Consider the following 72,089-nt stretch of genomic DNA (forward strand, 5'->3'; position numbering starts at 1 on the left):
TGCTAATGCATTAATTTGGAATTACAGCCACTGGTCCTGTAGGTATAGGCCATAAGATTTGGCCGGCTGCCTACATTGTAGAGCATCCATAGCTCAACTGGCCATGCAGGCCAGTTGTGCCTCTTTTTCTTGCAACTGCTATTTGAGAGCTTGTATCTCTATGTTTGCTTGCGATTCCCTTTCGTGTAGATGCTGGTTTAGTTCTTCAAGACCAGCTTGCATTCCTTCTTTGCCTTGAGGTTCTGCTGTAGTGTCCTCTGATGTTGTGCCCCTTTCTTTCCTCTGTTCCTGTAGCTGCTGTTTGAGCTTCTCATTCTCTTCCTGTAGAAATACTCACTGGCAGTTTCCCACGTGTTTTGCCATAGCTAACTCCCTTCTTGCCTCCTTGAGTTGTTCCTCCAAGGGGCCTATATCTGCTACTCCTTTAGATTTAGCTATTCTCATCCATGTGTGGGTCTGCACTATTTCTTCTTCCAATGCAAAGAAAAGTGGCACCGTGAATTTTTCTGGAATAATTTTCCCAGCCTCCAAAAATTTATAATAAGAGCTCAAGCTAGGCTGGGGGCTAGGCTCCATAATGTGTTCTAGCTCTTCTTCCCTTTGCGGTGAGGTGGCTGTCTCCCCCTTCATTCTTTCGGTCTCCTTGAGCCTGGCTAATGTTTCCTATAGAACTGCTTCAGCATCCTGTAGAGGGGTTTTTGAAGCTGACCTCTCCATTCTCTCCCTCCAGGTAGTTGTCTTGGGGCTCCCCTGCTCATAAGTGACTGATACTTTGGAGGGGGACTTCTCCTTTGGCGAGGTAGGGGTGTCTTCGATGGTAATTGGGTCTTTATATGGAGGTTGGGGCCTGCTGGTTTTAATTCCTACACTTCTCCTTGCTTTGAAATACAGAGGAGTCTCCCTTTTGCGTTTCTCCTCTGGCTTGCGAGAGGTACATAGGGTGGCCAACACAGTTGCTGCCTCCTGAGCAAGAATTTCGGCCGTCTTCTCCTTCTGTTTTCTTTTCTCAGGACTTCCTATAGAAATCCCTGTAGTGGCTAATTTCTGGCTTCCTGTAGAAGCCATTTTTAACTTTCCTGTAGAAACAGATGGCACTGTTTTAGCCTGCTTGGCTGAGGGTGCTTTTTCTTCTTTGTTGAGGCTGCCTTAGAGGTGCCCTCACTGACATGGACTTTTTCAATCCTTTCCACCCTGCTCTGTAGTCGTTTCTCCCTGGGTGTTAGTGTGGTTTTGTCACCCTCTGTTTTGGCAGCTTGGTTTTTCTCTTACTTGCCCTTGTGCTCTTTCTTTGGTGCTTTGGCCATGGTTTCTTGGCCTTTTTCTTTCTTCTCTATTTGTATTGGTTCCTTCTCCTCGCTGCTAGAGGAGGTGAGCTCCTCAGCCAACACTCAGATGTCATCATCCTTAGTCAAATTTCGAAAGGTTTCCCAGGAGAGAGGGACGGTGTACGTGTGGAGTGCATCTTCCACGAGGAGCTTAATGAGCCCATGATGGGCTATCTGGTCTGGCGTTCCCTATCTAAATTTAGTGGCACACTCTGTCATGGACTGCAGGAGGAAGTAAGGAATGCTCAACTATTTCTCTGAGGGTAGGTCCATCTGGTGCCTAAGTTTTGTGAGCAGCCAGAAATGATATCCATACACGATGTTGAATCACCCCTCGCACGTGATATACTTCATAATTTGGAGGCTGACCTCACTCTAGAACGGCTGTAGACTGGTTCTTCAAACTCCATTCTTGTCTTCTGAGAATTGCTCCTCTGGAAAAAAGAACTCCTTCTTAGCCTTCTGGCCCAGTTTTCTCTCCTCCTTATCCCAAGGTACCCCCATCGATAGATCAGTGACTCTGCTAATGAACTGTGGGGTGAGTCTGAGGGTCAAACCTATGAAGTTGACAACAACCAACGTTTTTGTCTTTGGCTACAAGGATCGCAGGAATTCTTCTGGAACCTCGTCATCGTGACCTTGAAACTTGTCACAGAATGACATCCACCATGCACGAGAAAACAGGTCCACCACCTCAGGGGTTTCCCATAGCTTCTTTGAGTCTGTAGGCTCTTTCCTAATGAACCCACCCGGCATGGTAAAAGCTTGTTGTGTTGGCCTGAGCTGGCTTGCGCGTATAAAATTATGGATCTTTGGGATTTCCTTAGACAGAGCGCAGAGTTACGCCTCTATCATGCACACAGTTTATAAATTCACGACTATCTACAGGTGAGCCGTGACAGTGGCTCAATTATGAACCAAACCCTGTAGAAAATCCTGCATACACACTACGGCGAAAATTCTCATGCAGAAATAAGAAGACGCTTGCAAATTCATGCATAGACTATAATTTACGGTTTTCTACCACTTTAATACGTCGACTTCACCACCTGTTGAACCAATTGCATGGGGGGACTATGTTCAGGCTTACCTCGTTCCAGAATTGCCACCTTTGACATGAACAATTTAATTTCCTCCATAACGTTGAGCTTCCTGTAGCGCAGCTTCCTGTGGAAGTCGTGCACGGGTTCTGGGGAGTGCTTCAGCGGTTCTGGGCCTTCTGTGCAACAACAGGACGTTTGAACAGGCCGAGAACTTGGAGTAACAGCCTTCAGGAAATTGCGGATGCGTACTCGGCTGCAAAGTGGTTGAGAATGAATGAGTGTAGTGCACCATACGTGATCTAGCCGGTGGATTTGAATCTCTACAGAACTCGTGGCGCGGGGGTGAGTTGTCCCCGTCGGCGTGTTGGCCGACGTCACCTGCTATCATTCCACTGCATGTCTGCCTGACCGTCGAATCATTCCCTGCATATCTACTACCGCCACTCCTGTTAGATCGCCGCTTCTCTCCGACTGGACGCTTCCCACGTGTCCATTTCCTGTCTCGTCGACACACCCAAGGCTTTTCATATCGGACGAGGCCGTCGGGCTGGTTGTGGTGGCCAGTTGAATGGCTACCTGACTTGCTCAGCCCATTCATTTTCATATTTACACACATTTTAGAGCATTGTTCATGTAATTTGATGAAACAGGGTGAGGCACTTACCTGTGCGGCCGTGGACGTTATTTTTCTCATGCTTCAGGACAAGGGTGATGGATCTGCTTGCTGCTGCTTCGTGCACAGGCACAGGAGCTCCTTTTCGCTGACTACTACTGGTTACGAGACCGGTTGCCTGGCTGTGGATGATGCATGTGCCAGCTCATGAGTTTCAGGTATCTTCATGGTATGTTCTCTAGCCGGATCAGCTGCTACAGGATTCCTGTAGGACATCCTGTAGTCATTTCTCCTCCTAGGGTGCATGCCGAAATGGCGGATTCACGTTGATGGTTGCAGGGTCCTTGGATTGCCTTGACAGGTAGCACATTGGGCCTCTGCATGCTTTATTTTCCATTAGAAAATTATTTCTTCTGAGAGTCCAACGTTCTGGTTTGACTGTGCAGGTATTTCAATCGTATGGCAGCAATGGTGGTGGAAGGAGGCAACAGCAGTGGGTGATGGAGAAAAACATTGGTTGCATGTCTCCTTATTGGACTTCGGGCTTCAAATTCTTCTACATAGTCGGTCCTGGCCTGTCCCAAGATTCTAAAGGAAGTTTCCTGTAGAAAGTCTTGTAGCTTCCTGTAGGAGGCTAAACTATGACCAGATTGTGCCCAAACCTTGGAAGAGATGAATGCCTCTAGAGGGAGTGTTGGTGAGGTCACCTGGTAGCATGGTAGGGACCCTTGTCCTTGAGATGAGAGGCCTCCTTTTCTGCATGGAATACCTGCAACCTGCATTAATTTCCAAAGCTTGAGCCTGTTTTCTGTTTCTGCCTCCTTTTTTCTTTTTTTCTTTTCCTTGGTTTTTTTTTTTTTTTTGAGGAGACAGCAGGGGCACCTCAATGAGGTTTTCACCCCTACTATCTACCTTGGGTGCCTCACAGAGGTTTTCACCCAAGGGTCTTTTTGTTTTTATTCCAATTTTTTCAGAAAGACAGTAGTGGCGCCTCAATGAGGTTTTCACCCCTACCATCTGCCTTGGGAGCCTCAAAAAGGTTTTCACCGAAGGATCTTTTTATTATGATTTTTTTTTTTTGATGCTCAGGGTATGCCCAAAACAGAGGCAGAACCCTTCTCTATGACCAGCACTGATTTTTCAACAGTTTTGATGAACTCTTGCCTCGAAAGAGGTTTCTTGCAGATATTTAGTCGTTGCCCATTGACGAGCATGGGGATGGCTTCCTCATCAATGGTCCGAATAAGAACAGACCCATTATCATTACACTTCTCCACTGCATATGGTCCTAGCCATCTTGTCCTCAGCTTCCCCTTGAAATCCTTATGTCTGGAATCATACAACAGCGCCCAATCTCCCGATTGGAATTGCTTGTCATTAAGGTGCCGGTCATGACATATCTTCCTCTAAAGTTGAACCACATTTGAGTGGAGAAGGGCCTGCATTCTGTGTTCATCTAGCCCATTCAGCTGCAATAACCTTTCTTGTTGGGCATGGCTGAGATCTAGGTCCAGCTGGGTTGCCATCCTCAATGTGTTGTACTCGAACTCAATTGACAGCAAAGCTCTCTTCCCATAGACCAGTTAATAAGGTGTGAAGCTGGTTGTGGTCTTCCAAGTGGTGTTGTAAGCAAAAGTGGCCTCAACCAGGCGATCTGCCCAATCCTTTCTGCTGCTGCTCACCACCTTAGTCAAAATCCTTCTAATGCTCTATTGGTGACTTCCACCTGCCCATTTGCTTGAGGATGATAGGGGCTGGAAGTCCCATGCTTGATCTTGTGATGAGCAAGCAAGTCTTCAATTAAGTTGGAGGTGAACTGCCTTCCTTGATCGGTAACTAGCTCTCTTGGGTAGCCAAATTTGTAGAAGATGTTTTCTCTTAAAAACTCAGCCACCTTCTCTTCTGTCGCTGCTCTGATTGCCTTGGTTTCCGCCCACTTTGTCAGATAGCCTGTGCACACAATGGTGTAAGACCTTTTCCTTGAAGGAGGATTGATAGGACCCACAAAATCCATGCCCCACTTCTCAAATGGTTTAAGAGTCACTTGAGGTTGGAGAGGAATTTCGTCCCTTGGGGTTGGCTTCCCCATCCTTTGGCATCGGTCACATTGGCTGATATATCTCTTGACATCTTGATGAAGCGTGGGCCAATAGTAGCCTGCCTGTAGAATTTTGAAGGCAGTCCTCTTGGCTGCAAAATGTCCTCCACAAGGCCCGTCATGGCAGGTTAGGAGGATGTCAAAAACCTCCTCCTCCGTTACACAACACCTTAAGATATGATCGTGGCCATGTTTGAACAGGTTGCCCCCGATCCAAGTGAATGAGACACTCTTCCTTACAATTCTGCTTTTCTCTTTGGAAGATAGATGCAGAGGGAACTGTGCTGAGACTAGATAGTTTGCTATATCAGCAAACCATGGAGAGAGTACTGAGATAGAAAACAGATGTTCATCTGGCATCTGGTTGTCCACTGTTCCTGTTAGCCTCCCATTGCAACAGGGTTTCATCTTTCATGATTGACATTTTTACATGCCAAATATGTCATACTTTACAGGCTACAGTGTTCCATATTTCCACAAAATGCCATGAACTGTGCTAGTCCAAATGGCACTGCTGTATTTCAATTTTGATGAGTTGTTCCAGTTTTGAAGAGTATTTAAAGGGAGATTCAAACAGTCTAATCTTGGTCTACCTAGGTTTCAATTTCCTATTTAGAATATAGAGAATGTATCTGTCCAAATAGTTTATTCTTGGCAGATTTGTAGATAGGTAGAGAATCACAGGGACCCAACTGCTTAATCTGGGCCCTTGGCAGAAATAAGTGTAGATTTAGATAGGAAAGCATTCAAAAGAAAAATTGTAAATCAGGGTCTACAAGTCTAAGTGCACCCACCCAAAAAGAAGAAAAAATGTTAGGAAGGTAGGCCAGGTAGGTAGCTGTGAGGTTGCAGAATGATGATTCATGATCAATCTTGTGTTTTAAAGTCTTATATCTTTTCAGATCACAGTTATCAGGTAGTTTTTCATCTGGAGGAGCTCGAGCTAGCCATAACTAACTTCCCCTTCTTCTCATTTCCCAAGTCATTTACTAACTTCCCCAAAGAGGTCAAGATCTGCTTGATTCCTCTTAGTTTCATCATTCTCCATGTCATTTGTCTTGGTGAAGATCTGCTTCACTCAAGCATTCTTTATTTCTCATTTACAAGTTCTTTTCCCCAAAATTAGCCTAAGGACCCTTACCTTAGCACTTTCTTATCATCTCCATATTAACTACTAACTCTGGTACATAACTCCCTATCAGTTTTCCCCTTCCCCTAATAAAATTATGTATATAATACTCCCCTATGTGAATATCCCCTCCCCGGCATTATAGCCATATTTCTTCTAAGTCAGGGAAAAGGCAGTCCATCTGGGGCTGTTTTTAGCCCATCCGAGTCTTAAAGGAATTAGTCTGACACCTGGTCAGGCTAATAACCGTTGTTTCCTAATCCTAACCCTTAAAACCCTCTTTCCAACCCCTAACCTAAAGTTTTGTGCACAAATCCTTAAACCCTCGCTCACAAACCCTCAAAAAACCCATATTGTGCCCCTATCCCTAAGTCCCAAGTGTAAATACATTAACCCGTACTCATTTTAACCCCAAAAACCCACATAAACCATAGTTTTTACCCCCCCCCCGTCGCGCCGTATTAAAATCCGGATATTCTGCGCGCCATGTACGTTAACTCCCCGCTGCCTCGTCCCTCCCGCCAACCGTCCGATCACCCACCCTGCAGATCAACGGTGGGTGAGTGTTCCCATCTCCCAAGCCGCCCGAAGGTTAGCATCTGGGAGATGGGCGGTATTGCCGCCGTACTCCCGCCACGCGTCACCTTCCTGGGCGTGGCGGAGCCCCCTCTGACAAAACCACCTATGCCTAAAGGCGGTGCACCCGAAACCATTTACCGCCCCCCCAATGACGTAAGCCACACATCACCTGCCACGTCATCCACCTGCGTGGCCTCCTGCCACCGTACCGCTGAGTCACCCTGCCACATGTTTGCCACATCATCAGACCTGCCGTACTGCCACGTCACCTCCGTACATGCTGACGTCATCTTGCCACGTCATCTGCCATACAAAGTTTGTCATGCTGAAGTCATCAAAAATTTTGGCGCGAAGGGTGAAAATCGCACTCTGGAGCCCCCGAATTAGTTTCTAAGGTAGTTTTTGATGCATCGCTAGATAAATTAGGCCAAAATGGGGAATCTTTTTATCGCGCAGCCCCCAGCAAGCCCGAAAGGTGCCGAATGACCCGTTTTTCTTCGCGAAGCATGCAGAAAGGAGCAAAAGATAGTTCTAGAGGAAACAGAGGCCGAATAGCGACCATTAACTTGTGATTAGACCCACAGCAAAGGAGAAAAGCAACCCAATTCATTTGTCAGAGAGTATCAGATGAAAGAGAAGCATCAAAGTGTACCAGTTAAATTGTTTAATGGAAACCTTTAGTTCCCAAAGCAAGTTAACATTGAATGGCCGCCAATAACGTCAAAACAGGCGGCGAAAGCCCATCCCGGCTCTCAAATCACAGTTGAAGCATTTAAGGCCACCAAACTACAATGGAGCTGAGACCCATGTATAGTTATTGTAGAGGCAACTACACCAAGCCACCGAGGACAAGCACATTCACTTCATTTTGATACGGCAGCCCTCAGCGTAGCCAAAGATATTTTCATGCATTTATTTCAGATAGGATTAGGTCAGACTAATTATTCTTTAGGACCTGTTTAGGTCAAGATGTAAGAAACAAATTGTAGAGAGTTTTCCCTATATATACCGCCCTCAACATTGTTTCAAGGGTGGGTAAATTGGTATTTTTCACTAGAGACTCGCACTGTATACCTGAAATTGGTTCTGTAATCAAAGATTGCCGAAAGTTCTGAGAAGAGAATGTTTGATGTGTTATGAATGTTTTTCTGGAGACTGAAGATGGAATTCTTGTGCTGCAACCTGATTCAATAAGCGCTTCTTACCTCTGTTTACTGTTTACCATTATCTAAATAGCAGAAAGAAAGATTAGCTTAGAATTTGTTTAAATACACTCTATGTTTTCCTCTGAATGAATTGGTAATGAATATGAATTCCTTCTGACTCATATTTACCCCGATTCACCTGTGTGTGCCGATTATCTAGGGATTCTTTACTGCCCCTAGGTAGAGCTCTGTTATCTACCCCTGTTAAGCTGACTGAGGGATTCTTAACTGCCCCTCATTACTTAGCATTCATCCCATCCTTTAAACCTGAAACATTGTTTCATTTGCAGCTACCTTGCTCCATTTTCTCTCTTGGGACCAAGAAAACACACCAGCAATCCTCCTTTTCGACTCCACGCCCAATGGTTTGAAACTTTCAGACTATGCTCTACCTCTCTACCTGAGAACATCAATTATCCCACCAAAATCGGAACAAAAACCCCTGAACTCAATAACTAGCCTAAGATCCTTTTCAACAAAGCTAAAATCTGAAAGAGAGAGCCCTCTCTGATTGCAGGTGGGCTAGAACTTCCAGTCCAAAGTTGGTCTGTGGTTACCTCGACCGTATCCTTTTCTGGAGCTTAAGGACAACCTGAGTGATAACATAATGGCAACTCCACTGGGGATTTTCCTCAGATAGTTTCACGAAGAAGGTAAGAAAGCTCCGCTGAGACCATAAATCAATTTTTCCAATTGCTGTTTATCTCTTAAAACTACAGATGAAGCCTGAATGTCAGCCAGGAAGCCTTTGAAACTGTTCTTTGCTTTGCATTAAGAGGAGTAAATAAATGCTGCTTCAGTCAATCTTCATGCTAGTTTTAAGTTACAAATAGTTGTCCCAAATTTTGATTAGTTCTTTGCTATTTCTAAAAACATTCCCAGAAAAATACCAAAAACAAATTCGGAAGCTGGCTCCCAAGAAAAATCCACGATATACAAGGTCAAATCCAGACCCTAATCCCCCAGCTGTTTTTGAAAATCCGAACCTAATCCCGAAGATCCTTAGGAAGCAAGAAAGACAAGAAGATTTCGCTGATAAAACTCCTGAAACAGCTTACCCAAGCTGTGTCCCAACTCCTGTCAAAGTTTTATTCTGATCAACTCCTGCTTCCCCTGGTTCATCATCCACATCGCATAGCACTCCTTCCACACCTCCATTCACTGCAAATACTACAACTACCACTACTGTTGTTCCTGTTACCCCAGTTATCCCTGCCATCCCAGTTGTTCCATTTGTCCCCGTTGTTCCACTTATCCCTGCCAATATGGCTAATAGATATGCACCCCTGCAATTACCTGCTAATGCTGGGGCTTTACCTCAAGATTACCAATCGAAAATCACGTATTTTGATTCCACTGGTCCTTTCACAGCCATTCAGCATACCAAAAAGATGCAAGACTATTTTGAAAACTATGAAATAGATGATGATAGCGTGAGAATGAGAATTTTTGTTCAAAGTCTAACAGGTGATGTAAGAACTTGGTTCAGATCACTTGCTGCAAATTCCATAACTACCCCAGATGAGCTGTACCAATCTTTTACCAACAGATGGGAGAAAAAGAAAGACCCTTTGCACATACTAGCTGAATACGATACAATTAAAAGAGGTCCTCAAGAAACTGTTTTGGAGTACTGTGCAAGATTCAATAATGTTTACAATACAATACCACAGAATCTGAGGCCTCCCCCTGACCTTGCTTTGTACAAATTTCCGGATGGTTTTGACCCGGATATGGCATACCAGCTAAAAGAGAGAGCTCCTCAGACCCTTACAGACATGCAAAATGTCACTGTCAGCGTTGAGGCCAACTTAATTGCCAAAAGGAACAGAGCTAGGATGGAGAGAAGAACCACCTTTAAGGAAGAACCCTCAGCCTTTGACCAGAAGCTTGATGCTATTATCAATGGCCTGCAAAGATTGGGAGAAAGAGTAGAAAACGTTGAGAGAAAAGCATCATGGGAAGGACAACAGTCCAATACCATAAGGAATCCAAATTTTAGGAAAACGCAGAACACAAATGCTGGTAGGTCTAACCAAGACCATGACATAAGACCTCCTTTTCAAGATAACTATGTTGAAGGATCCACTTCTAGTCAACCCACAGAAGACACTCACATGAATTTGATGGATCTAAAGGGTGAGCACCAAACTTTCCTGAGCCAAGAAGACCAAAATGAACTTGATTACAATCAGTTTTAGACTAAGTCTGGTGAGTCTTTTGAATTTAAACAAGGATATGATGTTGCTGTGTATGAAGTACACAAACAATATAAGCTGAGAACTAGGACCATTGACATCTCCGAGCCTGGTAAAACAAAGGAAGGCAAAAAGCCCAACAAGATTAAAAACAAAGCTTTCATGACAGAACCAGCTGATACAACTATCCCAAACCCGCAACAAGTGACTGTAGAAGACATAACAGACACACAACCTTCTGTTGAGCAGCCTCTATCACCTCCTTCCTCAAAAGAAAATTCGAACAACGTTCCAAAAAGCCCTCCTGAAACTGTAAAACCGCAAGTAGTCAATCCCCACAACGCTGATAAACAAGAGCGAATCACTGATAATTCAAATGAAAAAGAAAAAACTGCCCTCATCAACACCAAGACTCCACTGGAAAAACCATTTAACTTAGAGGTGGAAATAGGTAAATTGAAAATACATGTTCCTCTTTCAGAACTTGCCAAACACGATGTATATAGGCAACAAATTCAAAGGTCGCTTCAGATTCCAGAAAACAAAGACGATGTAAATGTTTTGGATGATAATCCTGAACTGCTATTCAGTCGAGAAGTCAATGGAAAATCAATACATGGACCTATTCCACCCTTTTATGTCAGTTTACATATACATGATAAAGTTTTGCACAACGCTATGTTTGACTCAGGAGCCTCACACAACCTTATGCCCAAGGCAGTCATGGATAAACTGAACCTCGATATCACAAGACCTTACAAAGATTTATACTCATTTGACTCAAGTCAAGTGAAATGTTTAGGCAGGGAAAATTTTAAGAACCCCCCCTAAATTTACATGCATAATAAATGGGCGAATCTCCATGGTATATAGGAAAAATGGAAGGCGATTTTATCAATAATATGATATGTATATATAATATTTTGGCGAATCTCTCACCAGTCATGGAGAATATTTTACTCAATTATAAAATCTTGTGTTTATTGAATACACAAATGAAATCATTGCATTTCTTTAAAATATCTTTCGAAATCAAAATTACCAAAATTACATATCGATAACCTAGTGGGTGTAGGATAAAATTCACCATGCCATTCACAGAAAGCATGAGAAAAAACCTAATACTATATATAAAACCAAGAAAAATTCAAATTCATCACTTCTAGGGACCTCGTAACCACCCTGCCAATACACAAGTATGTTCTTGTTTGCAATTAGAAAAATTACCCAAATTACAATCTGTTTACTCCAGCATATGTTGGAAAGTTATAGAAGGATGACTAGTGCAATCAATCCATTCCTTTTAGCCTCGGATTTGTTTCAGTTTAAAACAAAAGTATACAAATATACGTGTCCAATGTCTATGCTTTAACCATTCACATGTTTTTACAATATAATTTCCTAAGTCTATTTAATATCTTCATTATCGTAAAAACCAACCTATATCCATCTTAACTCCACATCTACCACTCTTAGGGGGATGAAATCTATTTATCCCTCTGAGCACTTGGTAGACCCAGAATTAACATGGATCTAAGACGATAGAATTTCCCCTTTAAATAGTCTATGCTCACATGAATACCATGGTATTACTATGGGTCAATACCATGGTTATCATAAACCTGGAGCTTAAAAATTACTATTAGTAATTTATAAAAATTAATAAAATTAATAGTTGATTTTTATTTTATTTTTTATTTTAACCAAGCTAAAATGTTTAACATACATTAAATTACAACATCCATTTTTACTCTTGATCGGATCAAATATTTTTTCACTCTATGCTAGTTTGCATATCATGATATTTGATACCTCTCGGGGGTTAGTAGATCCAGAGTAAAGATGGATCTATGCTAGTTTAATTCCCCCATTTAAATAGGCTACATTCCAGGTGAATACCATGGGTCAATACCATGTGCCATTTTTATTTCTATTAATACTAATATTAGGGTTAATAATGTTTTTTTGCATGGTATTAATAACAATCTAGTCCATGGTATTTGTCCCATAGTATTTTGCCCATAGGTTTCACCTAAATATAACACATTTTTTTAGTGTTCGTAAATATAAGGTGACTTATGGAGTAAATATAAAAAAATGTTTTATCTGTTTACCATACCTCTCATTTATTTATATTTTTATTAATTTACCATACCTATTTTACAAATATGGTATTTGGCCCATAGGATTCACTTAAATAAAACCTCTTTCTTGAGCCTTCATAAATAGAACGAGGGTTATGGACTAAATATAAAAAGAAGTTCTATTTATTTACTATGCGTCTAGTTTATTTATATTTTTATTTATTTACCATATCTTTTGTGTAAGTATAAAAAGACGTTTTATTTATTTACCATACCTCCACTTTACTTATATTTTTATTTGTTTACACCCTTGCATGTATATAAGGTGACTTATGGAGTAAATATAAAAAATGTTTTATTTATTTACCATACCTCTCATTTATTTATATTTTTATTAATTTACCATACCTCTTTCATAAATATGGTATTTGGGCCTTTGGCCCATAGGATTCACTTAAATAAAACCTATTCTTGAAAATGGGCGAATGGAAGGTTGTAAGTCTTAATTTCAAAGGCTAAATTTACCTTTTTTACCCTCTCCCTTAAAATAAGGTGGGCTATTTGAGGTGATTTGTAAAAATGTACTATGATACAAAATATTCGCCCACTAAAAATTTAAAACCCCTTAATTTCGCCAAAGGGCGAACATTCGCCCCTAAAATTTTCTATGTGTTTAGGCCTCATCAAGGACTTGTGTGTCTCCTTAGTCCAATATCCCAACAAGACCATCCTCATGGATGTGGTGGTGGTTGACATCCCACCAATGTACGGTATGCTCCTATCAAGATCATGGGGAGCAAAACTTCAAGGATCCCTTCAACTCGACCTCTCCTATGCCACCATTTCTATCTTTGGGCAACCAAAGAGACTGTACAGAGAAACGCTGATGAAATATGTGGTGAGTAGTGAGAGAAAGTCTGAAAATTTTCCCATTTACTCAATACATTCTGACATGGATTCCTTTATTTTGTTTAATGATGACACAAATTCTCCAACTGAGGATGAGCCTTTGGCTGTAGAACAACAAACACACATTAATGAAGAATCGATTACATGCACCCATGAGACTGTCACAACAGATAATGCAACTAGCATACAAGAAGAACCTCCTCAAACAGAAACCTCAAATCTACCCGCTGCAAGAATGGCTGAAACTCTTAGCACTAACCATAAGCAAGAAACCACATGGTACTTAGAGTTTGACGGCTCTGTCAACAAGTTGGGGGCAGGGGCAGGTGTTTGGATTCACAACACATATAACAACCATGCACAAGGACATGCCTACAGACTGAATTTCAGATGCACCAACAACATGGCAGAGTATGAGGCTCTGCTGTTAGGCCTTAAACTCCTCAAAGCTCTAGGAGCTAAAAAAGTGTCTATCCTAGGTGACTCCGATTTAATCATACAACAGATGAAAGGTAATTTTGTTACAAATGACAATAGAATGAGAGCCTATAGGACTGCTGCCACTAATATACTCAGTGCATTCACTGAATTCAAGCTTGACAAGATCTCAAGAAATCACAACATTCATGCTCACAGCCTAGCCACTTTTGTAAGTACATGTAAGCTTCCCTTTGACCCAAACCACCACTTCACAGCGGAAATAAAACATGGGCACGCTGTCCCAAATAACATTAAAGATTGGCAAGTGTTCGAAAATGATGCCCAAATTAATAATTTTCTCACCCTCGAGCATGAATTTTCAAATATTAACATAGATATGGATGCTATGACAAATTCAGAACAGCAAGCAACTGAAAATCAGCAGGCTGTAACTGCTGCAACAGCCAAACAAATCCTAAACCCGACGGTTTTTGACAAAGAAAACATTGAACAGCTGAAACAGATGCACTTGGAAGAAATAGACAAAACAGAGGCAGAAATCATTGAGCTAAAAGATAATTTTCTGCCTGCTGGCCTGACCCCACTAGAAGACATGTTTGACGCCAATGATGTGCCCAGAAAGCCAAAATTGCAGCCAATAAACACTGATATAGAAGAACACAACATTGGGACAGCAGAAAATCCAAAAATGATCAAACTGTCCAAAAATTTGCCTCTTGATCAAAAGCCCAAGTACATTGATTTATTCAAAGAGTTCCAAGATGTATTCGCTTGGAGTTATGAGGATTTGAAATCCTATGACACCTCGGTGATCCAACACACAATTCCCTTAAAACCAAACCAGAAACCCTTCAAGCAGAAACTTAGAAGAATTAACCCTATGCTTCTTCCCCCAATTGAGAAGGAAGTAAAGAGGATGTTTGAAGCAGGCATAATAGCACCCATCAGATTTTCCGAGTGGGTGTCCAATCTTGTTCCTACAAGAAAAAAGACAGGTGAAATCAGACTTTGTGTAGATCTCAGCAATTTAAACAAAGTCTCCTTAAAAGACCACTATCATTTACCCAAAATGGATCACATCCTACAAAGAGTAGTGGGATCATCTAGAATCTCTTTGCTAGATGGCTTTTCAGGTTTCAACCAAATACTTGTTCTCTCGGACGACCAAGACAAAATTGCCTTTACCACACCGTGGGGAACATTTAAGTATGTGAAGATGCCATTCGGACTTAAAAACGCTGGTGCCACATTTCAAAGAGCAATGGATATTGCTTTTGCCAAGGAAATACATGATTTCCTAGTGGTCTACCTGGATGACTTAACCCCATTTTCCAAATCTAATGAAGAACACCTCAAGCATCTTAGGCAAATTTTCATGACATGTAGGAAATATGGCATTTCCTTGAATCCCAAGAAGTCCCTATTTGGCCTAGAAGAAGGAAAGTTACTTGGCCACATTATATCAAAAGATGGGATTAGAATTGATCCTGAAAGAATCCAAGCCATCCTCCAAATTCCATTTCCAAGAAAAATTAAAGAGCTACAAGCATTCCTTGGCAAAATCAACTTCCTAAGAAGATTTATTCCAAATCTAGCTAAACTAATACGACTGTTAAGAAACATGTTAAAGAAGGATGCCAAGGTAAGATGGTCCCTAGAAACCAAGAAAGCATTTGAAAGTATCAAAAATGCATTAACCCAAACCCCTGTCCTCACTAGCCCACAGTTTGACAGAGATTTTATCATATTTTCTTTTGCATCTGATCACACAATGGCCGCTATCCTTTTGCAAAAGAATGAACAGGGAGCTGAAAAGCCAATTGCCTTTTTCAGCCGAGCCTTAAGAGACGCCCCTTTGAAGTATCCAATAATGGAAAAGCAGGCCTACGCACTTGTTAAGGCCATCAAGGATTTTAGAGTGTACATACTGTATTCACACATGATTGCATATGTTCCACACGCTGCTGTAAAAGACATATTGACACAAGAAGGATTAGAAGGCAAAAGAGGCAAGTGGATTGCAAGCATCCTTGAGTATGACATAGAAATAAAACCAACCAAGCTGATAAAGGGACAAGGTTTAGCTAAACTGATGTCCGAAACAAACTTTCAAGCCTTAGACATTAACCAACTAGACAATGAACAGGAGCTGGCGACTCCACAGATCAGTGAAATATTTCTGCAATGCCCCTGGTACGCTGATATATGCTTTGTATTGTTAAACCTGTGTGCTCCCCCAGGATTGTCCAGGACCAAGAAAAGATTCTTGAAAATGAAGGCTCTAAAGTTTTGTGTTATAGATGGTGCATTATTTTGGAGAAATCATGAAGGTATATTGCTTAATTGTTTAACCATGAATGAAACTAACAATGTCATGAAAGAATTCCATGCAGGTGACTGTGGAGGACATCTATATTGGAAGTCCACTACTGATAAAATTGTAAGGGCTGGTTTCTATTGGCCCACTCTTTTTGCAGATGTAAAGAAGTTTGCCATGTCATGTCACAAATGCCAAATTTTTGAGGGCAAGAGAAAGATGTTACCCCTGCCCCTTAAACCTATCTCAACCGAAAAACCTTTTCAACAATGGGGCCTTGACTTCATTGGAGAAATCCATCCCTCTTCCTCAGGCCAACACAAATGGATCCTAACAGCCACCGACTATTTCACTAAGTGGGTTGAAGCCATTCGCTGTAGACAAGCCAATGCCACTATCATTATCCAATTCCTTGAGTGCAATATCCTTTCTAGATTTGGCTGCCCTGAGAAAATCATCACTGATAATGTCGCTGTCTTTAAGTCCAAAAAGATGATCAGTATCTGCCATAAGTTTCATATCACCCTGGGCCACTCTATGGCCTATTACCCTCAAGGTAATGGCCTGGCAGAATCTTCAAACAAAAGTCTCATCAACATCATAAAGAAGATGCTAGACGAAAACAAGAAGAACTGGCACAAAAAACTGATAAATGCCCTATGGGCAGACAGACTTTCAAGCAAAAGATCAATTGGGATGAGCGCTTATGAGCTGGTATATGGCATGGAGGCCAGATTTCCTTCATCCTTGGGCATTCCTACTATCAAGCTGTTACAGGAGATTCAAGCTGAACCAAATGACATTCAAAGAAGAATCAATTAGACAATTCATCTTCAGCAAACCAGAGAACAAGTTTACGACATAGCTCAAATTTTGCAAGAAAAACTTAAAAAGATGTTTGATAAGAGAGCTAAAGCTAAGGATTTCAGTATTGGTGACAAGGTTCTAAGGTGGGATTCAAGAAGAGAAGACAAGGGCAAACATGCTAAGTTTGATTTTTTATGGAAAGGGCCATTTGTTGTCTCTGTTGTTCAGGGAAATAACACATACTTTCTCAGGTCTATAGAGGACAGCACTGTTGAAGAAGGCCCTGTTAATGGCCGTATGCTGAAACATTACCATGACCCCTTTTAAGGGACATAATGCAGCCTTGTATATATCTTTGTACAGTAATATTTGTATATATTAGCATTCTGTTTTTATTTTGTATAAGCAGGCCGATTATTTAAGGAGCAGTTGTAAATTTTATGAAGACACAGCCAATGCGAGTATTCCAGTTTTAAAGGCTCTGTCTCTACACCAATTTCAAACAAAACAACAAGAGGAAAACTGTCACATTACAAGCAATTCATGGTAGAAAAGAAATATTTGCAATCAAAGGCATGTTCCAGCAGCATTGTACATAGTTATCAAGCACGTAGAAGAAAGCAGGCGATGCTATACAGTTCACAGTAACTCAGTTGAGGAGAGAATGTTTCAGATTTCAAAGTTTCACATTTTTAGCAGCCAGAACAAAGAAGTGTTTTCCAGTCTACAGCAACAAATAGAAAAATCAAGGCAGTCTGACCTGCTGTTCTTGGCTTTTCACAAGAAAAAGCCATCCCCAAGCAGAGCCACTGTTAGCCTCCTGTTGCAACAGGGTTTCATCTTTCATGATTGACATTTTTACATGCCAAATATGTCATACTTTCCAGGCTGCAGTGTTCCATATTTCCACAAAATGCCATGAACTGTGCTAGTCCAAATGACACTGTTGTATTTCAATTTTGATGAGTTGTTCCAGTTTTGAAGAGTATTTAAAGGGAGATTCAAACAGTCTAATCTTGGTCTCCCTAGGTTTCAATTTCTTGTTTAGAATATAGAGAATGTATCTGTCCAAACAGTTTATTCTTGGCAGATTTGTAGATAGGTAGAGAATCACAGGGACCCAACTGCTTAATCTAGGCCCTTGGCAGAAATAAGTGTAGATTTAGATAGGAAAGCATTCAAAAGAAAAATTTTAAATCAGGGCATGCAAGTCTAAGGGCACCCACCCAAAAAGAAGAAAAAATGTTAGGAAGGTAGGCCGGGTAGGTAGCTGTGAGGTTGCAGAGTGATGATTCATGATCAATCTTGTGTTTTAAAGTCTTATATCTTTTCAAATCACAGTTATCAAGCAGTTTTTCATCTGGAGGAGCTTGAGCTAGCCATAACTAACTTCCCCTTCTTCTCATTTCCCAAGTCATTTACTAACTTCCCCAAAGAGGTCAAGATCTGCTTGAATCCTCTTAGTTTCATCATTCTCCATGTCATTTGTCTTAGTGAAGATCTACTTCACTCAAGCATTCTTTATTTCTCATTTACAAGTTCTTTTCCCCAAAATTAGCCTAAGGACCCTTACCTTAGCGCTTTCTTATCATCTCCATATTAACTACTAACTCTAGTACATAACTCCCTATCAGTTTTCCCCTTCCCCTACTAAAACTATGTATATAATACTCCCCTATGTGAATATCCCCTCCCTGGAATTATAGCCATATTTCTTCTAAGTCAGGGAAAAGGTAGTCCATCTGGGGTTGTTTTTAGCCCATCCAAGTCTTAAAGGAATTAGTCTGACACCTGGTTAGGCTAATAACCGTTGTTTCCTAATCCTAACCCTCAAAACCCTCTTTCCAACCCCTAACCTAAAGTTTTGTGCACAAATCCTTAAACCCCCACTCACAAACCCTCAAAAAACACATATTGCACCCCTATCCCTAAGTCCCGAGTGTAAATACATTAACCCGCACTCATTTTAACCCCAAAAACTTACATAAACCATAGTTTTTACCCCCCCCCCTGCCGCGCCGTATTAAAATCCGGATATTCCGCGTGGCATGTACGTTAACTCCCCGCCGCCTCGTCCCTCCCGCCAACCGTCCGATCACCCGCCCTGCAGATCAACGGTGGGTGGGTGTTCCCATCTCCCAAGCCACCTGAAGATTAGCATCCGAGAGATGGGCGGTATTGCCGCCGTACTCCCGCCACGCGTCACCTTCCTGAGCGTGGCGGAGCCCCCTCTGACAAAACCACCTATGCCTAAAGGCGGTGTGCCCGAAACCATTTACCGCCCACCCCACTGTGACGTAAGCCACACATCACCTGCCGCGTCATCCGCCTGCGTGGCCTCCTGCCACCATACCGCCGAGTCACCCTGCCACGTGTCCTGCCACATCATCAGACCTACTGTACTGCCACATCACTTTCGTACATGATGATGTCATCATGCTGATGTCATCTTTCCACGTCATCCACTGTACGAATTCCGTCATGCTGATGTCATCAACAATTTTGGCGCGAAGGGTGAAAATCATACTCTAGAGCCCCGGAATCAGTTTCTGAGGCAGTTTTTGATGCGCATCACTGGATAAATTAGGCCAAAATGGGGAATCTTTTTATCGCGCATCCCCCAGCAAGCCCGAAAGGCACCGAATGACCCGTTTTTCTTCGCGAAGAATGCAGAAAGGAGCAGAAGACAGTTCTACAGGAAACAGAGGCCGAACAGCGACCATTAACTTGTGATTAGACCCATAGCAAAGGAGAAAAGCAACCCAATTCATTTGTCAGAGAGTATCAGAGGAAAGAGAAGCATCAAAGTGTACCAGTTAAATTGTTTAATGGAAACCTTCAGTTCCCAAAGTAGGTTAACATTGAATGGCCGTGAACAAAGTCAAATCAGGCGGTGAAAGCCCATCCCAGCTCTCAAATCACAGTTGAAGCATTTAAGGCCACCAAACTACAATGTAGCGGAGACCCATGCACAGTTATTGCAGAGGCAACTACACCAAGCCACCGAGGACAAGCACATTCACTTCATTTACGGCAGCCCTCAGCACAGCCAAAGATATTTTCATGCATTTATTTCAGATAGGATTAGGTCAGACTAATTATTCTTTAGAACCTGTTTAGGTCAAGATGTAAGAAACAAATTGTAGAGAGTTTTCCCTATATATACCGCCCTCAACATTGTTTCAAGGGTGGGTAAATTGGTATTTTTCACTAGAGACTCGCACTGTATACCTGAAATTGGTTCTGTAATCAAAGATTGCCGAAAGTTCTGAGAAGAGACTGTTTGATGTGTTATGAATGTTTTTCTGGAGACTGAAGATGGAATTCTTGTGCTGCAACCTGATTCAATAAGTGCTTCTTACCTCTGTTTACTGTTTACCATTATCTAAATAGCAGAAAGAAAGATTAGCTTAGAATTTGTTTAAATACACTCTATGCTCAATTTCTACTGTTTCTTTATGTTTTCCTCTGAATGAATTGGTAATGAATATGAATTCCTTCTGGCTCATATTTACCCCAATTCACCTGTGTGTGCCGATTATCTAGGGATTCTTTACTGCCCCTAGGTAGAGCTCTGTTATCTACCCCTGTTAAGCTGACTGAGGGATTCTTAACTGCCCCTCATTACTTAGCATTTATCCCATCCTTTAAACCTGAAACATTATTTCATTTGCAGCTACCTTGCTCCATTTTCTCTCTTGGGACCAAGAAAATGCACCAGCAGTCCTCCTTTTCGACACCACGCCCAATGGTTTGAAACTTTCAGACTATGCTCTACCTCTCTACCTGAGAACATAAATTATCCCACCAAAATCGAAACAAAAACCCCTGAACTCAATAACTAGCCTAAGATCTTTCAACAAAGCTAAAATCTGAAAGAGAGAGCCCTCTTTGATTGCAGGTGGGCTAGAACCTGCAGTCCAAAGTTGTTCTGTGGTTACCTCGGCCCTATCCTTTTTTGAAGCTTAAGGACAACCTGAGTGATAACAGTTCCATCTTCACCTGCAGGTAAATCCAGTCTAGACAAGAAGTCAACAACAACATTTTCTTTACCTGGTTTGTCAACGATAGTCAAATCAAACTGCTGCAACAGAAGTAACCATCTAATAATACGAGCATTCACATCTGGTTTATTCATTAAATATCTAATTGCAACATGATTAGCATGTACAAATGTTTGATAGCTAGTGATGTAGTGTCGGAACTTGTTCAGGGCATGGACCACAGCCAAGAACTCTTTCTCAGTTACAGTATAATTCAGTTCTGCCTTGGATAAGTTTTTGCTGACAAAGTATATGGCATATTGGAGTTTTTGTTCAACCTGTCCTAAGGCTGCCCCTATGGCTTTGTTCGAGGCATCAATGTGGATGTGGAAAGGTAGGGCCCAGTTTGGACCTCTTAATATCGGGGCGGACACCAACTTATCCTTTAATTCATTCAAAGCCCTTTGACAGTCATCCGTCCATTTCAACTCAACATCTTTTGCTAAGAGGCCAAATAGTGGCGAGGCTAGCTTACTGAAGTCTTTAATAAATATTCTATAATATCCTACTAAGCCTAGGAAACTCTGAACATCTCTTACTTTCTAAGGAGGTGGAACCTTTTTGATGAGAGCAATTTTATTAGGATCCACCTACAATCCTTGGCGAGAAATGGTATGTCCTAGCACTGTTCCTTCAGTCATCAAGAATTCACATTTTTAAGGACTAAGGGACAGGTTCATCTCAATGCACTTAGTTAGGACTTTTCCCAGATTGGACAATGCTTCTTGGAAGTTGGACCCATGGGGAGTGAAGTCATCCATATAGATTTCCACAGAATCATGGACCAGCTCAGAAAAGATGCTCAATACTTCTCTTTGGAAAGTAGCAGGAGCGTTGCATAGCCCAAAGGGAAGGACTCGGTAAGCAAAGGTACCTGAAGGACAAGTGAAGGTGGTCTTATCTTGGTCTTTTGGGCTGATTTGGATCTGGTTATACCCGCTGGACCAATCTAGGAAAGAGAAAAACTTCTTCCCCGCTAGTCCATCCAACACTTGATCTATGAAAGGTGGAGGAAAGTGGTCTTTCTTGGTGGCTTTGCTCAGTTCTCGGTAGTCCACATAGATTCTCCACTTTCCATTTTTCTTGGGTACCAACACCAGAGGGGACACCCACTCGCTATCCGAGATGGGGTAGATGAATCCTGCATCCATAGTTTTTGCAGTTCTTCTTTGACAATGTCCTTAGGGGTTGGATTCATTCTCCTCTGAGGTTGCCTGACCGGTTTACAATCTTCTTTGATGTAGATGTGATGGGTACAGACCGAAGGATGGACTCCTTTCATCTCCTTATAGCTCCAAGTGAAAGCATCTAGATGACTGGCCAACAGACTATACAGCTCCTTTTCTTGGGAAGGAGATAGGGAGGAGCTGATATTTAACGTTCTCTCGGGGCCAAACTCCACGTTTTTGACTCTGGGAGAGAGTGGATTGGTCACACAAAGGTCCACTAAGATGCTGGCTTGAGTATCTTCCACCAATTTCTCTAAGGACAATGCACTGGAAGGCGGATTCTGAATCAAGGTCTCAATCAAATCATCCTCAGTTTGAGGACCTCCCCTGGTGGTTTCTAAGGTGCACAAGGGTGCAGAGTACACCTCATCCTCTTATACTTCTTCCAACCAAAGTGGTAAGTCATGCTCTAATAGAGGTTGGGCAGGAGGGTATAGGACTAGCTGCTTGGACATCGGACCATTTTTGATGGTCATGTTTCCTGCTCGGCAGCTTATGTAAGCATTCGCAGTGGCTAACCAAGGTCTTCCCAAAATAAGGGTGTATCTGGTAAGCTTTGCCTTTGGCTGAAGAACCAAGAAGTCTGCAGGATACTCCCAAGAGTCAACAGAGACCAAGACATCCTCCACAATCCCTTCGAGAGTCACAGTGGAGTGATCTGCCAACTGCAGGACTGTCGAGGTCTTCCTTAAGGAACCCTGAAGGTTGAGTTTGAGCATGGTATCCCTGGTCATCACAGTAATGGCAACCCCTAAATCAATCAAAGTGTGGGGTATGATGGTGCCATTGATGTGGACATCAACTACAGGACTCCCAGGATCCAAATACTTTGGACAGATTACTTGCCCCAACATAAGATCAGACAGTTGTCCTATGACATTGATGGTTGAGGCATCTCTTTTTCGCCTACCTGGGTGCCTGAAACACTTTTCCTTAACCAATTTGTTGTATATCGGTACATCTTTGATGGCTTGGAGAAGTGGTATTCTCACACACAACTACTTCAGTTCTCCCAGAAGCTCATTTCCTCTGGGTCAGGTTATGTGGTTACTGTTAGTCTCTCAGGAAAGGATGGAGTGGTCTTGGGTTCACTTTCTTGTTTATCTTCCTCGTCCTCTAGGGGAGGAGGTTGGCGATCTGGAAGAGTCTTCCTGGATCGCAGGTTGATCTCCTGGATCTCCACAGCATAGGTACGGCAGGTTGTTTCCCCGGTATATACCTGCTGGGCCTGTCGGTTGTTAGGGTTCGGGTTCGGTTGAGAAGGCATTTCGGGTTGTCTCGGAGGAGCAGGAGGTAATGGTTGTGGTTGTACTGGGGGTGGAGGCAAAATGGCGGGAGGAGTGTTGTACTGGGGCCTCCACCCCAGTTGACGTGCATTCCACTGAGGCTGTGGCTGGACATGTGAGTGAAACGAATGAGTAGTTGGCTGAGTATGGTATTGAGGTGGGTAAGACCATGGAGGAGGCACAGACCAGGGAGGATGAGCAGGGGGACCCCAAGAAGGCATAGGAGCAGATTGGTTGTGGCTATAATAGGATTGGGATGTCCCTTGCATCCCCTACTGGTAAGGTCTATGTCCATGCGGCCTACTTTGGTTGAGGAAGTAGAGAGGTTCAGTGGGTGCCTCAGTTCCTTGGTACATGGCCTTAAACCCAGGTAAGGTTGGGCATTGGTTTTTGGGGTGGTCCTCCTCACAAATGAAGCATACCTCTACCAAGTGTAATGGACACTCGTTCTTAGGGTGCTTCCTTGTACACCTAGGATAGAAGATGGCCAAAGCCCTCTCAGCTTCCTCTTTATTTTGTTGGATTCGGAATGTATCAAGTTGCATGGCAATGGTCTGTCTCACCTCATTCTTGAGGTCCTCCAGCTAATTAAAAAACTCATGCTTGGAGAAAGTAGCACTAGCTGAAAGGGGGTTTCCCCTACCTCTTTTTTGGGCTGCCCTAGAGTGGTTTCTAAACACAGTCTTTATATCCTCATAAGGTAGTTGGTAAATGTCTCCTCCAGCTAGCATGTGAAGGGTATCTAGAAGGCCTTCAGGGACTCCTCAGAGCAGGACCAACTTGAGAGATTCAGGGTCGGGTGTGCACCTGGCCTATTTATAGCTAAGTTGGAATCTTTCCTCATAATCTTCTAAAGACTCATCACTTCCCATGGTCATCCGAAAGATCTCTCCCTTGGCTTCCTTGGACCTACAGTAGTCCCGGTATTTGGTATTGAAAGCTTGCTGCATCTGAGCCCAAGTGGTGATACTGTTTCCAGGTAATCCCATGAACCAGCGTAATGCTGCATCCTTGAGGATAGAGGGAAAGAGTTTTAGTTTTTGCTCATCTTCTGTATAGTCATAGGTTCGACAAAGGACAGAAAAATCAAACAAGAAGGTATCAGGGTCTTCAGTAGTCAATCCATGGAAGTGAAGTAAAGTGGAGGGGCTTATGTTTTTCATTTTCATGTCTCCATTGGTCTCTCGGATGGGAAAGACACCTTCTATTCTCTCATCTTCTCTTCCATTCTCAGCCATGGCTTCAGGTGGAGTGGTTTCTAACTCTTCTTCTGGTATAGGATCTTCGTATATCTCAGGAGGCTTGCCTATAGGTTCTTCTGGGTCACTGTCACCAAAGAAGAGAGAAGGGTGACTCAGTGAAGTGGTGGGGGTGTTGGGTAAGAATTTACCAGTTTTATCTCTGTTCCTATGAGGCATGAAATGGAAAGGCTTTTGATTGCTTTTTGCTTTTTCTACTTATACCTGCAAAACTAAAATAGATTGAACTGCAACTAGCTATCTTGCTGAAATGAAGATGCGGAATTGAAATGAAAGCAGGAAAGGAATAAGCTACATTGCTCAAATGAAATTGCAGGAATGAAATGCTAGTCTACACTTGCAAAATTGAAATTGCTAATCTACGCTTGCAGAATTGAAATTTCTAGTCTACGCTTGCAGAATTGAAATTGTAGAATTGAAATTCTAATCTATGAAAGTAGGAAATATCTATTTTACTTTTGCGAAAATGAAATTGCAGGATGGAAATGAAATAAACTATTTAGCAGAAGGCGAGTGTAGAAAAATAGAAGAAAAGCATCAATCACCAATACTCTGACGCTTCCCCGGAAACGGTGCCAAAAAGATGGCGGGCTCCAGTATTGCAGCAATAATGCTGCAACTCCTGGGACTCCCTTCTTTACTCTTATCAACCCGATAGTTCGTAACAAACTTGGAAGCGACGGTGCTGTATGCACAAGTACTAGCTCTTGCCGCAGCTGTCACTTGGTCAGCTGGCACAAGTCCACTAGGGGCTCAAGCCAACTTCTATGGGCTCTTAGAAGAAGATTTGTACTTGATGGATGGAATCTAACTCAAAGGAAGCTGATCTACTTGCAGAAAGAAACTGAAAGCCAAAGAGTAACATAAACCCTAGCAAACCCTAATTCTACCGACTAGTCCTACTGATGCAGAGGAGAGGATGCAAACTATTGAAAAATATGTCATTACTTCTACAAAGGTAAAATGCACATGCCTATGCTATCTCTATCTGAAGAACACATCTTTTTGTATTTTTGATTAAGTTATCAGAATTATCATACATGTGCTTTTAACTGGCTTTTCACTGTGCAAGGGTGGATCAAGGAAGGGGAACGCTTGGAAAAGGTTGGGAAGGCATAGAGAAGGTCGAAGGAGTCCCTAACACCCTTCCAGAGAGTTTCACAAAGTTTGGCTATCCAGCAACCTCACTTGTGAGCTTCTAAAGGAAGTCTACAGGGGTTCTATAGGATGTTTAAGGGATTTCTACAGGATGTTCAGAAATTTCTACAGGATGTTCTAAAAAATTGGATTTTGGAGGATGGGTGAGTGAAAGCGGATGCATGAATGGATAGGGAGGTAGGGTAGGGGTCTGAGATGACCCAGTGACTGATGGATGAAGCGATGAGAGGATGTGGAAAGCTAACTTGACTTAAGGAAGGCTAAGGCAATGGAAGAGCAAGAAGGTAGGGTTAAGTGGACAGAAGAGTAGATGTGAGACGAGGAAGCTAACTAGGAGATGGAGCAGCTGGCCTGGTGTTATAGACATTTTTGGGCACTACAACCCCAAGCATGAAATGTCCACAAACCAAGGGCTCCTAAGTCCCTAAAAGTGTTTTTCTAACCCCTTAAGGAACAAGGTCAACAGATTACAGCTTCTCCCAGAAGTTCTCCATGAAAAACTACTCAGAATTGGTCAAAACAGGATCATTTCAGCTGCTCCACTGGCCAAGTACGTTGCATCTCACCTAAGTACATTGTGTGGGTGCGTTTCATTTCAAAACACCCTTCTATGGGGTGCGATGGGCGAGAAATGACAAATGGCAGTGTCATTCCACGAGGTGGAGAGGCAATGGAAGCTTCCAGAAACCTCTCCTGTGACACTTGCCTCTCTGAATTCGACCAAGGATGAGTAGGAGATCATAAATCTCCAAGTGGAAGCAAGAACTATCAAAGGGAAGACACTAATCAAATCATAAGCTAACTCATCTCCATTACAGATATCTATATATGGATCCCTCATCTCAGAGATCCAGAGGCTGGAATTTTGCATATTGTAAGGAATTGTTGTTGGTTTCTTGAGACAAACATCAGATTGTTGGGTGATCTAAGCTTTGTATGAGGTGAAGAGGGGCTTCCTCACTGAGAGGTTGATGCTGGGTCAGAACAACTGGTTGTAACTCCTCTTGGCTCTTTCTTGTTTATCAATAAAAGTTATTCACGTTTTCCTCCATACTCTTGTGTCATTGATATTTGCTGCATTTGTATGGTCAATTTACATCTGATCCTAGATTGTTTATGATTATAGATCCATGTCTTTGTATAGTGCTATGCTACTGTGATCTTACAAGTACTTTGTGAAGTTGGGTGTGCAAGGGAACAAGTAGGGAAAGACTAACAAGGAAGAGAGGAATCAAATGAGGAGATTAGCGCAAGACAGAGGTTGGTCTTTCTGCTCCTCTCTATCTATAATTCATAAAGGAAAAACAAAAGTGGCTTTACTCTGTTTGTTTCTAAGGCAGTTGTCACACCTTAGTGGGATAAGCAGTTCTGAGTAGACACTTTTCCCTGTAACAAAATGGCGATTCCACTGGGGACAAATTAGTTTGTTTTCTTATCTTCCTTGTTGTCTATTTCATAAACATACAGGTATCATTCGAACTACATTTTCCATAGAAAATGCAAAGTAGATAAATGCTACTTCAGTCCATCTATGGGATCTGTTTATGATTTAAACAACTGATTCATAAACTCTCTGATTGCCCTTGTGATAGCTCTTAGATCCTCCTTAGATCTACCCCTGATTGTTGAGTTACTGATTACCTTTTGCTCGGCGAAAACCCATGAAATGAACTGCAAAATGTGACCCGGAACCCAAACAAAGTCTCGTTTCTGGCCCAACACAGGTACTGTTCAGAGAATCTGAACTTCAGCGCACTTCCCGAGTGGGGAAGGTGTGTTGCATTTCAAATTCCCTGTGTTATAGGTGTGCTGATCAGACTAGACTTTGAGCAGTTTTGGTTTCTGTGATTCATTCTTTCCAGTTCTATTCCTGAATTTTGCTGCCTGTTATCAGTATATGTCTATTTGAAACCCCTTTTTCTTGCTGTTATTCCGCCTCCTTTGTACAAAAGAACTGTAAATGTTTTTGTGTGTTTGTTGAGTCACTTTCAGCTCTCCTTTGCAAAAGTAGCGTAATCGTACTATCGTCCTTTGATTTGAAACTGTCGCAAGTGTCGATTTGAATCATAGGAAAGAGTTTGATTGCTGTTGATAGTCGATTATCCTGTTACTGTTGTTTTTGGTCTGAATTTGTAATTTTCTAGTGTCAAAAACAAGTATTCATTTCAAAATCGTAAGGTGTTGTGATCATCTCCATTTTTGATTTCGAAAAGAAACTTGTCGATATTTGTCGCTTGAAAAGAAATTCAAATTTGTGCATCAACTTTCTTCTTATCATTCATATACTAAGAAAGTCGAAAACAAATACATGCATGTGCATTTCCATATAGATAGTCTGATTGGTTTGATTTAGGAAAGTGCATTTAGAGTGTGCTCTTTGCTCTTTGTGAAAGGATTCTGTCTTTCTTTCCTTAGTAGCTAGGATTTTCATTGCACAAAGAACATAAAAGATTGTTTATCATCTTAGATTTCATTTTAGGAATTACATCGACATCTCGCGGTGAACCTGAAAGGCAAACTTCATAAACAAGATCAACTATAAAATAAATTCAATGAATCTAACAATGCTTTGGAACTTAACACACAACATTTAGAAGTCTAGGCTAGAGACGTATTCCGGCGTCGTAAAGCCTGGTAACTGTTGTTCTCACTGATGGTTGGTGATTCCTCCACTTTGAGACGATAAGTGCCAGTACGAACTTGTGCTGCCACGTACCATTGAGTATATTTTGGGAGACCCCAATAGGCTTAATCCTTTATCCATAGGAAGCCGTGTCTGCCGCCCTATCGATCGCAATGCACTGAGCACAGCATTCGGGAAGATTGACTGCCATACCGTAAAAAGTATTCTGCAGTTTTGCGATTGGTTTGGTAATCCCTCTACCTAGATTTCCAGAGCAGTCCCTTTCGTTCCTTTTCAGACTCTTTAACAGGAAAGGTCCATCTGAGCACTTGTCACTTCAGGCTCATTAAAAATCGAAGGAGACTAGAGTCATCTTTTGTTTTTTCTTAACTCTTAAAAATTGAAAAAACAAGTTGTGTCAAAGCGTCTAAAATTCATTTAATTCGGAAACATACTTCCACTTTATTTTTAGTTGATCGAGTAATCCGCAATCGTGGAAGAAAGTCAATTGAAACCCCATCGTTCGCGGAGGCTTACGAGTCAACTGTCTTTTTCTCCGGAATTGAAGCTAGTACGGACAAAGCAAACTCGTTTAACCAGTTCCAAATCTCCTGTTAAAGTTAGAACAAGTGTTCCAACAACATCAGAGACTCCGGTTACTCCAAACATTTTTGGAATCCCTATCTCTACAGAAGAAGTTCAGCAGCCACAGAAGGACAGTAGTACTGATCCTAGTCTGAGGGTAGACACTTGTGTTACCGAACCAGTTCCATTTACAACCGGTTCGGAGAGTCTTGCTCGTCAAAATCTGTCGCTGTCAATTCCATACCTTCTTCGGCACCAGAAATATTCTATGGACCCGACGATCTACCCCTTCCACCTGGTCTGATTTCCATAGAAGAGATTGTGGAAGATCCTCCAACTAGTACTCCATCGCAATTTGGAGTTGAGATCACTCTGTATCCTTCTTCATCAGAAGTTAGTCTATCGCCAGCGGAAGCTCTTGTAGAATCGCTAGGTAATCTTTTGGATATACTAGAAATGTCTGAAAAACCGTCAACATCTAGGACTGTGTCGTCTGACACAACGATGGCAGAACCCCCTGCTATCACTCCAACAATGTTCGCCGGTATACCATCTGTCCCAACTAGCTCTCAATCGGTAGAAGGAGCCCACTTAAGGGCCATTTCGACAGTATGGTCTGTTCCTGTTTGTTCATCCGGAATAATATCCAGAAACTCTTATTTTGAGTCTCAACAAATTGATCCTTTTGGAGGTCAATTTAGGCAGTCCAGCCCTCAAGGGCAAACCATTCCCTTGAGTTCTGGATTACCACCGTATGGCGGGCAGTATACCCTTTCGTTATCCCCTCCGGGGGGACAACCATATGGGAGTTCACAACAAAATTCGGGTTATGTTGGAATTACTTCTAGCGGTTGGGTACCAATACTACCTCAACAACCAATAGTTGTATACTCGATGCAAAAATTCTTACCTATGTCAAATATACCAACTACGCCAGCTATTGTGACGGTGTCACAAGTTCAAGCGCTGCCTATTGTATGCCAACCTCAAGTTTCTCAGGTTGTAATGCAACAGCACCTTGACCCTGTGACTCAACCACAATCGCCGACTGGTGGAATGACACAGGTTCAGATGGGTACAATTACCCCTCATCTTGGTCAAACTGTTAGTATCGGGCAACAACACATGGCTTCACAACCATGGCTAGTACAATACCAACAACCACAATTCCAACAAGTATACCAAGGTTCTAAGCAACAAACCTTTGCAAATAATGGAAAGTCGTATATTCAGAACAGTCAAAATCAGCCATTTTACAATGGTCATGCCCACCAACCTTACCAAAGTTACCAACATCAAATGCATTATGCTGGTATGCAAAGACCAACTGCTCAGGCAATCCCATCTTATCCTAGGTATGCTTCACCTAACTTGAATCAGCAGTTACCCTTTGTGGCAACTTTAGAGTTACTTGATTTAAATCGGTTAACAAACGATCCAATCGCTTACGCCCCTTGGTGGCCAGCGATTCCGCATAAAATTCCATTAGATATTCCTAAATTTAATGGAAATCCGGGTGAAGATCCGTCGAATCATGTGATGACCTTTCATCTGTGGTGTTCATAAAACACCCTAAATGATGATTCGATAAGGCTTCACCTTTCTCAGAGGACGTTAATTGGTCCGGAAGCAAAATGGTACATCGAGTTGCCTAGAGCTTCATTCAACAACTTAAGTACCTTAGCCACAACATTTTTAACCCATTTTCAATTACCGATAAGGTACGAAACGGGAACAGAACTCCTTACCAACTTCAAACAAACGACGGCCACTCACATATCTGATCATATACATGAGTGGCAACATTTTCGTAAAATGGTAAAAATGTATGTTCCCGATCAGCTCTTAGCAGAATGGTTTATCAAGTCATTACTACCTTCCATCACGGAAGATGTGGCAAAGGAGGTAGTCGTAACAGAAGAGCAAGTTATCACTTGTGCGCAATATTTGGACTTGATTTACACTCAGTCTGGAATGCTCTACGATAAAATACCTGACACCCCTACACCGAAATTCTTAGTTCCTCCTCCTCCTAAATCAAACAATGACTCTCATGCTGGCGACGGCGTGATTGGCGCAACAGACACGAAATCGACAAAGGCTACATCCAAAAAGGCCCGTAAGATTTCAGGTCAAAATGCAAAAGATAAAGTTCTTGCCTCGGAAGTAAATGTCCTATCGACGGATAAAGGCAAAGAAACCAATCAACCAGGGGGCAAGAAGAAAGGCAAAGGGAAGAAGAAGAAACAGGAAGAATCATCACCTGAAAAATCTTCTACGAACCCTCCTGGAAATAGGAAACCAAAAAATCCATGCTTTATATGTGATGAGGATCATCGGACCGCAGATTGTCCACACAGAGCTGAGCTTAAAAAATTCTTCAAGAATTCAAAAACCTCCGCAGTGTTAACTGATCCGTTTCCAAATCCAGGAACAAATCTGGTTGAGAGTGAAGATGCTTCCCAGTGTCAAGTGCTAATGTTGTCAGTTTCAAAACAGCGAGATGATGCTTTGATATTGATGAGGAACAAAGATTATGGGAATCCACAGTTGTCGAACAACAAGGATAAATATCAGCCTAGTAGTTCGACAACAACTTCGATAGAAGTTGCGCCGCCCATCATTCCTGAGCTGACAATAAAACCGCCAAAGGGAGTAGTACACAAGTGGACATTTAATCCCCGTGCTAGAGCGGCACAACATTATAATATAGTGGAAGATTTGGCCCAATCACCATCCGCTATGTCGACTCTTGAAGTACTACAAAATTGCCCATCCCAAAAGCAGGCTTTATTATTAGCCATTGGTGGGATAGACCCAAGGGATTCCAATCTTGTATCCTTCGATAATAAAGGATACGATCCTCAATTACCAGCTCAACTAGCTCTCCTTGTTCAAGTGAAAGCCCTCAACAAAACTGTTCATCGAACAATTATTGATGAGGGAGCATCTACATGCATTATGTCGATGAGTTGCTGGAAAACTTTAGGATCTCCAACCTTGTCGAGATCTTCGACGACACTAAAAGCATTCGACGGAAGAACATATACCCCATATGGTATTCTAAGTAACTTGAAGGTTGAACTAGGAGGGAAAACAGTAGAAATAGATGTTGAAGTAATCGATGGAAATCTCAATTACAACATCCTACTAGGAAGACCATGGATATATGCTATGGCTGCCGTTGTGTCGACCTATTTTAGGAAGATTGCATTTCCCTTCCAAGGAGGGATTACAATCGTCGATCAACAAAACTTCCTCCCCAATGGTTCTCAAGTTACAAGAAGCATCCCTATGATCCATGGAAGCCCCCATTCGCTTCAAAATATCAGAGTAGGCCTACTAAAAGATCCTATATTAATAGGAACTTTCACCCTTCCACCTCCAATCCATCTGGCGGAAGTAGCGTCGGTAGGAACCTGCAATATGATATCTTTTAAAAAGATCTCAGAAAACGATATCGACATGGATCATGTAATGGTTTTTCCTCCAAGCCCGATGGAAATATTGTAGCAATCAATGTTCCTAGCCTGGATGGCAAACACAAATCAACGGTCATCAAGCGTTTGGATAGACAGGTTTGAGGAATATGGTACCCCTTCAGATCCTTGGTCGCGAGTGCATGTCACCGACGAAGGAATTGTTCAATCAATGGTAATTGAAGGGGCACCATGGAATTATTCCCACCATCATTCCCTTCTTCCGGATTGTGGAGAAGATACTCCTGATGACCTTTATCATCCTTCAGTTTTTTATTTTCTATCAAATACTGTAAACACGGTGGATTCTGAGTGAAACTTGTCCAACATTGAAGAGACTATCGCCATAAATATCTCGACCAAAGCAGATGTTGTAGAGAATATTTATGTTGGCAAATGCTGTTCTCCTTCAGAACTGGAAATATATGATGCTCTTTTTCGCGAATTCAGAGATGTCTTTGCTTGGTCATATAGTGAAATGCCAGGCATTGACTCGAGTATCGTTGAACACGAAATTAAGATGTATCCAGATGACAAACCAGTACGACAACGGCTAAGGCAGGTGCACCCCAAGAAAGTCGCTGCCATTAAGGTAGAAGTTGAGAAACTTCTCCATGCTCATTTCATTTACCCGGTTCCTCTAACCGATTGGGTATCGAACATTGTCCCTATTATGAAAAAACAAGGAACAATTAGAGTGTGCATTGATTATAGGGATGTAAATCAAGCTTGTCCAAAAGACAACTACCCTACACCCTTCATCGACCAGATAATTGATGAATGCGCCGGATGCGAAATGTTTTCATTCATGGATGGATTCTCCGGGTATAATCAAATAAATATCAACCCACAGGACCAGTCAAAGACTGCATTTATTTGTCCATGGGGCACATTCGAATATCGAAAATTACCCTTTGGTTTAAAGAACGCAGGGGCGACGTTTCAGAGGGCAATGAATTATGCCTTCCATGACATCAAAAACATCGTTCAACCATACCTCGATGACCTTCCGGCTCATTCGCGAAAGCGGAATGATCACCTGCAGCATTTAGGAGCGATATTTCTACGTTGCCGACACTACAAGATACGACTCAATCCACATAAATGTGTATTTTGCGTCAGTTCTGGTCATTTACTTGGCTTTGTAGTCTCAAAGGATGGGATTCGTCTCGACCCATGTAAGGTTCAGGAAATCATAAATTTGCCTCCACCTTCGAATTTGCTTCAGATTCAGAAACTTCAAGGGAAAGAAAACTCTCTGAGGAGGTTCATTCAAAATTACGTCGAACTTGCTAAAGGTTATATGCGTCTTTTGAAAAAGGAAGTACCCTTTGTCTGGGATCAGGTTGCGCAAGCTTCCTTTGATGATTTAAAAGAATCCCTAATGAAAGCATCATTAATGTACGCTCCTGATTATCAAAAGGATTTTAACCTGTATCTGGTTGCAGCAGATACGACCATCGCAATGGTTTTAGTTCAAGAAGACGACGGAATCGAACATCCTATATATTATTTAAGTAAAAACTTAAATGATACAGAAAGCAAATATTCTTATGTTGAAAAGCTAGCACTCACAGCTGTTCAAGCGATACAGAGATTTCGACACTATGTCCTCTTTCGAAAAACTACCATTCTGTCAGATTGCAACCCCATGACTTATATATTGTCGCGACAGTTGCTGGGGGGCAAATATTCAAAATGGATAGCAATCCTACAAGAGTTTGATCTGGAATTTGTAAAATCCAAGTCAAAGAAAGCTCTGGTTTTCGCAGAATTATTATGCGATCTCCCATCGTCATCCAACGATGAAACATTCGAAGAAACAATCGTGGACGAAAGTTTGTTTCTGATATCTTCAAGCAATGAGTGGTATGAAGATATAATAATTTATTTCCAAACCCAAAAATATAGGCCAAATACCTCTCACTCCGAACAAAAACGTATTCAATACTAAGCAAAAGACTACATGATTGTCGGTGATACGCTTTACCGTCGCGGTATCAATACAGTTCTGAGAAGGTGTCTCACGCATGAGGAGGCCGAAAAAGTCCTAAATGATTATCATTCAGGCACGTGTGGGGGGCATCAATCCAGTTATGCTACAGCGCAAAAAATCTTACGAGCAGGATACTTCTGGCCAACAATGTTTAAAGATTGCATAAACACAGTGAGAAGTTGCCATGCTTGTCAAATTTTCGATAGCAAAACCAGAAGACCACCCGCACCTTTGCAGCCAATAGTCACTGTCGGGCCATTCGCCAAATAGGGCATCCATTTCATGACATGTAACCCCACCTCGACTGGGGGGCATGGGTATATCATAGTCGCCGTTGACTATTTTACCAAATGGGCTGAGGCGATGCCTACATTAGATAACACTGGTGAAACAACTGCCCTCTTCTTTTTCAATCATGTAGTCGCCAGATTTGGCATACCACAAGCTATAGTCACAGATCATGGATTGCATTTTCGCAATCACATGATGGTCGAATTAGCTGCCAAACTAGGGTTGTCTCACGACAGCTCTACTCCATATTATCCGCAAGCCAATGTACAAGTTGAAGCAATCAACAAGGTCCTGAAACGCATGCTGCAAAGGATGATTGGAGTTCAAAAAAGAATATGGAACCTAATCTTGTACTCATCTTTGTGGGCTTATCGAACATCGGTAAGGAATGCGACCGGGTTTACACCTTTTCAACTGGTATATGGCCTGGAAGCAATCTTACCAATCCAGTGCGAAATCTCGTCTCTCAAACTCGCGATTGATCTCCTCCCCGAAACTTCAGAAGAAGAAGCTCATTTCTTGGAACTAATCCAATTGTATGAAACCCGTCGTGATGCCGCTTTGGCTAACGAATCCCATAAGAAACGAGTCAAAACACAGTTCGACAAAAATGTCGAACCCCGTGTCTTCTCAGAAGGTGACATGGTCTTGCTTTATGACCAAGAATCCGATAAATTGGGAGCAGGTAAATTTAAGTCTTTATGGATGGGCCCCTATATTGTTAAGTGAGTGTTAGCAAAAGGAGCCTACGAGTTAATGGATTATGACAGAATTCCACTAGTGCAACCTTGTAACGGGTTGTACCTCAAGCGTTACTATGCGTAATTCAGTATGGTAACCTGTATGCTTTTGTTATTTTTTTTTTCACTAAAGTGTTTATTTTGGTCAAGTAATCCACTTTTTACATTTATTACAGATGTCAAACCTATTGGACTCATGTGTTGGATATGCCGACGGAGCGAGTCGTAGTTCGCGAAACCTATCTTCCGCGGCCTGGGCCATTTTTGATCCAAGCTGCGAGTTAGTAAGTTTCAGAGGGGTATGTATTGGTCGATCAACGAATAACATTGCTGAATATAGCACGTTGATAGAACTTCTCTCTGATGCCATCACACATGGTATACACCGACTGATTGTCAGGCTAGACTCACAACTCGTCATATTACAACTCACTGGTATCTACTCTATCCGAAATCCAGCTATTTATCGCATGTTCCTAAAGGTTAAGATTTTGGAAAGACAATTTGATTTTATTCAATATCAACATATTTCCAGAAACTTAAACACATTAACTGACTCATTGTAAAATTATGTGTTAGATAGACATTTGCGACATTTATAAAAGGAAGCATACCATCAATGTTTGCATTTGGATCATACAACTTAACCAAAATAAAACTCCGAAAATCAAAAATATATATAACTATTTATGGTTTACACATAATGTTCTGTAACCAAGACAAAATTGGTCAAATGACCAAAAAACTCAAAAATTCTAGGGGGCACCCTAGTCTAATGATGCTCGTGATAGCAAGTCACAGCCTGTGCGGTCATGCGTAAGAGACGAGTCCATCGTCTTGGCACACCAAAAGTATGCCACTGCAACCTCAAGGGCAGCTCGTCAGTCCTCACATCTAGAATACCAAGAGTGAGGTCCTCAACCTGTTCCTGTAATGCTGTGAGAGTCTCGGCCACATCGAGGTCGCGAAGGATAGCCCTTCCAACGGCCTCTCCTGCTGGGGCGGTAGCTGGCACTCTCATGCGTGCTACTGGCCAAACAGGACCAACATCTGCATGAACACATGAGTTTGATTAAGTCTTGATAGAGTAAAGCACAAGGACATTATAAATGAAAAATGATAAACAGGAATATGGTCAAAGAATTTACCAATGGCGCCCCACTGTTCGCCATCCGGCAGTACTAAATCTGGATCACCCCGGAAGTCCATGCCAGCATATGGATACTCGGAATAAACCATCTCCTGACGATCAAACCACCCAAAGAAGGTATCAGAAAATGAAATCTGAGACTGACCAGCGTGCTTAGACATATGGTCAACCCATCTTTGCATACGTGGTTAAGTAGGTGAAGGTAAGTCGAGTGCAATATACTGTGGTTGCATCAGTGGTATCTTTTCCAAGGCAAAGGCGGTCAAAATAGAACCATACCCAAAGTTCTTCAACCTCCCGCTCTTTACCTTGGTCAACTGTTCTTTCATCACAAGAAGTACTGCATCGCACCAGTTGAACACCTTCGGTTGGAGGCATTCCAAGGCATACTGCATATAAGATCGATTGGCTACATGAAGAGCCGCACCACCAGCCATCCTACCAAAAGTAAACAGAATAGTCCTGAGGGATCTGTCAGTGACATCACGGATGATGATCTTGCCATCTTTACTCGGCTGAGATCCCTCTCTTCAATACCGGTGAACATAATCTCTCACAGATTCACCTCCTCGGGCCGAACCTGATAAAGAGATGGGGGCACCCCGCCTCGACAAGCCAGTCAAGAAATAGATGTCTACTATAGTCAAGGGGATGGATTTGCCCATGATCTAGAAAACCTGGTTGGTAGGATCCCAAGCATCGAGCAAGTATTGCAGTAAGTTGATCTGTTGTCTCATGCTAGAAATGTGGAAAACTTTAGCAAGCCACAGTTCCGCAGTGCGTTTACTGTAACTGGATCATGTAGGGCAAGCATGTCCTCTTCTTCATTCTCACATTCTCGCCATGTAATAGTCATATTACTCCAAGGATCTCTGAAAAACAAACAAGAGAAGAGTTAGATCCTGATTTTCGTAAGAAACAGGCAAAATTTCCATCAAAAACTGTGTATAAAATTCCTTCTCTGTGCCCATCGCACCTACAGTAGTGCTCTGGGTGCATTGCATGTTAGATGGCCAGTGAACAGGCCAACATCCAATGCACCTTTCAATACACAGAGGGTTCGCTGAAGGCAGAACGAGTTTTTCAAACCCCTGAGGCTCAGAAAAACCAGGAATCAAGCTCAGAATATAAAATGGAAAACATGAAATGAAAGAGCTCAGGTTTAGCTCCTACCTAGTCTAGACGACATCGAGAATCGTCCACAGAATCTCCCGAAATCAGCTGATGAAAATCAAAGGGGGAAAGCACCTCCAAAGCTCCAACAAACCAAAGTTCAAATGAAATGGTAAAATGAGAGGTGAAAGCACTTTTTCATTACTTTTTACGTAGTTCAAAGTAAAATGTTAGTGTTCTAACTCATTTTTCAAGCATATATTGTTAATTTCTGACTAGTTTGATGAAGCAAATGAGAATACATTACAATCTTTGAAAGAACAAAGCTATTTATGGTAAATTCAAAAAGAGACCATTTAATCGAGCAGTTTTAGCGCATAGTTCAAGCTCGCTAAAAAATAAACATAAGCCATGAGCAAATGTTTCCCCCTGCGTTTAAGCTCATTAAAAAATGAACTATTCCTCGGTAAATAACCATCGTGAATGTAGTACTTCAGCCATTAAAGCCTTGGTCGTGTTTGCACCGTCACCTCCACTTTTGCATTGGCCGATCATTCACCTCCATTTGATTGTTTACCCATTTTGAGGAAGAACTGTGAAGAGTGATCTCACTAGCCATCCTTGTAACACTACCGTGATTTGGAAATTCCAAACCTTACCTGGAATCAGTTGCTACCCATTTTATCACTCGTTCCTCAAAAGACGAGTCTCCTTTAAGCTCTTTTCAACTGACTCGTAAAATATGAAAAGATTGTCGAGCCATTGGCCTCTCCAGCTCGTTAAAGGGACCGGAAGTGCTATCCCTCCTCTAAATTTTAATATTTTTGGACCTGAGGGATCATTACACAAAAAGATCGAGCGCTTGTTTTGTTCGGCTCATTAAAAGTATCGAAAATTCATCCCTTCTGTATTGTTTTATACCTTTTTGGACTTAAGGGATTAGATGATGAAAAAGGAATTTTGGAGTTTCCTTTACGTTCCTTTTCAGACTCTCTAAAATTGAAAAGGACCGAGTTATCTTTGTCGTTAAACTCGTTAAAATTTTAATAGCGACAAACTTGTCTATAGACGAGAATGAGTTTCACTATTGCTAGGCTCGTTAAAACATAGCGATGGGTTTGCCCGAAGGGAAAATTATAGAACAAGCATATGTTATCCTCCTCAAGCTTGATAAAAATAAAGAGGTACTGGTCAGCAATGACTGGGGAAAAATTGGGAAGAAAACTTGAAGAAACTTTGTTCGTAGCAAGTCGCTCTTGAACATGACACTTTCACTCTGCATCCAAGTCGGGTTGGGTTGTTTCATTCACCGGTCACATCACCATGGTCCCATCATACCATCCACATTTGACGTTAATGCTACCAATCCATCAAGTCAGTGTCGCTGATATGTTCAAGAGAAGTCATTCAGAGAATTCACCTGTGTCTCACCCACTACAATACATTTATATTCCATTCTTTCATGACCGCCACCCTGAACCTTATATCACCAGATCGTTTTCACCTCCATTAAAATCATTTGCTCCATTTGCTCCATTCCGGCGATAGGTTTACATCAATGACCTTCGACCGAGAGATTTTGCATGGTGTTCGACACGAAGTCCTTTATTCACACCACGTGAATTGTACTGCAGTACCTTGAGGGTCATTATCATTATCGGTGATTCCTCTCACGCTTGTTAACAGCTTATATCATTGGCTGGTAATCAAGCGATGTCTTTCCATGTTCGACTTCAGAACATTTCTCACATGGATAGACTTGTACTTCGAGTGAAGATCGAACGAGATTGAAGACCCCGGATCTAGTTTCATCCATCCGGGCTGCGATATACATTCAGGAAAATAAAAACATCAAATGTACATCATTGCTGCAAGGATAATCATCCAATCAAAGGGATGATGGCTATATCAGAATCAATCTACACTCAGACAATTGTCTGTCCTATGTACATGAAAATGAATTTATAAAGCTGAGCATGGGAATGCCTACCTCAGCTAGATCATGAAAATATTATGAAGATAATGTATTGTATTGTATCTTATTATAGGTCTCCTCCCATCTTGAAAGAACTTCGGATCCTCATAGTAAAGCATTTCACTCGACATCAAAAGATTAACGACCTCATGCTTTAGGGGGCAACTGTTATAGACATTTTTGGGCACTACAACCCCAAGCATGAAATGTCCACAAACCAAGGGCTCCTAAGTCCCTAAAAGTGTTGTTCTAACCCCTAAAGGAACAAGGTCAACAGATTACAGCTTCTCCCAGAAGTTCTCCATGAAAAACTGCTCAGAATTGGTCAAAACAGGATCATTTCAGCTGCTCCACTGGCCAAGTGCATTGCATCTCACCTAAGTACACTGTGTGGGTGCGTTGCATTTCAAAAATCCCTTCTATGGGGTGCGATGGGCGAGAAATGACAAATGGCAGTGTCATTCCGCGAGGTGGAGAGGCAATGGAAGCTTCCAGAAACTTCTCCTGTGACACTTGCCTCTCTGAATTCGACCAAGGATGAGTAAGAGATCATCAATCTCCAAGTGGAAGCAAGAACTATCAGAGGGAAGACACTAATCAAATCATAAGCTGACTCATCTCCATTACAGATATCTATATATGGATCCCTCATCTCAGAGATCCAGAGGCTGGTATTTTGCATATTGTAAGGAATTGTTGTTGGTTTCTTGAGACAAACATCAGATTGTTGGGTGATCTAAGCTTTGTATGAGGTGAAGAGGGGCTTCCTTGCTGAGAGGTTGATGCTGGGTCAGAACAACTGGTTGTAACTCCTCTTGGCTCTTTCTTGTTTATCAATAAAAGCTATTCAAGTTTTCCTCCATACTCTTGTGTCATTGATATTTGCTGCATTTGTATGGTCAATTTACATCTGATCCTAGATTGTTTATGATTATAGATCCATGTCTTTGTATAGTGCTATGCTACCTTGATCTTACAGGTACTTTGTGAAGTTGGGTGTGCAAGGGAACAAGTAGCGAAATACTATCAAGGAAGAGAGGAATCAAATCAGGAGATTAGCGCAAGACAGAGGTTGGTCTTTCTGCTCCTCTCTATCTATAATTCATAAAGGAAAAATGAAAGTAGCTTTACTTTGTTTGTTTCTAAGGCAGCTGTCACACCTTAGTGGGATAAGAAGTTATGAGTAGACACTTTTCCCTATAACATCTGGACGAAGCTTAGGTGGATGAGAGAAAGATAGATATGCCATGCACGGTGTGTACTTAACTGAATCAACCAAATCCTGCACACAGTCAAAATCTTAGCTAATCTACCCGAACTATCAATGAAACAAATGAACAGCAGCTTTATTTCTGAAGAGAACCATGTACAGCACTTTAATCAAAAAAACATCTGAAAAGGTCTGAACGCATGACTAATTTCTACGAATGAAGACAATACACCAAAGATTTCATGGTCAAGCAAACTAGTTTTTTGTTGGGTAGCACTGTTTCTACAGTTCCAGCCCCTGATCCAATAAGGGAGACTTGGTAAGGAAGAGTCTATGCACTCTAGTGGCTTGGGGGATCCAAGAACCACCCTACTAAGCATCATCTATTTCAAGAGACTCAAATTGAGCTCCTCTTTGTAAAATCTCTATTTAAAGACACAATAAAAAGAAGGCCACCACTGAAAGCTGGATCGGAGATGTAGCCCAGGAGGATTCGGTGAACTCCTTATTAATTTGTTGTGTTCTTGCATTTTCTTACTGTGTTTCTCTTACTATTTTCAATTTTCTAGTGTCTATGTATTTCACAATCTGATTGATCTGTTGCCTAAGATAACATAGACACACACCAGCACATGAGTTTGTAATACCTTCATTAATTAATTAACTGAGATCACTCACGAGTGATTTTCAGATCAACAATCGCAGTTCTACATTAATAATGGAAGAGTGATTATAACCATCCATTTTATCAGTCTTCCCTTGCCCCTTCTTCTTCTCTCTCTCTCTCTTTCAGCTCACTTCTTCAAGTGTATGATAGTTCACAACAACTTAGTTGGCTATCCTTTCAAATGCTTTGACCCCTTCTACAATGACCCTCACATTGCTTATATAGCAATTGAGTTAGGGTTGCCAAGCTCCTCCTAGAGGTCACTAGGGTAAAAGTAATGAACTTGCTCCACTTTTCAGCTCTTTCCCATTTGCCTTCTTTTCTTAGATTAGAAATCCTCTAAATATCTTGATTTTGGATGTTTCCTTGCTTTTCCTGAGCAAATTTAGGGATAAATATCTAGATATTTGTGAGTCAATTCGTTGGTTTGACCCATTAAACTTCTCTTAGTTTCACTAACACTATCCCTTCACTAGTAACATGAGTTAGTGGGGTCACTAACACTCCCTTAGGCTTGGTAACAAGCTTTATAAAGTAGTTTTTTAGTGTGAAACCAATGTTAGTGTGGAATCAAGGCCTGCAGTTGTGGTCTTTGCTTCAGTCATCCTGTCTTTCACCTCTGAGTTGATGAGGAGGTCATTTTGTTGTATAACAACCATCATACCCCATGGCACTCGTCAGCACACATAACCTGCTTGCCAGTAATCCTTAGATTGCCCCTAGATATATAAGTGATCAGGCACAAGCCATTGCACACTTTCAGGATATCGAAAGGCTACTTGGGGATGATTGTGTGTATGCATGTATGAGGAGATGGAACACCTTACCAAATAGTTTACAGATTAGGGAATATCATTCCCCAATGAGGATGAAGGAGGCATGAAGGAGAGTGCCAATGTACAAGTGCTCCATGCAGAGGTTGAAGGTAAATTGGATTGGCCTCAAATTGAGTCCCCCACTGCTGCTAGGCAAGCTGGAAGGCAGAAGAGAAGAAGAAGAGAAGCAGCAGTGGGAAGAAATAGACACGAAGGCAGGATTCTATGTCAAGGAAGAGGAGACCACATCAGAATCATGAGATGCTAGGGAGGCCACCAGGGCCATAAAAGATGAGGAGATGGACTAAGTTTCCCAGAGGATGAGCAACACTTTCAGTAGGGGGTGATGATGAGCCTCATAAATGGGTAATTATATGGGCTCATTTTACCTCGTAACCTAGTCAAATCAACCATTCTCTTATCTCATTGTATGATTTTCTAATTATATTTACACTTATAGAGTGAGTTGAGTTAGATATGATGCCATGTGGTCTAACATGTGTTTAATGCAAATTATTGATGATTTTTGAGGTCAAAGTCAAGTATCCAGTGGACAAATGGCATAAATAACTCAAAGTGGACAAAGGAGAGGAATTATAGGAGGGAATCCCCCTCATTTATTACTCCTTACTTCGAATTCCCTTTCATTCAGCTCAGAGTACCAACAGCCAAGTCATGCACTAGAAGGTAGTCGAGCAAGTGGAGGATGACTGATGATTATCTCAAGTTTTGGGAGCCAAGCCTCCCTGATTTTAAGGAAGTTGTTGATAGCTTCATTTGTATAAGTAGAGAGGCCTAGGGCCTCACTAGGGTTGGATTTTTGTTGGATTTTTGTTGTACTTTTGCTTATGTAAACTCTGCTCAACTTCGAGCTTATTATTTTGACAGTTCCATGTAATGTTGTTATTGTTTTGGAAATAAATATGGAATCCTTTCTGAGTTAGCAATGAGTTACCTCAAAGGGCTAACGCTCTTGGGTTAGGGCCCAATCCAAGCAGTCAAGCTCCTCTTTACTTGTATTTGTATGTTTTATTTCAATTTTTAGATTAAGTTGCTATTAGATGCATTTATTTTATGGTTAAGAATAGGTTGCTTTTGATGATTCAATACTTTTCTTTCTATAGCAGGTTCAGGAGTGATAAAGAGAAGATTCAAAAGGCTAGCAATAGTGACTTGGCCTCACTTCCTCCCTTTGGGACCATGATTTGAGGCAAAGACCCTCTTGCTGCCCCAAAAACATAAATTTTCCTCATTCATAGGACTTCTAGTGTTTGTAGCTTTTTAGTGGTGAATAGTCTAGTTTTGCTTTACTTTAGAACTTCTTCATCATGCTCACTTATTTATTTACAATAGTATTCTTTCATGATTTCCTTTCTTGCCGCATTTCTCAGCATTCCCTTTCATAGATCATAGTTTAGACCAGTTTGATGCAAAACTCTATTTTTCTATATGCACTCATTTCATTGCTTGTTTGATCTTATTGGTTGACTATCAGTTCCTTTGTAGCAGATCTCTTCTTGCAGAAGGCCAACTTATTAGCCATCACACCCTCCATATGATCCATGCCCTACAGGTTGCCCAAGTCTCCCCTCAATTTGGCCTTAGTTCCCTGCATGTTCCATAGCATTTCTTCCTCTCTCCTTGAGCAAATCCAATCATATTTCTCTCTCCTAGTGATTCTTGGTAGACCGTAGGTGCCCTAACACTTCATTCCAACAGTCATCCACCTTTCCCACCCACTCTCACACCTTCAAAGCAGTGAAAACTGCTCTCAGCCTCCTCCTATAGGCCTCCTATAGAATGTTGTTTTTCCTCCTGTATATTTCCTCTGTCCTCCTGTAGATTTTCTTGTAGGCTTTCTTTGAAGGTCGAGTGTGGGAAAAGCCTCCAGAAGGCCACCTGAGGCCTCCTAGGACCCATCCACACCATTCTACATCCTCTCAAGTCCCAAAACCACCCTCCATTGCCACCTATTCATTGTGACGTTCACACACAATAAATTACAGAGTTATTATCATTTGGCTTAATTCTTATGAAGCTTCGGTAAACATATTTGGGTTTTGAGTATGCATTGAATTTGTGATTTCACCACACCTACAACATACATATTGCAGACATTGTGTTTTCAAAGCCATGTCAGACACAGATTCAGTTTATGAGCAGGAGAATGACAGTGATTCCACAACAGAGGGTAATGTGCCAAAGAGGCCTCGCAGAGGTGGCAAAGGTGGTAAGCATCTTAGAGAAGAGCCCACTTCTTTGGTTCAATTGTAGGCTTGCCTGCTTGCAATGGATTGTTTTCTCTATCAGTCATGCTATCACTATTGTAAGCTAATTTCACAAATCCAACATCATCATGAACTAGCTCGCTTGTTTGTTCTACATTTACATGATGGCCATGTAAACCTCGCCTGAGTTGATTCCATTTTGTCATCAGAGACTATTGCAGAGGCCACTGGGATACCATATATTGGAGAGCAATGGAATAAGCATCAGCAGTTAGATAAATCCTACTATGAGCCATATATCAAACCCGGGTATATGAGGCAATTGAGCAGGGTTTTTCCTTTCCAATACCTAAGTGATCAGTTTGCACCTTTGATGAAACTCATCATTCGGTATTTCAGTTGTGAGGGCAGATTCTCACATATTTATGCGTACCATGTCCGTTTGTTGATGCATTTCACAAGGGTATGTTTGATGAACATTCCATACTTCATGTTTCGCAACATAGAGAGGATGGTTGTCTTAGTGAAAAAGAAGACCCCGGCATAGCAGCATAGAAGTATTTATCATTACGCGCTGATCAAGATCGTACTGGTTCATCAGTTGGCACAGCAGGGCATTACTTGAGAGGATTTTATTTCTCGTGACTTTTTCACAGTGCCACAGGCACCTCCAGAGATAGTTCATGATGAGGGAGAGCCTTCACATCAGTTTGACATTCCTGAGACTGAGCATGTCAATGCTCCAGTATATGTGACATATCAGCGAGGCCACATGGCCTTATTTGCAGCTACACGACGAGTACTATCTCCACATGGTGTGGAAGGGGTCTTGCCTTCTTCTTTAGTACAGGTACAGTTTCAAGATAGAGGCAAGAGGTCAATTTATGAGGAGGGCCATTCAGGTGGTCATGATGTTGATGTTGCATTGAGTGATGTGGATAGGAGCTTTCCTAGCTCGAAGCTGAAAGAGATCATCCAAGAGCAAAAGACCGAGATTGATAGCTTGAATGAGAAGTTATTAAAGGCAAAATGTTTGATCAAATACTTGGAGCAGCGCAATAAACAACTAGAGGATGAGCATACACTTATAGAGCTGCGACAAATCCGAGTAGACCGAAGGCTAGCCCGAAAAAGACCTGGTGATTTGACACCTGTTGAGTGGAAATTTTGTCTTGAGAAATTCAATCGACACCTGGAGGAGTTGTTGGTGAAGGCCAATAGAGACAAAGACATGTTTCGTCACATGAAAAATCATTATTGGGCTTGCATGCATGTCGGCAAAGCAAAAATAAAGATTTTGAAAAGGAGGTTGAGCAAAGCACTAAAATGGCGAAAGAGGCTAGATCCACTTTGAGTTTTGGCCGAGGCTTCACTGGCTGAGCATGATACATGATGGAGGGTCTTCGCTCCGAATTTGAGCAAATTCGGAGAAATTTTTGTCATTTTGAAATTTTTGGTCTCAAAAACAGTTTTTTCCGCTCTATGGGTAGCGCGTCGGCGCGCTCGCTTTTGATTGGGACACTTGCTGGAGAAAAACTTTATATTTTTGGGTTTTTCATGGTAAGTTATACATGCTCAGTTATTTCCGAGGCATTTCATCAAGTTCTGGATGATCAAAAGGCCTAAAAACACCATGAAAACCACCTTGCTGCCACCTTTTGCAACAGCAGGAAGTACTTCTGGGAGAATGCAATTTTGAGGGGGAAAATGAGCTCCAAATTGGGAAATTCCACTTGGGCTGGATAGTAGACATCTAGATCTTTCCAACCAGCTATTGTGAGCTTTATTCTGATGTCGGAAAGTGCCCCAAAAATATGTTGAAAGGTGTGCTACGCATAGAGGTTTTTGGTCCAGTTTTCATCCTCCAGCTCAGGAATTCGGCCAGTTTTCACCAGTTTCACTTCTTGATGTGATTTTTGACCCAACATGATGTAATTTGATGTGTGTAAGGTAACATGGCACTTATTTACCTTCTTCTAGATGATTCATTCACATATTAGCAAGAAATTAATGTAATGAATCAGTTTCCTTCTTTTTAGAGGCAGGTTGTTTTGGTCACCTAGATTCTTGCTCCATGTTTAGAATTTGTTCAAACTACTCCTAGAAGGAGGAGCTCGACCCCTAGAGGTTAGGGAATGAGTTGGCTTGATCTATATATGTAAATTTTCAGTCAGTAGCACAGGTTGGACTCTTGGGAAAAGCTTAACACTCTATTGTACATTCACTTCTGCATTTTTGGCAAAGGAAAGACCAGGGTTTTGCAGCACTGTTTGGGATCCTTGTGGCTTTTTGTGTTGATGGTGTGCTTCTTTCTATAATTGTAAGTTGTTAATGTGTATCATTTTCCTTCTTTCATCTTCTGCAATTGAACAAATGAAGTGTTAAGGTAGAATCCATAGATTGTTATGCTCTGCCTTTAAGTTTGTTTGATTTTCCATGTTTTCATCTGTTTAAGGAGAATCCTTGAAAGTTGACTACTCTCCTTAGCTTCTCACCAGTCAGATCTAGCCATTCATTATCTTTAAAGCATCAATACAATTTCCTACCTCGCCCCAAGTAGACCTCTGCAAAAACTGTGTCTCATCCCCGCACCCAAAATTGCCTTTTCCTTTGATTCAACAAAAACCTCAAAAATTAACCTCAAACTCCTTGTACTTCATACCTAGCCTAAGATAAATCCCCAATTTAGTCATCTCGAGCCTCAATGATCACCTTCTGCTGAGATTGACCCGGAGAGAGCCCTCTCCTGTCCTCGTAGGGCTAGCTACGAGGCTGAGCGTGGTTTGATGTGGACCTAGAACCTTGTCTTTTCAGCCTGAGACAAATCTAGGCTCTAACAGAATGCTTATAGGAAAAGGCTCCTGCTGGGTGGAGGTTTTGAAAAAAAAGTATCTCAGTGGTCCAAATTCTAATGTCCTCTTTGAATCAATTTCTGAAAGACCGTGCACTCCTGTATGGAAGCTCATCAAAAAATTCCTCCCTCAATTCAGAAACCACATCTCAAAAGTGCCTGGCAATGGTAAGGAAACAAATATCTAGTCAGACAGAATCATGGGAGCAAAACCAAGAAACCTACTCTAGAACCTCAGACCCCTGCAAACTTGTATGGAAGCAAAAAATTTGACTTCTCTATATGACATCTCGCTTTGGGATCATAATAGTTGGCTTGATTGGAAGGGCCTCCCTCTCAAATGATCTCAGGAATCTTTGTACCGACCTTAAGACCTCTCTCTCAGGATTTGCACCCACAAACAAAGTGGCTGATGACAGGTACATATGGGACCCCAACGGAGGAAACTTCACAGTTAAAGAGGGGTACAAACTCCTACAAGCAAACACAACAACAAGTAAATTGAAACTTTGCACAGCAGTGTGGAAATCAGAGTGCTTGCCAAAGATCAAGTTCTTTAATTGGACCCTTCTCAAAGGCAAGATTCTCACAGCTGAGAATCTTAAAAATAGAGGTATACTTGGCCCTTCAATCTGCTGCCTTTGCCGTGCAGAGGAGGAAAGCAGCCAACACCTCTTCTTCGACTATCCCTATGCCCAAAGCTGCTGGAATCAGCTAATCAGTCCTCTGAAAATAGGAGAGACCTTTGACCAGCTGCCCTCTTTATACAAAAATTGGGAGAAATTCTACCCCTATCCTAAGAAAAACAAGGCCCCTATTCTTCGCCTGTGGAAATGCATCCCCTCAACGATCAGCTGGCAAATCTGGCTCACCCAGAACCATTGTATCTTCAACAACCAAAAGCGAAACCCAGTCCGCACCTTGGCAAAAACTATGGCTCTTATCTCTGACACAATAAGCGCCAACTCCATCTCTCAACCAGATTGATCCAGTTCGCACAAAGATGAGAACGACTGGTTCAACAAATTCTGTCTCAGTTACGACAAGAACAAGCAACCCCACTCCAAAGCAGACAAGAGAAGGAACAACTGGAAACTTAGAGGTACCAAGGAGGACATAAGTCAATGGCTTCTAGCTCAAAATCGAATCACTCTCCAGTTTGATGGAGACTCCAAAAATAATCCGGGGAGAGCTGGCGTAGGGGGAGTTATAAAGGACCAGTATGGCAAAACTCTTTTAACATATGAATGGGGTCTGGGTAAAATGTCAAACAATATGGCCAAGGCTTACAGCCTCCTCTTAGGCACAACCATTCTGAAACAGATGAGAATCCAGAACCCAATCATCCTATGAGACTCGGCAATAGCAATCGCAGCCATAGCTACAAGGGGAGAATTCAAAAAAGCGGCTCACAGCAATCTAAAACTAAGGATCATGGACAACATCAGTCATTTGGGGGACACCACCTTCAAGCACATCATGAGGAACAATAACACAGAAGTTGATACATTCGCCACCAGGGCAACCAACAGACCCATCGGTCAAGTCAGAGAAAATGACACCACCTATGACAAGCCAATCCCGTAGCCCGATCCTCCATTCTCCAAACTCTCTGAATATTGCTCACCTCAGCAATCATTCTACTTCTCCTGCTCTCTACCCGAAGCTTGTCAAGCTGCTTGCAGCCTTCATCCTCCCTGACACTGACCCCCTCCTCACCTTGAAAGATGCAAATGAAATCTCTGTAGTCGATATGAACAGGTACGGGCCCAAGATACCTCATAACCCCCGTGACATTCCCAGGCAGGAGTTAGGCGCTTGTCACATCAAAATATTCATTGATTGCAACAAAAATCCAAGGCCTGATCTCAAGACCAACCAAATCCCTACATATCACTCAACAGACCTGGTCAATCAGCCTCTCCTTCTGCTTTATATGCACCAGAGAACCTCTCTCTACGCACAGCTCAGAGCTTCAACTCCTCTACTGCAAAAGCGCAAAGGCTCGACTTACCTCAGAAAGTTTCCGGAGCTCTTCAATTTCAGAGGCTGCATCACGATCAGCATTGACAGGAGGCTGCATTCAACCGTTTACAGTGGTAAATATTGTGTTCTTAAGTTCTTGTTATATTTTCATTCTAACCAGAGCTTCGTTTGCTTGAACCAGCGCCCTCTCCCTTCAGTATTCCCCTACCTTCTGGTCTCATCCGCCCCGCTGCTCTTCATTCCACTTTCCATTTCGCTCATCGCTACTCTCGATCCTTCTCAGACCTGTGTCCTCTGCCAGTTCTCTCCTTCATCTTTCCCCTTCCCCCATATTCCTTCTACTCCCCCTGTTTCCTCCCTCTGTATCATCTTCTCCAAATTTCCCTCAATAGAGGCTCTGAAATGGCCAAGAATCCAGTAGACTGTGAGCCAGCTGAGAACCCCCTGGAGCATGTAATCACCAATAGTAGCTACACTTTATGCAAAGCTCACTGTTTGATGATAGCAAGATTTGTAAAGCACTTCAACGATCTCAAGGAGGAATTCCAAGAAGACAACAAATCAAAAAGAAAAAAGCTGGAGAAGCAGAAAGCGAAGATCGAAGGTATCAAGGAAAAATGCAATCATATGGAAGGAGCCATCGCTCACATCAAAGCAATAACCTAGAGCATGCAAGCAGAGGCCTTGACAAGGACCAGCGCAAAAAAGTAGCTTCAACCTGATGATTCTGTCAACCAGCAACTATAAATTGATATATGTCTTGTAAATTTTGTTTTCTAGCAGGCTTGTTTGTACGACAATATAGCCGTTATCTTTTTCAATCTACATTCCACAAGTACACCAACAAGGATCAAGGGTCTACATGCCCATTTTGGATCCTCCCCTCTCTTCTCCCGCTATCATATGTAACATGACTTATTCATTGAAGTTTTTATAATACATAAGTAACCGATCATGTTAAAAAAACAAAAATCAAGGAATACATGTAGGTGACAGATACCTAGGTGGCCGACATAGTCCAAGAGGCCTATGCTGGTGTTGTATTATGCTTCATTGTTGGTGGATGAACGAATACAAAGTCTATTAAAGAGATGAGGTGTTTGGTCATGAGAGTATATGGACCAGGCTACAACAACAAGATTTTGCGACCATCGAAATGCATCGTCAGTGAAACTGTGCTAATAAGCTAGTGGATGATCCATCTATTGACATGCAACGAGAGAATGGTTTTTAGAGTGAATTTATGATGAGGTGATCATCATAAAAAATAATTCATGGTACATACATGTCTAGTTTAGAATTTTATGGGTGAAATTTTTTGAGGTAGAAACCATTGGTGGGATTCTTTAGGTATGCCACTTTGAGCTATGATAGTATGTATGCCTCCTTGAGGAGGCAATTCTTGAGGATGTATGGGCCCTTCCAAAGGGTTTTTAACTTTCCAGGTCCTATTGATTCTTGGACGGTATCATAGCAGAGGACTAAGTCCCCCTTTGTGAATAACTAGGGGAAATTTCAGCCTAAAAGTGGCATCCTAAGGAAAAATAATAAAATAATAGTTAAAATAATAAAATAAGAGTTATGAATTTTGGGGGGAAAAGAAAAAATTAATTTTTTAACTATTTTTCCACTTACCTCCTTATAGGTTTACTCAAATTTCAAGTGTATACACTCATCGGGCATGGAATTAAATTATGTATCCAGCGAGTACCCATTATGCATAGTTTTGAGAAGACCCACATTGATAAAAATTGCAGATACATGAAAAAACTGTGGTCAACATGTTTTTTTAATGTATATACAATTTTGATCAATGTGGGTCTTCTAAAAAGTATGGATAATGGGTAGTTGTTGGATGTGGAACTTATTTATGCATCCAACGAGTGTCTACACTTGAAATTTGAGTAAACCTATAAGGAGATAATCCAAAAATAGAATTAAAAAAAGTAGGTTTTATTCTTTTCCCTCCAAAATATTTACATGTACCTATTTTCAAATTGAAAGGATTTTGATTGGTTTACCTATTATGACATGGAAATTAAATTTAAATTTCATGGGCACTTTTAGGCTAAAATTTCCTCTAATGGTCTGAGGGGTATTGTTGCGATCAAACGAGGTGTTGACCCTCTTTTTGTGGGCTTCATTATTCTGAATGGATTCTAGTCAGCATTCAACGACGTGGTCTAGATGTACCAACCTTTGTTCCAAATGTTTGGTGTCCGCTAAAATCTCAATGGTCAAGTGCGAAGTGCGGATCTCACTCTCAATGGGAAGTAGTACTTCTATACAATATGCAAGTTGGAAGGGTTAAAACCTTGTGGATACTTTGACGGTTTTGCGGTTTGCCCATAGGTAGAAGAACACTATATGGTGCCAATTTGTTTTTTCGGTGCTCACCATACATTATAGCATGGTTTTGAGGACCTTTTTGATGACTTCTACATGCTCGTTGGATAGGGGGTATTATCATGATGCAAATTCATGAGAGAAACCAAGATGTTGGGATAGTTCTTGAAATATTTCATTTTCAAAATGTTTACCATGATCTGACACCAATTCCTTGGGAACACCAAACCATGTTATGACATGGTTGAAGAAAAATCATGCATCGGTTTCGGCGGTGTTATTATATGTGGGCATTTCTTCTACCCATTTAGTAAAATAGTCCACAACGACCACAATGTATTTGTGGTTTTCAGATAATGTGAGGTCACAAGTCACAAATTTGATGACCCCTTTACAGAAGGGGTCGACCACTATCACTGGATGTAAGGGAGTAGGTGGTGGTTGTGCCTTATGAGCATATCATTGGAATTGCTCACATTGTTTGACTACTTGTATGCAATCATGGAAGAGGGTGGGCCAAAAATAACTAGCACAGAGGATTTTTTAGGTAGTGTCCATCCCTGATAGATGGATGCCACATGCCCTGCTATGACAGTCATTTAAGGCTTGTTCATCTTGTTCGTGATCGAGCCATTGATGTAGGATGCTTTCGAAGCCTCATCGATAGAGGATGTGCCTTTTGGTGTATACATATCTGATCTTCATGCATAAGCTGAGGTTTAAACTTTTGAGTTCATAAAATGAGGAGGATATCACCACACCAGGGGTCATCTATGGACACCAAAAGTAGATGTTTGTTAGGGAGGGCCTCATTACCGAGAGAGCCTCGAGTCTTTATTGGGAGGTTCATGATGAATTTTTCAAGGATGAGTCCTTTTTTTCTCTTAAGGGTATTAAAATGTAGATCGAACTCTTGTATAATAACCATCCACCTAGCATATTTGTGGTTCATCATATAGCGAGTGAGCAACTACCTCATGGGGTTGATGGCTACTATCACAGTCGTGGTTTGAAGGATGATATAATGTTGAAGTTTTTTTCCAAAATGTATGAGGGATAGGGTCATTCTTTATTCAAGCTCATACTTCAATGCAGGCCCAGATAAGTTCTTTTTAATGTAAAAAATTACATGCTCCTTAGTTTTTGGTCCACCTTGGACTAATATCCCAACAATGCCTACTTCTGATGCAGACAGGTACAAGGTATAGTCTTTGTTGTGGTCAGGGGGGCTAAATAAAGGTGCCTAGGATAATGTATCTTTCAAAGGGTCAAATTACTTTTCGGCTTGACCATCCCATCAGAACAGGATGTCTTGATGAAGGAGGTGGAGGAAACCTTGGGTGAAAGTGGTGTAATTAGGTACAAAGCATCATAAGAAGTTGTCCTTACCCTGCAAGCTTTGTAATTTCTTTAAGTTTTTTGGTGGAGGTACCTCTTTAATGGCTTGGACCTTAAGGGGGTACACTCTAATCCCTTGCTGGGAAATGATGAAACCCATAAGTCTTCCAACATTGATGCAAAATACACACTGGAGGGGGTTTCAGTGTAGTTTATACTACTGACATCTCTAAAACACTAAGAATATATCTTTTAGATGGTTGGTGTGTTTTTTGGAATGCAGTGTGAGATCATCCAGATATGCAAGGATGAGATGTGCAAGGTCATGGAAGATGTAGCTCATGCCCCACTGGAAGGTGGCGCAAACATTTTGAAGACTGAAAGGCATGAATTGGTATGTGAATGTCCCCCAAGGGGTGGTGAGTTCTATTTTGTACTGATCTGTGCGATGAATCTAAATTTGGTTGTACCCATAGAACCCATCGATGAATGATAAGGCCTCATGATTACTACAAGCATCAATGACTTGATCGATGAATGGCATTGGGTAATTATATTTAGGGAATGCCTTGTTTCGATCTCTGAAATTAGTACAAACACAAATGGTGCCATGTTTCTTCCTGACAGGCATAGGGTTGGAAACCCATGACATGTAAGCCATTGGGTAGATAAATCCAGCTTTGTGAAGCTTATCAATTTCATGTTTAATTGTTGCTACCTTTTATGGATGCAATTGACATCGGTTTTGTCAGATGGGATGGGCATCTGACCATGTGTCAATGTGATGTTCCACTATGGTGGGACTAAGGCTTGACATCTCAGAGTAGTCCCATGCAAAAATATCTCTATATTCTTGGAATAGGGATGTATATGTGATTTTTTCTTCGGGGGAGCATGTGTCCCCTAGGGAGATATCTTCGGTTTTGCTAGGTTTGTTTGAAATATTCACCTTCATGGTAGGTGAAATATTGGACAAATTTCCTTCCTCAAATGCATCAGGTGGTGGGATGGGATTTTTGAACCAATCCACCTTTCTTGGTGGGTGAAAGACTTTTGATTCAATGTCGCAAATGTCGTGGATCTACGCATTGCTCACAACAACAACAAAAAATTGGGTAGAAAAAATGACTGACAGTGCATGGCGTCCTAAGGATATTCAAGTTCCATCATGGCTTCGAGAATATGATTCATCGGTTGACGCTGTCAAACCGAGAGAGGTTGACAAACTACAGATTGGATGGTTTTGCATATCGGAGTTGGTATCACCGTTGAGGTGGAATTTGCGGTCTTGACAACAAAAAATTATGAGCATACAAAATGGATCATGGTTACTATATACAAGGAAATAAATCATATATGATGTTGCGTTCTATCAGCATTGGGTGGTGGAAAAATCTTAGTTATGGGTGGTTGCAGTTCTCTAGGGGGAAGCTCTTACGTTCGTGCTGGTGTACAAGGGGCAAGAGTAGCTTCTTCCACAGGATGCTTCCTTTGAATCCTAGGCTACTGAAATGTGGGTAATGTAGAGCATGCCTCATTTCAATGAGTAGTATCAGTACAAATTCCACATAAATGCCTCATAGTATAGGGTTTGTTGCCACGTTACAATATGGAAAATATGATCTGTATTGGTAGTGGTGAGGGGGGATAAGATGAATGTGATTCTACCTTGTTGTTGGTTTTTGTTTCTCCTCAAATGCACACAGAATGGAATTTGATGTTTCATTCTCAGTGGGTGGTGAATGATTTGATGGTTTGGTCTCTATTCCAACCAAATCATAATTCTCCATGATGAATTGTCGCATGAATGCAAATAATGGATGGAATCGAGAAAGATGGGGGCAATGTCGCATGTGATGGTCTCCGACACAAATTTGGGAAGTGCAATGCATGTGCCTCAATCTAGTAGGTTGGGTGATGTGGGGAACTAGATATGATCGGTTGAATTCCAGTAACTGAAGGCATTGGTTGATTAAATGTTATGGTGCATCACACAGAGCACACATAGGTGATGGTGTGGTATGTGTTTGTTGAGATCACCTTTGATCTTTGCTACATGGTTGATGGACTTGTCAAAGGAGAGGAGCAAGAAGCTTCTTCTATTATGACATATAAAATATTCTTAGAAGCATCCTATTGGGTGAGTGCAACGAATGCATTCCAGTATCGAGAAATTTTGAGCCAATGATGGGTATAATGCATGTACTTTGTGCAGATGGTGCATGTTAGATGGGTGCATAATTCCTTAAGATGTGTGGGTGTATTCTTATTACTGATGGTGGGGTGGGGGGAGGGGAGGGTTTACAAACTCTTTTGGGGCATGTAGTAGAGCTTTGATCCCTTTTAATTGAAGGCACTCATTGGCAGGGTGCCCTCTAGTTTCACACAAGATCCAGGGCTAAGGGACCCTAGAGGAGGGAGCATTTGGGGCTTGCACCTTTTTACCTTTTTTATTATCCTTCGGTTTTTCCTCAGCTGGTGTTGGTACACACACTGCTTGTGACACAGGTGCTACCTAGGTATATGATGTATGGGATGTCATATTATCCTTAGTAGGAAAAGTGACTTCCCTTATTGTAGTGAAACCTGTGCTACCTGGTGTAACCTTGGGAGCAGAATACTAGACTCGTATTGTGAGGGCTATGTTAGGAAATGAGAGTATTACAATGACTCGTTCTAAGACAAAACCTCATGGGGGATATAAGAAAGGCATATTGGTGATAGATTTAGGCAAGAAATTTGGATTGGTAATAATGTCATTGTTATCATCCGAAATTGGTTCTTTCTTTTGGGTGGTGTTTGATGAAGTCATCATGCACACTAGTGCTCCGTCTTTGGGGCAATCTCTTGTCTTACTAAAGGGTCTCCTGGGAATGTTCCTAGGAGAGTTGATGGCTTAAACTGACATGGGATGATCTCAGTGTATGTAGTTATCACCTCATGGGAGGATGAGGCTAAGGGAAACATGCCATATGGTGTGGGTAAGGTTTCCTTCTCATAGTATGTGAGTTGATCAATAGTAATGATAATTCCATCATGGGGGAACATAATTATTCTAAGCACTGATGAGGCGACTATGAGCATTTCACACATATAACTTTGGCCTAGTAGGATGTTATAATCCAACTGGCATCTAGTACTTCAATGTCTATTAACATAGTTTCTATAGCCAACTTAACTGGCACGCTCGAGTATAAACCAACGAGAGTAGAAGGGTGTTTGTCGTATGCTCTGAGCATTATGTCAAAAGGCTTAAGTTCAGGGGATCCTAATTTATGAAAAATGAATTTGGACATGATACATGTGGACACCCCTTCATCAATGATGCAATGATGGATGTTGATATTTTGGACTGAGACTAGGATTTGGAAAGTGATGACTGAGGGTTGCCATGGAGTATGTTTGTCTAAGTCAATGAGCGTTGGGCCGGAATCAGATGGGTTGATTGCACCTAGAGTGGAAAGTAAGGCTTTCCATTGGTTTTGGCACATTTGTAGGACTTCTAACGCTGACATAACTGATGGTGATTATGTCAAGTTGTTGACTATGATATATCTATGAGTTTCTTTCAAGTTGTGTCCTGCATGCTGTAAGGGTCCTTTGACCATTTTAGGCATGGCTTCCACAGAAGGTTGAGGGATGGTCGACAACCTTTTAGGTATTTTCATAGTTGACGGGATGGATTAGGCTCTAGGGGAGCTTCATAACTTTGATTCCTTGTTTGCAAGAGGATATCTTCCCATGTCATGAAGATATTATGATTAGGAGTGTTATGGAGGTTCTGTCCATATGGATGATGTTGAGGAGTTTGTTGTTGAGTGTTAACGACTCCCTGATGGGTGAAGGTGTCCAACATCACTACATCTTGTTGACTTCCTTACCCCCTACTGTCTTTTATCCTTTTTAAATCAGGAAGTTAAGGATGGTAGTGGGTATGATGATCATATTCCCCATATATAGCGCATCCATGATTAGTTGGTTGACTCATGTTCTTCCCTTGTTTTTGTGAGTTATTGCTGGTCATTCCCTCATTTTGATTCTAGTTGGGTTTGTCCCTTTTCGGTTCCCTTGGGGGTTGTCGTTGATTGCTACCCCTGGCTTCGGTTCTCCCTTTCACTTAATTTTTAGTTTTTTATTAGAAGCATTGTAAGGATTAACTGAATTCAATTGTTCCTCCAATTGTTACTATGAAGCAAGAGAAGGTTGTACTAGATTCGCTAGTGCATTATTCTATGTTGGTGGGATGTTATGTTGTTGTGTTGGGAAAGGATAATATTGGTTTTTCTTTCCATGGTTAATGTAATGAATTGAGGGAGCAAACTTCATGTCTATATTCCTAGAGGAGTATCGGTTCCCCTGATGGGGTGATACAAGCGTCCTTGAAGGGATTGGTATTAGCTAACCTTGTTAACTATGTTCTGCATAGGTGCAAGTTGAACATTATAATACCCAATATGTTGCAATGGTGGTGCATTTTGCATAACATCATATGCTTGGCCATTGAATGAATACCAAGGTTTTGGTATTTATTGTTGTGATGATTTTGGGATAGGGACCCAATTAATCCCTCAGCAGCATTGGATGTGCTTGGGATCTCCTTATGAGTTTGCAGGCATGGGGTGTGTCGAAGCACATGGTAAATGTACCTAGACTAGGTATAGATAAGCTCCAAATATTAAGATTTACTAATGGATTCTTCTTGGGTTTGCGGGGTTGAATTTACCATGTCCTTAGATATTCAAATGTGAGGTATCTCAGGAATATTTCTAGGAGGAATTTATCTTCAAAATGGGTTTTTCACAGGCACCAGTCATGGAAATTGTCCGAGATGTGAGTAGTGTGTGTTTGTTAGAAGTTGGTGAGGAATTATAGACCCGAATCATGGTGGAATCAGAGCTGGAAGAAGGTGAGGAAAGTAGTAGATAATGAGCTAAATATCCCATGTGATGCAGAAGGCTAGTCCACATACCATTTTGCCACGGGCCTAATTAGGGTGTGTTGAAATAGTCATAATCTAATAGTATCTTCTGTGATACTATTACATTAACACCATAGGTGAAATTTCATGACATGGTTTCCTCAGTTATCGCCTTGTTTTCCCTCGAAATTTGGAATTTATAAAGGGAGCTTGGTTAGCATAGGTGGTAAATTTTGGGCACAAGTGATTGGTTCATTGGTTATATTACTTAAATCCAGTAGGTTTAGAGAAGCTAAAAATATGATTCGTGCATTACCTAGCATCATAAAATAATTATGGACAACTATATGCAAGGGAGTCCTGTATGCGGATGTCTCGGGAGAATTACCTCAATGGGTATCTCAAAGACCGTCTGGAGGAGAGGTGTGTGTGCTCCCAAATGGGGTAGTGCATGTCCATCCTTATGGAATCATGAAGGGTGTGCTTTTACGAGGAGGGGTTTTGAGAAAATTTGTACCAATAAAGGAAGACCCAATAATGGTGGTAGAGTGATGTCCTCTATGCCTAAATGGTGGGAGTCCTGGCACAACTCCCTATAATGGGGGGAGGTATAAAAAATGTCTAGATCGATGAGTAGCCGTGGCGTTCGCTATTGTGTAAATTTAGAGTGTATGCTACTTTGTGTATTGTGAGGGAAGGAGATAAATATCAATACAATTGGATCACATACATAAACCAAAGTGAAAATATAAATGGTTTACTTTCCCTTAATAATTAAACTAAGTAATCAAGTGAACAAGAAAAAGGTTTTTGTTTGTTGTGTATGATAAAAAGTCCTATTTAGACTTAACCACCATGTCCACTGTCAAAGTAACTAGGCCTTGTGAAGGTATCTTTTGATGGGTGCTAGGGCAACATCCCGAAAGAATTGGCGACACCTTCCAGTAGTCGAAGAATCAACCAAGGTAATGGTAATGAGGCTCAAGTGCTACCTTTGTCATCACCTATAGGGAAAGGATTCCCTAGATTTGGTCACTAAGTACCTTCATCTCACGTGAGCATTTGATTCTTTAGCTTCTTGGTCGTCAGTTACCAACCTCGAGCACTAGATTGCTCAGGTAGCCCGAAAGAGTACCACACAAACTGGACCTAATCCGACCCCCCTCTGAATCGGGTCTCTTCCATGCCTGGGTATTCCTTTTTATGGGATGATATTCTTTGGAGAAAAATTGTATCAAAAGACATGCCCTTAGTATTTTATTGTTCCCTACAAAGGATCACTGTCAAAATTGGTGTTGTTAGTGGAAAAACTTAAATTAACACAACATTTCAAATAGTGGAAATAGTGCATATATAGACATAAACTAAACAAAGAGGTACATAAACAAAAAAATGCTCCAATGGATAAAAAAGATAAATAATATATGGAAAAATATCCCTTTAATGATTGTTAGTGGTAGCGGATCAATACAATAGATGAATCTTAGACATTTGATGACAATCCTTTGAGATATGGGGCTCAAAAATCCTCAACAAGAGGGTTTCTTTCCTCAATCTCTTTACAAGTTTCTCCTCTCTCTCAAAGAAGAGTGAAGCCTCTCCAATGGTGGATTCCTCTTCCCTCACTAAGATGATGAGTTTATTAGAGGTAATATGACCAACATGCTAGTTCTCTTCCCTTCCTTGGCTTCAACAATGCAATGCTGGTTTGCTCAAACCATAATTTGGCCAGCATCACAATATCTCATGTTTTGGTTCTCCCATTGTTTCTTTGTACATAATTTTTTGAATCCTTCTTCCCTCTCTTGGTACATGTATGATAAAGGCACATGAGTAGGACAATATGATTCCATTGAGGGTTGCATATCTCCAAGGTGACTTGAATTCGATTGTACTAGACTAAGATCATGTCAGAGAATCGACCCCAAGTGTGTAAAGTGGTCCAGATCAATGAGTCATCCTTTTCTACAACCGCACATCTTTTGGAGGTTATTATGTGAACACATGTTTATTGAATAAATAGACACCTGAGCTTAATTTGTTTCCTTTATAAACTTTGGACCTTAGGGGAGCTTTGATTTTTTGAAGTTCATAATGTATTCGGCTGGAAACTATTTACCTGTGTATTTTGCTAGACACTTTTTCTATCTTGTGGTTTATAATAATAGGTGTATAATTTTTTAGTGTTAACAATAGGGATAATGTCCTATTGCCCAGAGATCCCTCAACCCTAGGATCCCTCTATCTCAATTCCACACCTTGGGAGCTCAAACAGGGGGGAAGACTCGACTCACTGTCCTTGATCGGTGATGGCCCTTATCAAGAGGGGTCACATACATTAGTCCAAGATGATCTCTAAAGAAAAATAACTTCCCTTTTAGGAAGTCCTTGGTGAGAATATCTACAATTTTCTCATTTTTTGATATGTGATGGAGTTTAGCAGCTCATTTCTGCACCATGTCTCAAATGAAGTGATATTGAGTCTCTATGTGTTTGGACTTGTCATGAAATACGAGATTCTCTTCCAAACATATTCCACTCTTGTTATCAAAATATATCTATAGTATCTAGGACCTACTCAAGTGGCGATACGAAGAGCTCCCTCAACCAAGATACTTTGTAGCTAGCCATGCTAGCAGAAATATGCTCTACTTCATAGGTACTTAATCATACAAATTTTTTCTTCCTGCTCATTCAAGACGTCATGGAAGATCCAAGGCTAAAAACACATCTAGATGTACTCTTCAAATCAAAAACATTTCTTTCCCAGTCGGCATCAGTGTATCCATGAAGTCAACAATATCCAGCAAAATATCTCAAACCAAGTGTGATCATCGCTTACAAATATATAAAAATCTGTTTGTTAGTAATCGAATGTGGACGGAAAGGCTCAATCATGAATTGAATCAATGTTTTCACTCCATAGCATATGTTTGTATGGGTGTTCACTAGGAACATAAGACACCTAATCAATTGTCTATACTCGGATGGATTCTCCAAATCAGGTCATGCAACTTTGCCACATAGCTTCTTGAAGTTAATTTCCATCGGTGTGGGTAGGGACTTGCATTCTGTCATTCCAAATCTTTTCAATATCTTCACAACATATTTTACTTATGAAATGAAAATATCATTTTGCCTTTGCCACACCTTAAGGCCTAGAAAGTAGTGCATGAGTCCAATGTCCTTAATCTCAACATCAGAGGCTAGCTTCCTCTTACACTCAATAATCAAAGGCACAGTACCTATCAAGAATAGATCGTCAACATATAAAACCAAAATCAATGACATAAATTGGACTACCTTGAAGTAGAGGTTGGGATCAACATTGCTTCTTTGGCATCCCAATTTCACCAAATAATTCTCTATGCAAGTGTATCATGCTTTGGGTGCTTGCTTCAAGCCATGTAATGCCTTATTTATGTAGAAGAATTTTATACATATGAATTTTATACGAAAACATCCAGAACTACTGAAGTGTTGAGGACAACACTTTTTAAAGGAGAGGGGCATGTTAGGTCCATATACTACTAGTGTAAACCCTTATTGTTATTAGTGCAGCCCCCTTATTGTATTATTGTTCCCATATAGTTTCCATGTTTTCATTATTGTACCCCATAAAAGCCCACTATTATTATTGTTGTGCCCTACAATTTTATTGTTATGCAGACTCTGATTGTATTGGGACCGTTTAGACTCCTATATATAGAAATGAGGTCTTGTCATTTTTATCATCTAAGAATTTTTCATTTGTGTAACGTAAAGGACGTTGCCCCTTCGAAGAGGCTGATTTTGAAGTCATTGATCTGTCTTGTCTATATTTTTGTTAGTTGGTTCCATAAGATTTGGTATCAGAGCATTGGATTCTAGGGTTTCGCTCCTCCAAAGAGGTCATCATGGATATAAATTTTTCGCTACAAAGTTTCATAAGCTAAAAAAAAACCCATTTAAGCTGAAGTTGTCCTGAACCTTGGTTCTAAATTTTGGATCTTATCTAGCTATATTTTCGGACATATCATCTAAGGAAGGTAGGGTTTTTGCTGACTCCCAAATTACATCCCAAACAAGTGACCTTGGGAAGATCATCATATCCTTATTTCTCAGCATACGATGGAAATTTCGTAAGTGGTTACAGAAAGAGGACGACCTGTAGTTTCATGTGTATAAGTTTCATGTTCGAAGGTCACAATAGTTACACATGGCACTTCATACAAGTTCGGTCTACTGAAAAAGCATATAATCATGTCATTGTGGGAGATTGGGCATAACTCTTTCTTGAAGAATCCAATTTTCATTAGACTGGCGGAATTGGAAAGAGGAAGTAGAGGGCTACCGTAGATCGCAATTTTATACCTTGGAGATCCAAAATTTCAAACATATAAAAGATCCAAGATCAAGCTCCTAAAATCAAGAAAAAGTGATATGAGGAAGTTTGATGGAAAAAATCTAGTAAATTGGATACTATAGATGGAGCAATATTTCGATTTACATGATGTACAACTGTTCCAAAAGGTACATATTGCATCTTTATATTTAGAACCAAATCAATTTATATGGTATAGAGGGATTTTTTCTCATAAACCACTTGTCGTCTAGTCAATTTTCATGGAGGAAATGATAGCACATTATGAGGATACAAAGAGAAACACCATGTTTAGTCAATTGATAAATCTCAAACAAAAGGGTTGAATGGAAAATCACATTGAGGACTTTCAATAATTGAATATAAGGGTAAATGATATTCCAGATAAGAAAAGGATTGATGTCTTCACAAGGAATCTAAAGGATAACATTCAAGATGAGGTTCGCCTTTGGGAACCTGATTCATTAGAGAAGGAAATCACATTGGCAAGAAAAATTGAAAGCGGAATTATGGAAACAAGGAATCCTACCACTCAGAACTATAAATATGGAAGTGTTTTTTCTCCTAGCCTTCCACAACCTACAAGGTTTACACCACAACAATTGGAAGAAAAAGGAGAAAAGGGGCTTTGTTACAGTTGTGATAGCAGATACAGTAAAGGTCATAAGTGTGCTGAGAAGAAATTATTTTACATAGATTTTCAAGAGGAGGAAGAAAAGAATCAAGAAACGTCAAAAGAAGATAATATACACCAGGAACCAACACTAGAGAAGGAAGAAATGAATCCTACCATATCTTGTAAATAATTGAAAAGAATTACCACTCCTTAAACTCTCAAGGTAGAAGGACATATCAAGAAGAAAAATGTTCAAGATGTGAAATATCACATCGAGCATCAAGAAATAAATCCAAGCATATCTTGTAATGCATTGGAAATAATTACCACTCCTCAAACTCTCAAGGTAAAAGGGCATATCAAGAAGAAAATGGTTCAAGAAATGAATGATCACATCAATCATCAACAACAAGTTCTCCAAATTTTAAAGGATAACCCCACTTTGGTGCAGAATCAAATGAAACAACAGGTAGATCAATATCATAGTGAAATATGTTTTGATGTAGGTGATTGGGTATTTTTATGAATACAACCATACAAACAAATGTCCCTCAAGTAACCTAAGAAGGATAATAAATTGTCACCAAAGTACTATGGTCCTTACAAGGTTCTGAAAAAGATTGGTACTACGGCATACAAATTGGATCTTCCTTCATCTTCTCGAGTGCCCCCCAGTTTTCCATGTTTCATGCTTAAAGAAGGTTATAGGTGAAAAGCTCCCAGCTCAAACAATATTGTTGGAACTTGATGAGGAAGGAAAAATAATATTGGAGCCTGAAGCATTCATGGAAACAAGAGCTCGACCGCTACAAAATCGATCAATTTTAGAGTATCTCATCAAGTGGAAGAACTTACCCGTTGAAGATTCCACATGGGAGGACAAGTATTTTATATAGAAGCATCTAGAACTACTCAAGTGTTGAGGAAAACACCTTTTTAAGGAGAGGGGCATGTTAGCTCCCTATAGTTCTAGTGTAACCCCTTATTGTTATTAGTGCAACCACCTTATCATATTGTTGTGCCCATGTAGTCCCTATATTGTTATTATTGTGCCCCATAGAAGCCAACTATTGTTATTATTCTGCCCTTACATTATTATTGTTATGTCAGATCTGATTATATTATGACCCCTTAGACTCCTATAAATAGAAATGAGGTCTTGTCATTTGAATCATCTAATAATTGTTCATTTGTGTAATGTAAAGGAGGTTTCCCCTCAAAGAGGCTAATTTTCAAGTCGTTTGTTTGTCTTTTCTATCTTTTTGTGATCTAGTTTCATAACATCATCCTTATTCTTCTTACTAGAGGGGAAGGGTCCTCTTATATTCCTTCCATTAGCACAACCTGGACATAATCCATCATGATGGGCTTGAACCTTGAGAATCCCTAAGACCAATTTCTCCAATTTCGAAAGAGCATCATAATGTATATGGGCCAATCTTCAGTGCCATAGCTCGCTTAGATGATTTGTATCATGGACCAATGCTACACGTGGTCTTCCAGTAATCCTGTAGATTCCTTCATATCTTGATCCCAATGTGAATGCATCTCTCATAGGTGATCTAATATGCCATGTAAGAACCATTACCAAGATAAAGGAAACCCTCATTCATTTAACAGGATGAGTGGAGTTGTCTCCAAGAATGATTTACAAATTTGACTCCCTCTCTACCAAATTAGAGAGAACTTCCTTATAACCAGTGAAGGAATGTGTGGCCCCACTATCAGCTAGCCAACTATCACACGAATCTGGAGGAGATGAACTAGTTAGGGTACAAATAAGAATATATTTATATTAATTAACAAAATTTCTTTCATACATCCATAATTTTGACTTCTTTTATGGATGACGATCTTCCTAATGATTAGTTAGAGCATGTCTTCTTCTTCTTTCATATCTTTCATTGTGATCATTCCTTCGCTCATCTTTCCTTCTTTGACCAATGCACCTATTTTTGTTCATTATAGTATTGTAGCATAGTCTATTGTTATTCTCGAGGAAATATCAAGAATAGCGGCCTTTATTATGACATTGTAGCATTAAATGTGCAAAAATTACTTCCTTCCATTTGGATTTCGATGAGGAGGCTTTCTTGAATTTGATGGACATCTTTTCCCTTTATTCTTCTCCTTGTCATGAGTGACGAATGCAACATGCTCTCCTTATTTATGCTTTTGAATCATTCCTCTTTATATTATCCTTGATTCTTGTTAAGGATCTTTCCAATAATTTCATTAAATGATGGGAGTACATTTTTCTTACTTATAGTAGTAATGAAGGTTTCTGAAAGAGGAGGGAGACCTTTTAGAGTCACAATTACCGATTCCTCGTCAAGCACAAATTCCCCAATTCTTCGCAATTGATCTCTAAGACAAGATATCCTCATTGTGTAGGATTGCACAGACTCCCCTTCATTGATCCATGTCGATATTGGAGGCCACCCACCTATTACATTGGACTCCAACTACTGTCTCTTTCACATTTTCAGCTTCCTTAACTGTAGCATAATTTACTATTTATAGCAGTTTTTTGGGTCTTGAACTTCTAGAGTCATTTTCAGGCCCTAAATGACATTTTTTGGGAAAAATAGGAAAAAATTAGTCCTTCGCTCATGTTTTTATTCTAAAGTTGTAGTGCTTGGATAGATCTTTCTAATGAGGTATTGTGTGGGTCAAACAGAGATCGTATACCAAAGTTATGACCCCAAGAACTTGATGTGCCAATTTACCCAAACGGGGCCCATAGTTTTGGCACTTCATCTCCAAGGGTTAGGTTTTTGGATGTTTAGGGATTTCCATTTTTTCTCAAAAATAAATATGCCTTTGAGCCTCATTGTAACACATTTCAGTGGCATGTAGCCACCACATCTCTTCTCAAAGATAAGCTACCCTCGCTTGAGCTAGCTTATTTCCATTTTGTATGTAAGAATATTTATGTTCTTTTATATTAATGAAATGAAGTTTTATTCCTACTGCACCTCTATGTTGATGTTAATATCTATATTCTACTACGTTCCTGAATAATTCTTGATCATTTTTTGATATTTGTGTCTTTGAGTTGATCTTTCAAGGAGATGATTTCATTCAAATTGTTGACTTCATACACGCTAGCTAGCTTATCATACATGTCCTTAGACCTTCTCAAGTTTCCAACATATGAAAGTAAATTATCGCATAAGCCATCAATTATTATTTGCTTTTCTTTTACTTCACCTTTCTTGTGCTTGTTATTGACAACAATGGAAGAATTCTATCGATGCTCACATACTTTTTCTTGAATGTAGTCCAAAACATCATTGTTATTAGCTATGATCTCCAACCTTAATTTTCATGCAGAAAAATTTGATGAGTCACCCAACAACTCATTTTCCTTGAAGAAGGAAGTCATATTGACTTGGCTAGATCATCTCTTTCAATTTTTTAAAGATTATTGCTTCAACGCTTCTCTCCTTTTGGGCTTGTCCTTCACCTTGGCTATGATATCATGTTATATTTTTAGATTGATCTATGTTGCGTCAATTACTTTAGCCCAATTCAATACTTGAATTATAAATATTTCAAATAACGATTAGTATTTTCATTCATCAACAATAATTGAATATATAACAATACATGTAATGAAAGAGGAGACAATCAACACATCAATAGGAGACACCAGGTTTGGTCAAAGACCAAGGAAAAACCCCACAAGGGGGGAAACCATTTGAAATTATTCTTATATCATATTTTCATAAAATGTTCAACAAACATTTCAATGATACCAGTACAATATCATCAACACAACAACCCAATAACATTTAGAAATATGTTTCTAGCATCAAAATATTTGAGAGACAAGCTTTCCTATCTGATGTGAACTTCGGTCAAGGGTCAATTTCAGTGAAACTTCCCTAACGTATGCATGAAGAGTTGCACAAGTGATTGGAGGCTTTTAGTCACACACTTAATTCCTACAAGATAGAAGCTGTGGCGAAATTTTCCCTATTATGTTCCTGTGATTGTAATCCAAAAACCCTAAAACATATGTGAGCCTCAGAGCCTGTAATTTCAGACTGTTGCGAACTTTTATTGTCGTCCCTGCTTCTGACCTATGCAAGCCAATCAATGAAGAAGATAAGAAGAATATTCTTGGTCATTTCCAAATGATTTTGAGGTCACCTGTATTTATATGCTTCCAAGGGTGTCCAATTTTCTTTAGGGCTGACCTTGTCCAAATATGCATATGTGGGATTGTCTTGATAAGTACACTTTTCCTTGTCCAAATTTGAATATCTTTAGGTTAGTTTTGGTCCTTGTGAAAAGTGGAATTCAATGGAATCATCATATCCACAAAATGATTTATCCAAAGTGGAATTTGACCGTACTTACATATTTTAACACCAAGAACCCTCCATCTCAATTCCAGAGCCCAAGAGCTTAGACGAGGGGGAGAGTTGGATAAATGTCCTTGATTAGTGAAACCCCTTATCAGGTGGGGTTAAATTTTTCAGTCCAAGCTTCTATTTGAATACCAAAAAATTTCCTTTTGGAAAAGACATGATGAGAGCATATGCAATATTCTCATTTGTCAATATGTGATGAAGTATAATAACTCCTCTCTACATTATGTCTCGAATGAAATGATAATAGATCTCTACGTGCTTGGAATTTCCATGAAATATAGGATTCTCAGCCAAAAATATCCCACTCTTCTTGTCACAATATGTCACTGTAGTGTCTAAGATTTTCTCAAATAAATCTCCAAAGATCTTCCTTAGCCAAACTACTTTCCACCTAGCCATTCTAGCAGCAATGTACTCTACCTCAACGATACTTAGTGCTATCGACATACTATTCCTGTCAAAAAAATTTCCTACCTATTCAACATCAGTCTATCCATGGAAAAAAAATCTGAAAATAAAGGTGATTGTCCCATGGAAATATCTCAAATTGTGTTTGGAAACAATCCAATGTGGATGGAGAGGTTTGGTGATGAATTGAATCAACATGTTCACTACATAGCATATATCTAGACTGATGTTCACTAAGAAAATCAAAGCCCCAATCAACTATCTATACTTGGATGGATTCAAAAAATCTGGTTTTGCAACTTGTCCACATAACTTCTTGAAATTCATTTCCATCGGTGTGGGCAAGGACTTGCATTCTTTCATTCCAAATTTTTGTGAGAGCTTCATGAAATATTTTCCTTGTGAACATGGGGCCGTTACCACACCTCAAGGATTAGAAATTAGTGCATGAGTCCAAGGTCCTTCATCTTGAATTCAAAGGCTAGCTCCCTATTGCACTCGATCATTAGGGGATCATTGCCTGCCTAGAATACACCATCAACATATAGAACCAAAATCAATGGCATACCTTAGACTACCTTGAAGTAGAGGTTGGGATCAAAATTCCTTCTTGTAAATCCTATCTTCGACAAATAACTATCTAGGTAGGTGTACGATGCGGGGCTTGCTTCAAACCATATAATACCTTCTTGAACATGCAAACATGTGTCTTTTGATCCTCTACTTTAAATCCTTATGGTTGGTGAATGTACACTTGTTCCTATAACATGCCATGAAGAAATGTTGTCTTCACACCCATCTAGTGAAGGGTCCATCCTTGACTTATGACAAGAGAAACTAGCGAACAAATGGTTGTATATGAAGCCACATGTGCAAATATATCGTCATAATCTTGTCCCTCTTTCTGGGAGAATCCTCGGGCCACGAGCCTTACCTTATATTTCTCAATTCTACCATCAACTCCATGTTTTATATTGAATAACCACTTTGGAGTCACCACATATATCCCCTTTGGTCTTGACACAACATCGCATACATCATTCTTCATAACTGAATCATATTCTTTGGCCATAACATCCTTCCAAACTTATTCTTTCACGAATTCTTTAAAGGTGGGAGTTTTGGTTTGAATAATAGTGCTCATAGTTGCAACATATCCCTAGTACATTAAAGGTTTCCTACTTTCTCTAAATGATATTCAAACAAGCACATGTCTCTCATCATCCTGTAATGTGTCACAAAGCCAAAGTGGCCTCTTCCTAGTAGGAGGATCACATGGAGGAGGATCTAAGGGGTCCATGAGATCATCAACATTGTCTATCTCATATTCATGCATGAAAGGACCATCTCAAATATCCATATCATCATTCTTCTTCTAAGGTGGAGGAGGTGGAGGAGGGTCCATTTCTTTCCCAAGGGAAACATCTTCATCGAACATTACATCCTTGCTAATTTCAACCTTCCTTTGTTTAGGAATATATATTCTAAATGATTTATAATTCTCAGAATATCCAACAAACATACCTTTTCTTCTCATGGCTTCCAACTTGTTTCTTTTGTCCTTGAACACATGGAAATATATGGGGAAGCCAAATATACGGAGATGGCCAACATCAAGCTTGACACCTACGAACACGTCTTCGAGGTCATGTTCTCAAATTCTTAATGAGGCACCCTATTCTGAACATATATATTAATAGTTGTTCCTTCTCCCCAAAGAAACTTTGACAAATTTTGATCATGGAGCATGACACGACTAGCTTCTACAATAGACCTATTCTTTCTTTCAGCTACTCCATTTCTTTAAGGAATATAGGGCACAATTTTTTCTTTCTTGATAACTTCCTTCTTGCAAAAATTGATGAAATCATTCAAAATGTACTCTCCACCATTATCAAACATGAAGATCTTAATTTTATTCCATGTTTGATTTTCGACCAATGATATGAACTCCTTGAAAATTTTGAAGGCTTCATCTTTTTTCTTGAAATAATAGATGGCCAACAACAAAATGTCTAGACACCAAACCACATATGTCTAAATGAATGAGTTGGAGGATGTATTTTGACTTGCTCTCACTTGAGGAGAATGGTCCCCTTATTTTCCTTCCGCTAGCACAACCTTGGCATACTACATCATGTTGGGCTTGAACATCCGGAATACTAGAGACCAATTTACTCAATTTTGGAAGAGAATCATACTGTAGATAAGCCAATATTCAGTGCCATAGCTCACCTAGATTATTAGTATCATGCACCAATGCTAGAAGAGGTCTAACAGTGACTATAAACTCCTTTAAATATCGATCCCAATGTAAATGCATTTTGCATAGGTGATCCAATAGGTCAAGTAAGAAAATTTCCCTTGATGAAAAGAAACCTCATCCCTTTGTCTTCTAAAGCATATATTGATATGAAATTCTTCTTCAATCATGACACATACATAACATCATGGAGCAAAACAAATTCCTCGAAATCCAAATGAGACTTGACAGACCCAAAACCTTTAATGAGACGAGTGGATTTTTCTCCAAGAATGATTTTAGAATTTGACTCCCTCTCTAAAAATTAGAGAGAACTTATTTATACCCAAAGTGTAGGTTTTAACCCTATACAAAAATTACCTGCATACAAATTCTAAAAACACAGAAAATAAATAATGCGAAAGCATAACACATAAAACACATATATAGAGAGATTTTCCCCTGGATCCCAAAACCTGGACTACCAGCTTGATTTTTCATTATATTCATTTCAATGTTACAATACATATTTATACATGCTGAAGCATCCAATACCATGGACCGAAAAATGATAGGTAGGTTCACCCAACCTAATATAGGGTCCAAAAAAGAAACTCCTAGGGCGCTGCCCCAGACCCCATAGAGGGGAGCTACCCGCCCCCCTCAAACCCCCCAGACAGGGAGGCTGTTCCCCCCCCCCGCTGCGCAATCGGCACAACGAAGGGGAGGTTCTGCCCCCCTTCTAACCCCCTGGTTCACTACGTAGTTTAGTCATGGAAAGAATATAACACAACCCAAAATTCTCAAACTTGTTGTTTTCTCTCCATAGGGGGCCACAGGAGAGCTAGTCATTTTTCAGCCCTGAAACGCCCATTGTTTCTCTACAACAAGAGAACTTCTTAGAGCTCACATATTTTGTTAATGCATCTATGGTATTCTTCAAAGTGTCAACCTTTACCAACAACACATTTTTTTCTTCTATCATATCCCTCACAAAGTGATACTAAACATCAATGTGCTTTGTCCTTGAATGTTAAGCAGCATTCTTTGCCAAGAAAATTGCACTTTGGATGTCACAGTATATCCTTATAGCTCCTTGTATTAACCCCATACTTGAACACAATCTCTACAACCAAACTGCTTCCTTACTTGCATGAGTGGCTACCATGTATTCTGCCTCTGTAGTTGATAGTGCCACTATAGATTGTTTCTTACTCATCCAAATGACTGCACCTTCAAATAGGTTAAACACATACCCACTTGTAGATCTTCTCTGACCCAGATCTCCAGCCCAGTCTACACCAAAAAATTAATGAATATCCAACACTCTGTCCAATCCTGGTCTTCCTTGGTAGCACAAACCATAAACACTAGTTCCACACAAATACCTAAAAACCCGCCTCATTGTTGTCCAGTGCTCCTTCCCTGGTTTTGACATAAACCTGCTCAATACTCCCACTGCATGTGCAATGTCTGGCCTAGTATAGACCATTACATACATCAGGCTACCAACTACACTTGCATATGGAACATAGGACATATCCTCTTCCCCTTCTTGTGTCTTTGGACACTGTTCAGCAGATAACTTTACACCTGCAACAATAGGAACCTGCACCAGTTTACTATCTTGCATATTAAACCTCTGCAGTATTGTCTCAACATACTTCCTCTGGCTTAACCAGAGCTTCATCTTTGCCCGATCTCTTTTAATTTCCATGCCCAAAATATAGTTTGCAGCACAAGGATCTTTCATGTCAAATTTGGAGGACAATTGGGTCTTCAAATCCTGGATAATTTCTTTGTCATTTCCAGCCAGCAACATATCATCCACATACAAGACTAGATAAATAACACGGTCACCAATTAATTTAAAATACACACAGTGATCTGCTTTGCTTCTAGTGAAGCCAAGTCCCCATTTAAATGTATCAAATTTCTGATACCACATCCTTGGTGATTGTTTTAACCCATACAGAGACTTCTTTAACTTACATACCAGTTCATTCTTACCCTTCACTACAAAGCCTTCAAGTTTCTTCATGTA

Source organism: Pinus tabuliformis, chromosome X (assembly GCF_031772625.1).
Source record: "Pinus tabuliformis cultivar Carrire ecotype Pingquan chromosome X, CPIR1, whole genome shotgun sequence".
NCBI lineage: Eukaryota > Viridiplantae > Streptophyta > Pinopsida > Pinales > Pinaceae > Pinus > Pinus tabuliformis.